Below are 72,089 nucleotides of genomic sequence, written 5' to 3' on the forward strand. Positions count from 1 at the left end.
CCCCTGACTATAATTTATATGTATGTTTTTTCTTTAATATTCCTGCCTTATGCCTATATTAGGGGAAAAACATCACTGACAAGGATGATATTCTTGATCATTGATTAAGGATGATGTGAGCTGTAGGGTTTGTATTTTTTCATATTTTTTGCATTACCATTTAACTCCTTTATACCCCTCTCCCCACTGCAATCATCACAGCGTTGTCCATGTCCATGAGTCCTTTTTCATTTTTCCTCCTCCACCCCTTAACCTCCCCGGTGTCTAGCTGTTATCTGCTCACCATCTATGAGTCTGTCTCTTTTTGCTTGTTAGTTCAGTTGGTTTGTTGGATTCCACACACAAGTGAATTCATAGTGCATTTGTCTTTCTCTGACTGGCTTATTTCATTTAGTATAATATTCTCCAGATTCATCCATGCTGTCACAAAGTATAAAATTTTCTTCTTTTTATGGCCAAGTAATATTCCATTGTGTAAATATCCCAGAGTCGTTTTATACACTCATCTACTGATGGGTCCTTGGGCTGCTTCCAGATCTTGGTGATTGTAAATAGTACTGCAATGAACATGGAAATGCTTATATTCTTTTGAATTAGTGTTTTGGGTTTCCTTGGATATGTTTCACAAGTAGGATCACTGCACCAAAATGCAAATCCATTCTTAATTCTTTGAAGTACTTCCATACTGTTTCCCACAGTGGTTGCACCAGTCTGCATTCTTATCAACAGTGTAAAATGGCTCTTCTTTCTCCACACCCTCTCCAACACTTGTTTTTTGATTTATTGATGGTGGCCATTCTGACAGTCCTGGGTGATATCTCATTGTAGTTTTAATTTGCATTTCTCAATGAGCATATATATATATATCTATATGTGGCTTTAAAGAAAATGTGGCTTTATAGACACATTTTCATATGTCTATAGGCCATCTATATGTCCTCTGTAGAGAAGTGTCTATTGAAGTCTTTTGCCCATTTTTTAATAGGATTTTTAAGAAAAATTTGGAATTGTGGGTTTTTTGTATGTTCTCTTCTATTGCAGAAATTCCCTTCTACTCCTAGTTTCTTAAGAGTTTTATTATTTTATTTTAGAATGTATGTTAGAATTTTGTTGAATAATTTTTTCCGCCTCTTTTGAAATGATCACATTGTTGTTTTTTGGTTTTGTTTTGGTTTTAGCCTACTAATATGATTGCTTACAATGATTAATTTTCTAATGTTAAACCTTTCTAAAAATATTTTATTTATTTAATTTTAAAGAGAGGGGAGAGGGAAAAAGAGATGAAGAGGAACATTAATATGTGGTTGCCTCTTGCATGTCTCCACTGGGGACCTGGCCTACAACCCAGGAATTGAATCAGTGACCCTTTAGTTTGCAAGACAGAACCCAATCCACTGAGCCACAACAGCCAGGACTAATGTTAAACCATTTTTATATGCCCACTCATTTATGACATATTACGTTTTAAATATATTGCTGAATTAGATTTGCTTAAATTTTGTTAAGAACTTCTATTTGTGTTTATAAGACACAATTTTTCTGTAGCTTTCTTGTAATATTTTTATTAAATTTTATTAGTTTATTTTTTATTTTTTTAAAAGATTTTATTTATTTATTTTTAGAGATAGGGGGGAAGAGCAATCTGTGGCTGCCTCTTGTGTGCCTCCCACAGGGGACCGGGCCCACAACCCAGGCACGTTCCCTGACTGGGAATTGAACCAGTGACCCTCTGTCTCGCAGGTCGGCTCTCAATCCACTGAGCCACACCGGCTAGGGCTAAATTTTACCAGTTTAATAATGACAGCATCAGCATCTAGTACTCATTGAGTATTTCACATGTAGCAGATTCTATGGTAATTTACATATTTTTATAAACTTTTACATTTGACATCATTCCAGACTTTACAAAACAATTGTAAGAATGGTATGAAGTATTCTTGTATACTTTTCACTTAGATTTTTCCAGTAGTAACCATCTGTCACATTGGCTTTACCTGTCTCTGAGACTTTTTGCTTTAAAGATTCGTATCTTCCTTAAACTCTGGAATATTTTGACACACAGTCTTCTTTATTATTTCCTCCATTCCATCATTTTAATACAACCTCTGGATAAATGTTATCCTTAACTTTGTTTTAGTATGACAGAACCAACTTAATATTATTCAGGACATTTCAGGTATTATTTTAGGGTCAAAAAGTTGCCCTGATGAATTTAGTTAAATTTCTCAAAATGAATTGATCTTATTTACTCTTCTGTGTTCTGGAGAATACATATACTTATAAAATTATAAAGTCTATGTCTGGCAGAACAGACAGTACCTACTATAATTAAGTTCATTCTCAGCTCCCCTTATGTGAATACATTTGTCACTCCGGATCCATTCTCTGTCTTCACCCCCTCTTTTACCCATGACAGGCTGACTTTCATGAAGTGCCCTATGAGTACTGCCTTTCCCTATGACGTCACTGGGTTTGGCCAAGGAGGAAAATGGATGGGAGACTGAAGGACAAAGAACAAAATTGAGGTATTTCTCCACAACTCCCTCCTTGTCTGATCATAACAGGCAATGACTGTGCCGGTTGTTGCTTTTAAATGAAAGCCATAGTTGCTGACAGGCAGCCTTACTTCCAGCTTTATACTCCTTGGTTTCCAGAAACCAGATATACCTCTAGTACTTTCAGGCCAAGGAGTCGATATGGGCTTTCACTGTTATTAACATGAACATGCTTGGCCATCCCTCGTTCCTCCCATTAGCCCTGCCTGCACATCGTGTCTTCATTAAACTCATCCAACGAACTCTTGACTGTTGCATTCGTTTCTAGGCAGGACCCTGAGTGGTGCTTCACTTCTTGGTGTCCCTGCCTTCATTGTGTATTTCTGGTGCCTCGGGTCCTGCAACTAGAGTTTGCCTTCTAGAAATGTCCTAGTCCCAAACCTCTTATTTTGGTAGATGTTTCATCTACTGCATGTCTTATTTGGTGAATTCACTCAAATTCAGCAGAACTAGTATCACTGTATAAGTGATTCTGAGGTTGCTACCTGTGTTACCTGCCCTGAGCATTTGGATTTAAGGGGTCATTTCTTCATAATCTCAAGCAAAACATCTCAAGAAATGGACATTCATACGTAGGGGGTAAAGTTGATATTATTTTTGGTGTTCCCTCCAGTAAAATCAGGTCCTGAATGTGGGAGGAAACCAGAAGCTAAGAGCCAGTTCAGGAAGACAAAGTTGCTTGATGCAGTGTCCGGCAAAATGCTTTGAAAAAAATAAGGGTATGTTCTTCTAGTGAAATAATTTTTGGGAATATTGTATAATATAATCTCTTGAGAAAAGAAATTGCATATTAGCTCATTAAAGCTATGGAAAACCCTACAGTAAATATATTGACTTTAATTAATTTGAGTCAGTTGTGTGTCAAATAAACAAAATTTCTCAGAATGCTTAGTATTTGCTAATAGCACTCCCTCTAAGACATCACATAAAAATTTTTGTAATGGGGAAAATTGTTTTCTTCCAGAAAATTTGTATACTTAAGCCTTTCCCAAGTAGGAAAACAGACTGTACCTACTATTAACCATTTCTCTGTCTTGTTTCTAAATCTTTATTTTTTGCCCTATTACTTTTTTTTTGTTTTTAAGTATATTTTATTATATTACAGTTGTCCTGTTTTTTCCTCTCCTTTATTCCCTTCTGCCCAGTACCCCATTCCCTCCAGCATTCCCCCCATGCCTTAGTTCATGTCCATGGTAATATATATAAGTTCTTTGGCTTCTCTATTTTCTATACTATTCTTAAACTCCCCCTGTCTATATTGTCCCTACCAATTATTCTTCTTATTCCCTGTGCCTTTTCCCCTATTCTCCCTGTTCCCCCTCCCCACTGATAACCCTCCATGTGATCTCCATTTCTGTGATTCTGTTCCTGTTCTAGTTGTTTGCTTTTGTTTCTGTTTTTTTTTTTTTAGGTTCAGTTGTTGATAGTTGTGTGTTAGTATTTGATTTCTTAAGATTTTTGGTTCTGTAAGGCAACAATAAGTGTAATAATGAGATCTAAGAATTTTATACCAAATGTATACATTGTTCTGCTGTTTTAACTTGTTTTTTCTCTTTTCCATCTGAGTAATTATTATGTTTTCTGGGGGATCTTATAGTGTAAACACAATGAAAATAAGAGTCATCAATATAGTCTAATCAGATGCAATTGTAACACCATAATTAATTTGGAATAATTTCACATTTTAAAACAGCAAAATTGGAAGCACAGGGGACCCTCCTCTCCTGTCTAAAGTTTTTGTTTATTTTGTACTAGCTCCAGTCTTACTAAGCATGAATAAAGAAAAATCACACAGAGAAATAAATGCTGTCTCTATAAGACAAAGGTATTCTAAAGAGTCTTTAAAATAAGGAAGCATCTTTTGTTACAGCAATAAAAGTTGTGCATGTTATTGCAAATAATTTAAACAATAGCTAAATATATAAAATGTAAAGTACAAGTCCCAGGTAATCCCTTGCTAATAACTACTCTTTATAGTTTAGAACCCCTTGCATTTAAAAAAAAGAAAAACATATTTGAGTGTGTATATAATATATGTAACTGAGTGTGTATATACATATATAATATACACACAGGTATATAAATGAATATGCTACAGTGATAAAGAATAATTATATAAATAATAGATAGCCATAAAAAGAGATTTAAAAACTGGGCTTTCTTTTATACTTTATTACTCACATTTTTCAGTGTGGAAGCTCTGATTGGCAGCTGCCATTATGATCTCTCTCTCTCTCTTTCTTTCTTTGTTTTTTTTAAAACAAAACCTCAATTGTGTTGGCCTTAAAATTCTCACTGCTTGATAGGTGCCTATCAAACCCGCATACCTTCCCTCAAAATTTCCCACAACATTTCTAACTGCTTCAAGCTTGTCAGGACAGTTCTGCTTAGTCTAGCTATCTTATAAACTTCATTTTGATGACCCGTCTCATCAAAAGTACTACAGAAGCCTCAGGTTTATGCATCGTTTGAACATGGCTCATGAAGCTATTATTCAAATCTCTGAATGCACTTGCTAATGTATTTCATAACAAACATATATCCATAGGTTTTTAAATATTCTCATAATGTCTACCTGTGCTCAGCCATCTATATTTAATGGCAAGCTATCATTTTTCCCCAGCAAATTTCAAACATCTTGGAGTTGTCTGATTCACAAACACAAACTTTCTGTGTGACCTTGGTCGATCTTGCTCCACCTCCTGAGTATATATATCTATGGAACAGGGAACATTATAATGTATGAGGGTGGTCCCCCAAAGATAAATCTGAATTATCTTCTGGAGGTTGGGCCCCTTGTAGTACTGTCTTCCGCACTGGCTGGGTGTTCTAGGAACCCATCTGTGTCAGTGTACCCACCACCTGGTGTTGTTCTGACAGGCTGAGTTCAGTTTCAGTGAATGTTTTTGAAGACTCTTGCATCAAGTTTGCTCATTTCATGATGGGGGGGTTTACCAGTGAACCTGCCCACACCATGCTAGTGCTCAGCGGCTTTTGACCAAAAACGGCCTGACCCTCATGCCCCACCCTCCCTACTCACCTGATCTTGCCCCAAGCTACTATTTTTTGTTTCCCCAATTGAAAAAGTCCTCATAGGGAAATGTGTTGCTGATGTGGAAAAGCTGAAACAAAAAATGGCAAAAGAACTAAAAGACATCAAAATTGACAAATTCAGAAACTCTTTTGAGCAGTGGAAACATCTTGATAGGTGTATTGCATCAAATGGAGAGCACTTTGAAGGCGACTGAAGTTTAAACATGTAAGAATAAATTCACACTTTTTAATAAATTCCTCTTTTGCATCCACTCTCATAGATCACTTTTCGAAAATATAATTGGAAATTGTGAAGTGGTTAGGATTTATCAGCCTAGGTTTGTTTTGGAGATACCAATCGTGCGTCATATTCATTATCTCATCGAAGCTATTAGGTAATCACTCAGCGTGTACCACATACTGTCTATTGACCTGAAAAGGGAGAGTTTCCTCTTTCCTTGCCTTCCCAGACATCACAGATTTGAGGCAAGGAAGCCCCAAGGCAGCTTCAGGCACTGTTCCAACTGCTGTGTTTAGTTGGAGTCTCTCTCCCTGTTGGGTTGTCTTGAGAGGTGCACCTACCTTCTGGATTAACCACAGAATTCCTGCATTTTTTACCTGAATCATTCTTACTGAGTCTGGTCTTCTCTGCAGCCAAAGCCAACTACTGAACACCCTTATTATTTCTGGATTTGTGTTTTATGTGACAGCTAGGATGGAGGTGTCCTTGTTCCTTCTCATTTCATCCTCTGCACTGTTCTTATTCTAACAAGGAGTTGCCTGCACCTAGATTTCCAGGCCTGAGACCACCTCTCTCCTATGTATATCCTTTGTGTGTCCCAGATGACATAGGTGAGCATCTACTTTGCCCATACTCCATAATCCTGTTCAGGTAATCTATGCAGTTCCCTTTGGAGATCAAGGCTCCTATTCTGCTCACCTGTTATCCTATTTCAGGACCAAGCTCAACCTCTTATGACTGCCCTGCAGCTGGGCCCTTTCCTCTTCAACTGATGTCTCAGGTGCTCAGAACTACCTGAGGTCTGGGATTCAGCTTTCCAGCAGCTTTCTCTGTTCCTGGGTTCTACCTAATTCTTGGATGGATCCTTTGAACTCTTTGTTTTGTCCTTTGGTCCCTACATGAACCTGAGACTTCTGTTCCTTTGAGCTCTTGGTCTGCGGGCATCCAGGCCTGCTTCACACAACCTGTCACCCTGCTAATGGATGGCAGCCGAGCAAAAAGCTCTCCAGCCAAATGGATTTAGAAAAAGCTCTGTTAAATGATTAGTCAGGATTTTTATCTGTAGGACTTACCAAGCCTTTAATGTGCTTGCATTCACAGAGGTGAAAATAGTATGTTGAAAGAACATTTGTTTTTCAAAAATATCCTAAAGGCCTAGTGTTATATAGAACATATTTTGAAAATGCTTTTGAAAAATATATAAGATTAGATGAGGGAATCTCCATGGTCTCTTTTAGTTTTACAGATTCTGATTTAATGATTCACAAGAAATGTTTTTGGAGACAGTGACTGAAGTAGAAAAGTCTGTTAGTGTTTAGTCAACTCTGTCCAAAGAATAAAGAAACCCTGCATTTTGGTTACTAAGAAGCTGTTTTCGGTAATGAAGCAGGGCAGAAGCAGAAGACTAGCATTTCTTTATTTATTCAATCATTGTGAGAATATTTATTGAGAACTACAGCATGCCAAGCATTTTTCTGGAGGCTGGACCTTTAATGGTGGATAAGATTAACACTTCCTGCTTTCAAAATCTTAGAGAAATCAGCTGGAGCAAAATATCCTGCAAGCCATCTGATAGCTTTGCTCTGAGTTTGTGCATTGCCTCATTTTTTATTTCCCCTCAAAGTCTCCTTTTCCAATGAACTGGATTCAAGTTTGCCATTCTTCTATAATTAAAGAAAATGAGTGGACTACATAAGCAAATGTGCATATCAGCATACAACATGCAGGAAATACGTGCACAGAAGCACATACAAAGCATATGTGTAAAGAGACAATCTTTACCTGACTAATGTTAAAAATAAAATGCTGCCACTGATATATGTATGAATTGTTCAGAGCATTGTTCAGAATACCTATATTAAAATAACAGAATACCTGTATTAAAATAACCAAGGGAGTGCCTGGGAAAATGCAGGTTCCTGGGCTCCACTCCAAATATTCTGATTTAGAGAATCTCAGGGATATGCATGTTGAATTAATACCACATAAGATACTTATGCTCACTAACATTTAACACTTCTCATCATTGAAACTCCACGGTGGGGACTGAGAGCTGGAGCTTGCTGCCAAATGGACCTGGATCGATCAGAGGCAGCCACGTGGGCTGAGGCGAGGGTTGGCAGGAAGGGAGGCAGGCACCCATTCTCCTAGTGCAATGATGTCAAGAAGGTGCCCGGCATATAAAGTTTCAGAAAGTGCTAATTCCCTTTCTTCGGCCATGCCTCAAAGAAAACCCAACTGACAGCTGAGCGCACCTGGGGCTTCTCACGGCTTCCTTCCCAGCTCAGTATAGTTTATTGTGTTTCTACGTGAACTCTTCAGGGAGGATATTGATGGATTCTTTCCAGAAAGATTGGAGATCTCCTCCTAGTCTGATTTATAACTTGATTGTATTGTTTATTTTTTAAATTAGGTTTAGGTATTGATAAAAAGTCAAAGAGCAGGGTATAGAGGATTGTGGGATTTTTCTCACGTTACACAAAAATTAAAAGCCTACCAGTTTCAGATCAAAAGTCAAGAAACCTCTATCACCACATTTCCTGTTTGTAACTGAACAAAGTACACACAAAAGAGTTTAAGAAACAGAAAAGAAGAAAAACTGAGGTATAGACACAGACAAGTTTTACTGCCATTCTTCTTCTAACAAAGCAAAATTACTCAGAAACAAAAGTTTGTGGGAGCGTTTTTAAAACAGGCATTTGCCTTATGGCTACATAAGGAGTTCTTGAGAAAAGAAGTATGCCGGGTAAGTAGAATTTTTAATTTTTTTCTTTTGTTCCTATGCCTAAAATTTCACTCAATAACTTTTGAGTCTTCAGCAAAGACACTTAAGATTTGGAAAGTAAATTAGTTTATACGTTATTTTTAAAATGTGAGATAACCTTTAACGTAGTTAGAACACATTTTGAAATCTATTAATCAGTATAAATGACTATTTTAAAAGAAAAAATTGGGAAGTGTTTTACAATATAAAGCTAGTTGAAGCTATTTAGTGTTTTTTCTTTAATCACTATGACATGTAAAGGAATTATTATCTTTAAAGGAACTTTCATTGACCATACACATTCCCCTTTAGTGTTGTTCAGTTACAAAGCAGGCTAGGAGTAACCACATTCTAATTCCTTTTTTTTTTAATTTTTAAATTTTTTAATTAATTAATTTTTTATTTAATTCTTGTTCAAGTACAGTTTTCTGTCTTATATTCCCAGCCCTGTCCTCCCAGTGCCCCCCCACCCTTAGTTATTGTCCATGTGTCCTTTATACTTGTTCATGTGAGTCCATCCCCTTTTCCCCTGTGATTCTCTCCACATTCTAATTCCTTAGAGTCTGGGAACCAGACCATCTCCCGAAGCCAGTGGGGGTTCCAGTGTCTGTGTGATGGACTGTGGCAGTTGACTCCACATTGATTGGCTGTGTCTCTCCCGTGTTGATGGTTCATTCCTCTTTCATTCTTTTATGTACTTTTTATTTCTTTAATGAATAGGGTTTTTGTGGTAAGAGAAAAATGCGTTTTTATTAAGGGTGAGAACTGAGAAGTATATATGAAAAAGGAAAAATTACAGAGTTCCCATCTCATCATAAAATTTAAGACAGTACATTGTTTCCTCCCAATTTTTGCTTCAATACATTCTACATGGTTTGTTTTTCAAAACTGAAATAATAATGTACATAAAATCATAATCCAACTTTTTTTACCAACATTGTAACATAGCTATTTCCTTTTTTATAATAACTCCTGCCTATTTTACATGAATGTACAAAATAATATCTATTGGGTTCAATATAGTTTACTTAGTTACTTATTTATTGTTGAGCATTTATGTTGTATCTAGTTTTTCTTTTTTATATTTTAAATGACAGAAAGATGAGCATCTCTACAGCTTATCTGCTAAGGATTATTTTTAGGAAGGATTTATAGAATTAGAATTACTGAGTAACAGGCTGTGAACATTTTAAATCTCATTATTACCAAATCGCTTTTCCAAGAGTGATGATAATTCACTCTCTTCCTAGCAGTATTTCTCCTTAACAGGCTGATCTAATTTTTTAAAAAGAAATCTGTTCTAATAAAAGCACAACAGGCTAACCCATTGTTTACTAAGCATTACTTTGATTATAATGAGGTTGAATATTTTTGCATGGGTTTTTAAACTGTTTATAATTCTATCACTTGCAAATTGTCTGATTACATCATTTGCTTAATTGTTCTGCTTAGAGGACTTAACATTTATGAGTATGAGTTATTTATTAAGATATTATATCTTATAATTTCTGTGAATTTGCATCAGTGTTTTGTTTGCTGGATTTTACAATCAATTGATTGGGTTAATCACACAGGAGCATAAGCTGACATGCACAGTTTTCATACCGCTCCTCCTTTTCCAGGGTTCATAGATCAGCAAAGAACAAAAAAAAAATTGTTCCAGTTTTGCTAGTGTCCTGCAGGAAATGAACACGGCAACACTAGGAACAACTGCCATGATCTATTGGTAATGGGGAACTCAGGAAGGCTAAAGTCAGTGAATATGACATTCAACTCTTTCCAGCATTAATTAATTATAATTTTAGAAGCAAAATGGTAACATCTCCTCCATGGCATTTTGTAATTTAGATTTTCCCTTAGGTGTAATAAGGGAACTCCTCCATTGTCAATTAAGACCTACAATTCCACAAAAGAGACAAACATATAAAGTATTCCTCGTGAAGCATCACAGATCTTAAAACAAAACAGAAACCTTAATAAGAAGTAAGGTTAAAGGTGAAATAAGACAACAATGTTATTTTTTTTTCACATTGAAATGGGTGGAGTAAAAAAGAAAATGTTTGAACACAACAAAAGGTGAAATTCCTAGTTAATTAAAACGATGTATGAAAAGAAAACCCCAAATCTTTCCTTCCCTTCTACCTATGCGCCTTCTGGTTGCTGCATCAGTCCACGTGCGGCATCATAATTCCTGCTGTGTTTCTGCAGTCACACAAAGTCAATACTAGCTGAGCCGAGTGGAGGGAACAAGTCCTTTGGGCTACCATTAATTTCGTTTAAACAATGACTCCCAATGTAGTTACACTGCTGTTTTTCGAAAACAGAATTTTCATTGTCTTTATTCGGTTTGCTTTTCCCTTGGGCCTCAATCGCCTTTTTGAGAAAAATGAAAGCCTTTGTTTTTAGAAACCAGGTAGCTGGTTTCTAAAAAGAAAGGCTGCGGAAAGGCTGCAGGTAGCTGGGACTGATTTATGAATCATCTTTCAAATTCAGATGTTCTCCAAAATAAAGGTAGGTTACAGATCATGTTTGATTCTTTAGCTTAGATAGTTTGGCAGTGGTTTTAAGGAAAGTTAACTCAGGAAAAATTGTCACTTAAAGGTCACAGCTGAGAAATAAATGTCCACAGATTGCTAGTTAATAATAAATATTGTAGATCACTTTTCCAGGCATTTTAAATTTCATTTAATTTTGTCAGCATTCCTGAATTAAAAAGAAGAGAGAAAAAATGAACAGACCTTCTTAAGACATTAAAAAAACTAGTAGTGAAAGAAATTTGTTAGATGAAAGTTTCCACACACCCAAGCCATCATCCGAGGGCCTCACCAAGGCGCTTATCCAATAGGAATCAATGGGTACGGACATAAAAGGGACAGCTGGATGCAGATGAAGAGAGGTTCATCTAAAGCAGGGACTTTTGCCATTGCTTTCATCCCAGCAGGATTTCTGAAGTCCACCAACTACAGTTAAAGCTTAATTATGAAAGTGACTACAGGAACCACAACATATTGCCTTAAGATCTACCCTCCACTTCACACACATCCATATGCATTCCTCAATTAAATTTGGTAACTACCGGTTAAGGGCATTCGTGATGTGCTTAAAGGACGCACATTGACATCATGGACACGGGGATCTGAACTCCCGTTTTAGAAGTGGTTTCAGGAGTGAGGGTCAGTGATTGGCAGAATGTCCCGCAGCAAGTCTGTGACTACACTCACTCCCTTTCTCCACGTTGTTTGAAACAGACATTGCACTGGGCTGTGCGGCTGTTGTCCCCCTCTCCTTTGTGGCCTCTCTTGGACATACACCACTCACTTTTCAAACAGCCCTCTGTTTGTGATAGACATTGAATGTTGACACGATTTAATTTTTCCATTAAAAGCATTCTCTTATTTACTTGAAAGACGAGGACTGGATTTGAGAGCCCCTCCCCGTGCTCCTACCGCTCTAACGCCTTCTAGTGACCGGCTACGGGGTGGACAGTGGTGGAGGGGTGTCTGGGCAGTGACAATGTGCCACACTCAGAGAGTCACAAATATGCCTGATTAGGCATCAACCCATCATCAGCACAGTAAGAAAACTCATGAGTAGAAACTATGGAGATTGTTATATCTGAAATTTTTCTTCGACAGAGTTCATGAGGCAAGAGGAGAAACCATCAAGGAAAGTCATATCCTATATACTATAAACTCATACACTTATTGCAGTTACAGAACTCCCGCAGGAGAAACAATGAAGGCATCATATGTATTAATTTTCTATTGTTACTTGTTTAAGTAAAGGCTCCTGTAAGAATCAAACCTGCAAGCAGAAAGAGGTTACATTTGCTCGGCTGAGTTTCCTTCCAGAGCACGTGTCATTGTGAATTTTAAATACAGTGCCTACCAAGTACTATTGGTTTTAAGGGAGTCAGAGTTCTTATAATTAAACCTATCTCCATTAGCCTCTGGCATTTGAAAGCTAATAGAAGCTTAAATCATGGCTTTCCTGGTTGTCATTGCCTCACTAATGACTTCTTGAGGCCTTTGGCTTTTTAACAGTGTAAATAGCTAAATTCACATTATGTGGGAGTTCTTTTTAAATTGATAAAAGCTATACAAATGAAAGTAATTACAATTAATGAATAAAGATACTAAAGATTAAATTTGTTAGGCAGAAATTTTTGAGCACTTTTCGCATTCAATATTATAACAGGCACTGTCTCTACTGAATAGATACCCACACGGATCTAGAAATATTCATATTGCACATGAAAAATAACTGGGTATGGGAAGGATGAAGTGGAGTGTGTGTGTGTGTGTGTGAACATTTACACAGATCTCCTGTTCCAGTTGAAAATCTTCACCATGCAGCTACTCAATATCTTCTCATCTCCATGTGTTTTGCTTTGTTTTCCAAAATGGGGAGGTGGGTATTTATTGTTGGCAATCAAAGATTATGAAGGATATCAAGAATGTCATGAAATTCAAAGCTCCTAAATAAAAATCCTCCTATGTAAAACTCAAATCACATTATAAAGGAAAAAATCTTGGGGGGGGGAAAGAGTTCAATAGGCATATAGACTCCTAACATCAGAGGAAAACTGGAGTCCATGCTAAACCAATGTCACACATTAGAAGTTAGCCTGTGATTTAAACTGGTTATGTGAAGCAGATTTACTGTTACAGTGAATGATAGAACCCAGCCCAAGAGGAATGTACATTGTGGTCCATGTTTTTGCCTTCGTGTTGCTGACATTTCGTGAAAAGCATACGCTCTTTCCTTAAAGCTTTCACGTGAGATGTAGGCTCGTGAGACTGATTCAGCTGTTTGTTCATAGCTGAGGGGGAAGTTGTCTTCTTGCAGCAGTTGATAAACTAATACAACATCTTCAGTGCTTCCTTTAATTAAAAGGTAAAAGAGAAACTTATAATCAAAATACAATTTTGTGCAAATGATAGATAATATATAGCTAAAAAAACAGTGTATTTAAAAATAAGATTAAAGCTTTCTGCTTACTGCCTTGAAGCCTATTTTTTAGTACTGTGCTATATTTTATTTACCCAAACCGCAGCTATTTATTGAGTATATATTAAATACTAGATGTGAAAAATGAAGAAAAAAACACTAAGTAGGAAGAAGTATGATTTTGTTAGTTCTCTCAGGAATGATAAATTCTACAGGTTTATTATTATTTTCTATGTATTTATTTAACCTCTTACCCCTCCTCCAAAAAGAGAGGTATTGGAAATGCAGTGAACAGTATAAAAGAAAACCAAATAACTCAATGCAAAGAGAAACTAAGGAGAAAGGGATACAATTAGTTCACGAAAATGGGGATCATATAGTCCCTGAGAATTATGATAGATTGTGTCAAATGATACAGAAATACAGACACGTGACCAATCACAATATGCACATAAACTATAAGCATAAAAATGTTCCAGGTTTTGAGGAGATCCCAGCTTCTTATACCTGAAATTACCCAGTGATGTATCAAACAATATCTTCTAGTTCATAGCACCCCCATAATTAATGAATTCAATGGTAAGCTTCACATAGTTGCACCCTGGCTGCTGTGGCTGAATGGACTGAGTGCCAGGCTGAGAAAACAAGAGTTGCCAGTTGGAATCCAGTCAGGACACATGCCCAGGTTGTGGGCCAGGTCCCAGTAGGGAGCATGGGAGGGGCAACCACATGTTAATGTTTCTCTCCCTCTCTTTTTCCCTCCTTTCCCCTCTCTCTAAAAATAAATAGATAAGATCTTTTAAAAAAGAAAATACGTTTCCATATAGTTGGTTCTTTTCCTTAAAATGAGATTTATTTTGTCCTGATAACAAAGGCAGAAACTATAGAAAATGAAAGGAAAAAAAGGAGTAGCAGAGAGTTTTAATTTTTATTTTCTTCCTATAACCCAAAGTTTGGATCTCTGCTACCATTTTAAGGCTGATGATCAGCTGAGATGGAAGAAAGTTTGATATTCCCTTACGACAACTCAGGAATATAACTGGGACGTGTCCCGGTACAGAAAGTCACTGAAGCCCATTCTACCTCTATCCGCAGGTACATAAAGGAAGAAGTTAGAGGTAAGGTCAAAATTTCCTTCCAAAATCAGTGTGCCATCTTTTCAGTATGTGTGTGAGTGAATGGTCAGGATTACAAAGCATATTTCACAGATAGTTGATCTCGTAATTTCTAGACTGGACTATTTCTAAAGCAAGGTTACAAATCACCCAATTTCACCAAAGGTGAACTATTAAGACAGTTATTAAATGTTTAATTTTAAGCAATGCAGCTTTCTGGTTAACTCCATAGTGATAAATTAGTTGTGAAATGTGTCCTTAGGCAGGTTGTACTACACTGTGCTGTACTGCACTATACCATGATTTGTAATCACTAGGCTGAAAGGAGATGGACATCTGCCAAAAACAGCCATTCTTTCCTTAATAATAGCTAGAAAGAACAACTACTTCATGACTGGGTTTATAAAGGTAAAAGCATGTTAACAGCATATAAGAAAAGTCCATTTTTCAGTTCTCATAGTTGAAGGACGTACACTTAACAAGTAAAAAGAAACATAGTGGGTCCTTAAGGTAAATGTTGAAAAGAAGAGACTGAAAGCACATCCCATTTTAAGTTTCTTAAAATTATGACATGGTCTGTGAGGATATTCTTTCTGCTCTCCCTGGCACAGGTTATCAGCATCCCAATTTTATGCAAATACGTATTTTCTAGGGTTGTGATTGGGTTCATACAGCTTATCTCTACTAGAGGTATTTTCTAAGTTTCTTTTCCAGAAATTGTACTCACTCTACTATAACTCCCCAATGATGTTTAAAAAAGAAAATAAAATCTCTTATTTATAGTGGTAACTACTCCCATAAATGTAGTCAGATAGCAAGCTGTTAGCACCAACTTTCTTGTATCATGCTTTATAAGAAACAAACTAATTCTCAGTAGGGTTTTTGTAAACACAGATTCACAGAAGAGAAAATTAGGATTTGTTGATGAGAACTTTCACCAGAGTCACAGAGGCCAAATGCGTTCCTCTTCCCTCACAGGTTCTATTCCTCAGCTTCTGGGAGAAAGGTCCTTTCTCAATAGCACTGCAGACAAAAGTAACAGAATCTTCATCGTGTATTTCTTGGGTTGTAGATGTTTCTAGATCTCACACTTGGTCAAAACTTTTCTGTTGGCCCATCATTACATTACCCTTCTGTACTCCACTTTTCATTTATTTAGTCAGTTGACACATGTTTAGTGAGCATCTACTTTGGGCTAAATAGGTTGCAGAAATGATGGTAGGAGTTTTACTAGTAGTAAGATAATAATAAAAAGAAAAACAATAGCTATATTATTGAGCATTAACTATTAGTGAGAAACACTAAGCTCCAAATCTCATTACAGATCTTAATTCATTTAATTCCCATAAAAATAGGTACAATGAAGAAACAAGGTATGAAGTTGAAGATAAATATGACAATCTTTCTGTCTCTTGGGAACTTAAGAGACTACTGGGGACAGATTTTTGTATATAAATGATTAGGTCAATACTTGTTGATATATAGAGGGATATATAGGATGTCATTGGGTGGGGGACAGGCAGCAGTGAGTGAATGCTTCAGAGAGAAGGTAGACTTGAAGGATGGTTAGGAATAGATAAGGTACTTCAGACACAGGAACAAATGCACAGAGACATAGAGAAAAAAATGGTAAATATGATATCTATTGAAAATTGCAAGTGCTTCAGAATGACTAGAACATGGTATATTATTGGGTGGGTAAAGCAGACAAGTCCTAAAAGACTTGCAATTTAAAGAAACCTAAACGTCTTGTAGAAATAGATCATGGTAAGGAAAGAAAGTGTGATGTCCTGTATATTTAGGACAGAAATAGGAACAGGCACCTTCTTTTGAAGGACCTATGTCGTAGACTTCAGAAAGAAGACCAGGAGACAACTTTCTCCAGAAGTCCCGGAGGAGTGGAATGTATGAGGACAGTGTATGGAAAGACAGAGCTAGATCCTGAGTGGTAGCTGACGTAGTGTGGATTAAACAAGAGCGATAAATGTAATGTCAGGGCCAGTTGAACTAATGGGAAAGAGGGCAGACTGACCTGAGAACAGTTAGCTTGGTATTGTGTTTTCAAACCGTGAACATCAAGATATCAAATTCCTTTAAAATGTGTATATCATTTGACCCAGCAATTCATCTTCAAGAAGTTTTTCCTAAAAAACCCAAGATGAGTATACAGCTTTAGCTAAAGATATTCATCACAGCATTGTTTATATAAACAAAATTAGAAGTAACTTAAATATCTTATAATAAGGGATTGTTTAAATAAATTATGGAAAACCCATGCAGTGGAATGAAGAGCTGCTAAAGGAAATGAAGCCATATTTTGAGAGAGGAAAAGAAGCACACTGTGGAAAGTAAACAAGAGTATAGTCTGTATAATTGAGTCCTGTATCTTCATTTGCAATAATTTCTACACAGAGAATAGTAAGTTTGGCAATAAACAAACTGCACAGTGATCATCTCTGGATAATAAGATTGGGGTTGATTCTTTTTTTTACTTTTATTTATTTATTTATTTATTTTTATTTAATTCTTGTTCAAGTACAGTTGTTCATCTGAGTCCTTCCCCTTTTCCCGTGTGATTCTCTCCCCTCTCCCCTCTGGACCCTGTCAGCACTTTCTGTATTTCAGTGTCTTTGGTTACATTTTTCTTGCTTGTTTGTTTTGTTGTTTAGATTCCTGTTAACAGTGATATCATATGGTATTTGTCTTTCACCACCTGGCTTATTTCACTCAGCATAATGCTTTCCAGTTCCATCTATGATGCAAAGGGTAGAAGCTCCTTCTTCCTTTCTGCAGCATAGAATTCTATTGTGTAAATGTACCATAGTTTTTTGATCCAGTCATTGACCGATGAGCATCTAGGTTCCTTCCAACTCTTGGCTACTGTAAATTGTGCTGCTATGAACATTGGGGTGCATAGGTTCTTTTGGATTGGTGCTTCGGGGTTCTTAGGATATACTCCTAACAGTGCCAACTTACACCATACACCAAAATAAATTGAAGGTGGATAAAAGACTTAAATATAAGCTGGGAAACCATTAAAGCCCTAGAGGAGAGCACTGGCAGGAAAATCTCAGATATTCCACGCAGCAATATTTTTACTGATACGTCCCCTAGAGCAAGGGACATAAAAGAAAAAATAAACAGATGGGATCTTATCAACTTAAAAGCTTCTGCATGGCTAAGGAAAACAGTATCAAGATAAAAAGAGAAGCAGCTCTTTGGGAAAACATATTTGCCAATGATACCTCAGACAAAGGTTTAATCTCCAAAATATACAAAGAACTCATACGACTCCACTCAAAGAAGACGAGCAACCCAATTAAAAAATGGGCAGAGGACTTGAACAGACATTTCTCCAAGGAGGACATACAGAGGATCCAGAGACACATGAAAAGATGCTTGATATCACTAGCTATCAGAGAGATGCAAATTAAAACCACAATGAGATACCACTTAACACCAGTCAGAATGGCTATCATAAACAAAGAAACAAACAACAAGTGCTGGAGAGGTTGTGGGGAAAAGGGCACCCTAGTTCACTGTTGGTGGGATTGCAGACTGGGGTTGATTCTTATCTTTGTGGGTTTGCTTATCTGAGTTTACTAATTGTCATGTAGCATTCGACATGGATGAAGCAACAGTTAAAGTTATTTAAATGTCCCCAAATACAATGACTTTAGAGAGTGAATGAATACAGTCTACTTTGTCTTCCTGAATAACCTGAAATATTTTTTCTGTATTTCAATAGAAAAATATAGTGTGTACCCTCATATTGCTTTAAAATGTGAAAGGACTTAGGACTGTACCGAGACTGTGGTTCCATGACATACACAAGAAGAAAAATCTTTAATAATAAAAATCATTAATTTAGTGATAGAAATCAGAAATTAATATTTTTATAAAATTGTTATCTTATAACAGCAAAGAGGGAAACTGAGACCCATCTGACAAGTGAGACAGCTTGCTGGCCCCATTTTCCACAATTATGTTAAGGCAACCATCTGAGAGGGATTATTACCAATGGTAGTTGGGGATCAATTGCTCCCTGAAAGAGTGCTTTAAAAATTCCCTTTGACACAGCAATTCTATTCTCAGGAACCTCTTCTACAAATAGCCCACATATGCATAAAATGTCCAATGTAGTGTTTTGTATTTTGTTTATAGGAAAAAAGCATCTTAAAACATCATAATGTTCCTCTTAAAGAAATGAGTAGATGAATTATAGCAAATACTGTGGAATTCTATGCAAATGCTAAAATTAACATATTAGCATGGTAAATATCCCCCAAATACAGTGGTAATCTTTTTAAAAAGCCAATTAGTTTAATATTAGTGTCCCATTAATGTATTAATAAAGGAACTTACACATTATTTTACATTCTAGTATTGCTAGAATTTTTAATTTATATTCAGAAGTCAGTTGTGGCCTTTTCAAAATATATAATTAAATATAAATAGCAAATAAATAATTCTAGGGATATATGCAGTATCATATAATACCTAGCATTATTATATTTAAAAGTTAATAAATATTTTGTTATAGAATCCTCATAAATATTTATAGGATTATGTTCCTAGTGAATAAATTAGTCCCCTCCAACTCTTAGTATTTTTAAACAAATTAATTGGTAGTGCTATTAAGGAAGATAAAAAAGACTATTCAAGTCATCTCAATTTTCTTTTACTTTATGTAATATTAAAAAATTAAAGAAAAGAAATTCACACATTTTCCTACCATTATCACTTAAATTTTTCTATTTATTAATTCTTGACATTTTTTATAAATTATATATTTTATGTCCAGCATTGTGGAGAAGGAGGCAGAAATAAATCATCCCAACTTTTGTTCAACATATAGTATCTTGATATCCAACTGACACAGTACAAAATTAGAGAGGAGGTAGCAAACATTAGCAGGCAGATTTTCTGGTGTTATAAGAGTCACAGACTAGTTCAAACAAAAGCAATGTATATAGAATGTGACATGCAAATTATATGCACATGTACACCTATGTCATGAATACATAGATATACTTTTTGTATTTAATCATCTGTATGCTTAGAGAGCAGGCAGACAGCAGTGTGGTGATCGCTGAGGTGGAGGGCGGTGTAGGAGGGACAAATGGTGATGGACAGAGACTTGACTTGGAGTGGTGAACACAATACAGGCACAGATGATGTGATGCAGAATTTTGTACCTGAAACCTGTATAAATTTGTTAACCAGTGTCACCCCAGTGAACTCAATAAAAATAAAATGAATGAATGAATGAATGAATGAATACCAATAAATAAATAAAACCATCCGAAATAGATGGGACCACTAAAGGCAGTTCAGCAACCACAGCAAGGACAACAGGTATTCAAAGGAAATGATTAGCCATTCATCATCAACAAGCCCTTATTATATGAAATGTTAAAGGGATTTATCTAAGAAATTGAATAAAATCAAAAACTATGATCAGTAAAATGACAACAAACTCACAACTATCAACAACTGAACCTAAAAAAGTAACAACAATGAAAACAAATACTAAGCAAACAACTAGAACAGAAACAGAATCAGAGAAATGGCAATCACATGCAGGGATTTCAGTGGGGAGGGGGAGGGGAAGAATAGGGGGGGAAGGCACGGGAAATAAGAAGCATAATTGGTAGGCATAAAGTAGGCAAGGAGAGGTTAACAATGTTATAGAAAACAGAGAATTGAAAGAACTTGTATGTACAACCCATGAACATGAACTAAGGGGAGGGAATGCTGGAGGGTTGGGGGGTGTAGGGCAGAGGGGCGATAAAGGAGGAAAAATTGGGAAAACTTTAATAGCATAATCAATAAAATATACTTAAAAAAGAAAATGATTAGCCATTCAAATGTCAAATTTGAGCTAAAAATTATCAGTAAAATAGAGCAGCACAAAGAACATTTGAGTTTAGGTCTTCTTTACTGGATAATTTAAAGACATATTAGGGAAACAAAATTAATTTTCCTCCTATGAAGGTTTTGCTTGTGCTATTTATTGTGTTTAATGTCAGTATTTGGATTTTTTAAAAGAGCCTAAAATGGTTTTGTATTTTGGATAGTCACAGAGAGTTGGGATTGGAAGGTACACAACAATCTCTGTTGTAGCTATTTACATATTGCAGTTTGTGAATATCTAATTATGGGTTTATACATTTTTCCCCTTCCCTGCCCCCAACTAAACAGAGAGTTCCTTGAGAGCAAGATGCTGTCTCCTTTATCTTTGGTTCCTAATATAGGGCATAGCTTCTGGCATAGAAAAAATCTCCAATTAGTACTGGTTGAACCCATAAATACACAGTATTACGGAATCACAAGTTACTTTTCTGGGGTCAGCATTCACATGGATATATGACTACCAAGATAATTAACCTAATTATATATATGTATATTATAATCTAAAAGCTGATTATAATATTAGACTCATATATATTAGATTAATATACACAACTAGGCTAATATGTAATATATACATATGCTTGTATATTATATATAAATAATTTTGCATATAGTAAGTGATATAATTTATGTGTAATATATATTGTATATATAAAATCAAGCTAATTATCTTAGTAGTCACTCGTATCTGTGTAAAGATTGCCATAAATAATCAATGGCAAGTAATAGGCAATTATATCCCACAGAAACCCCTTTATGTCTTAGGAATGAAAAAAGAAGCCTTCACAGAAGAGAAAGGGACACAATGAATTCTCCATTATCCATTCATGGGATCTAAATAATATGAGAAAAGCTCTCTATGGCCAGTGTTGACAAACCTGGGTTTCTATGGTTCCAGAATTATTGATTTATCCCAACACACAGTATCTTATACCACTGGGAATAACAGAAGGAAGTAAGTAGTTTTGCACAAACAATGAAAGCAAATAGTCTAAGGATGAAAGAAAGGGTAAAAGTATAGCAGAGTATTATCTGAGTAACTTGGGTATTCTTGATTTTGAACCAAAGTTTTTATGATCAGTCAGTCACCAGCTGTCAAGTTTTAGTAGCCAGACTAAAAATGTTTTCTTTGTCATTAACACTAAGAATGCGTCTTTTTGTTCATATTGAATGTAGGGACCTTTACCAATACCCATTTAGAAATCTGTAAGAAGTCTTTGGCTTTCAATGTTAATTAATTTCTTGGCAGAGGATTTATCCCTTTTTGTGAATAAATTCAATAGTTTTATTTGTGTAACCTAGTTCAAAACAAATAGGTAAGCAGTTACTGTATACATATTTGAGTTGCTAGCACATTTTATTTTATTCGTTTATTTTTATTTTTCACTTACAGTTGATATTCAGTATTATTTTATATTAATTTCAGATGTACAACATAGCAATTAGATCTCTATATGGTTTATGAAGTGTTTTCCCTGATAAGTCAGGTACCTGTATTAAGGGTATGTTTGTTTTGTTTCACAGCAAACTCTGGATGCCAGTTTTATGTGTGGGCAATTCTAGTCTCCTTGATTTTAGCTTTGGTCATATCACTGATCTTCAACATTTCCCACTATCTGGAAAAGCAGCAACAAGGTAAGATATTTTGAGAAACAGCCAGAGGGGGCCTGCTTGAATTGAGACCGATTCACTGGAAAACAACGGCAGACAATTTTATAAAATGTTATCCAACAGGATATTTTTATCTGTAGAAAATCTACTTGATACATTTTTCACCCTATGGGTTCTCTTAATTTAAGAATATAGTCATATTAGAAATGTGAAAGATTCCCAGTCTTTATCTTTGCCTTAAGTGATAGAGTAGAAAGAAATGATCTTGATAAAGCATATTTTTCCTCTTTCAGTAGAACAACCTATAAAATTAGCCCATTCTGGTGCAGCCATAAAGATTCTCTCAGATGTGTGATGAGAAAATTGAAGGCTAGCGCTTTAAGGTTCCACACAAGCCTACTCAAACTTCCCAGCATCAGTCAGAGCCTCTAAAATACAGACAGCTCTTTGGCACAAAAAGGAAACTGAAAAAGCAATAGACTGAACCATGTGCTTGTTTTTAAACACTCCCAGGGGCAAGGAGGGAAGGTTAAGGGGACCTGCCACTGTCTGCTTTTCTTTTCAATAAGCAGGGCAGCAGTTTTAACCATTAATTTTACCCTCTTTTGCATTATTGAAATAGTGCAATGCCCAGCAAAAGCACAATTTTTGCACAATGTAGGCATTCAATATATGTGCAATGAATGCATGAATGGATTGGATTGGATGGATGGATGGAAAATGAATGATGGATGAATACATAGAAAATGAAAGTTCTCATTAGTAAATGAGTGGATCAAAAAACTGCGGTACATTTACACAATGGAATACTACACAGCAGAGAGAAAGAAGGAGCTCCTACCCTTCACATCAGCATGGATGGAACTGGAGAGAATTATGCTGAGTGAAATAAACCTGAGTGAAATAAATCAGCATTATGCTGAGTGAAATAAACCAGGGGGTGAAAGACAAATACCTTATGATTTTACCTTTAACTGGAACCTAATCGACAAAACAAACAAGCAAGCAAAATAGAACCAAAGACATGGTAATAAAGAACAAACTGACAATGATCAGAGGGGAGGAAAGAGGAGGGTCACAGGGTAAAGAAGGGGAAGGGTCAAGTCAAGGAACATGCATTAAGGACCCATGGTCAAGGACAAAAGTGTAGGGACTCACTGAGGGGGAGGGTAGGGCAGGGGAGAGCAATGGGGGAAATTGGGACAATGGTAATAGAACAACAAAAGAAAAGAACAAATATGAAAGTTCAACAATCTTTGGGAGGGATCTTAATATTCTAGAACCAAAAAAAGGGGGGGCAGAACATTTAAGTGGTAATTAACAAATTGAAAAGATAAATACATTTTCTCTTAACAGATGAAAAGTATTAAAATGAAGTTAACTAAACTAAATTAGATACATGTAACCAAGAAAAATTGCATACAGCACATTTAAAACAATGGTCAGATTCTGGGGTGAGTCCTTTTTTCTCGGGGATGTCTTCTTCAATGCTCACAGTGCTGACATAAAATATGAAGAGGAAGGCATCATTGCCATGTGGGTTTGAAAACAAATGAGAGGCACTAGAAAAGTGGCATAGCTGAGGTCACATATCTATTTAATAGCAAAATCATGGGTAAGTGCTCAGTTTTTCTAATTCTCTGAAACAGTTTCTACCAGTGCATGCTGCTTTTGCGTTGCTGACCAAATTTCCTCAGCCAGGAACCCAACACTCTTCTAGGTTCTCCATTATACCATTTCTATGCCTCAGAAAAAAGTTCAGGCAAGCAGCACTTTTTCACTAGTAATGACTTTAGTGATTACTTTTATAATAAAATATTTTTCAAAGTTTGTATCAGATGGGCAATTGACCCATCATCAGATACCTTCTTTGAAAGGTTTCCTTACTTTGTAGAAAAAAAATGATCTAAGAGCAGTACCTTTCTTTATATAATCACTTAAAATGAATATATTTTAAATGTTAATTAAAATATTTTATGAAGGCAGACAATATTTTCACCTGAGCTAGAAAGGTAAGTTGAACCACAGAGGTGAAGTAATTTAAGGTGGAAACCAGGACAACAATAAGCATCTAGACAATATTTGTTCTTCCGTTGATTCTAGCGATAATCCTGTGGAGATCCATGTGGGGTGGAGAAACAAGTAGGTTTTCCAATTCTCTTTTTTGATACTTTGTACTTTGAGGTTTGTTTATGCATACTCATACCATTTTTCCATCTTACAAACTCCTTTTGGGAATTGTTGACTTACAATGAATGGTCAGTTGATCACTGCTAAAAACCAGTAGCAGGCTTTTATTATTTTTTAAGACAGATTTTTTTTTTCAATTGTACAAACCCTTACTGCCTCTGGCTTTTCATAAATGAACCTATTGCCTAGAGGCAGTATAGAGGGAAATAACTTTTTTAATGTTGTCCAGCTACAGTTGTCCCAATTTTTTATACATGTTCCTTGGTTAGACCTTTTTTAAAAACAGAGAATAACAAATTACATTCATTGATGTATTTTTTAAAATCTATTTTAGTTCTTTCAATTGTTTTTAACATCATGGTTTTTGAAGTCAACCTGACATTGGATTAAGACTCTTCTTTTAAGATTTACCTGGGAGATCTTGTACAAGTAGTATGAACTCCCTGAGTTTCAGTTTCCTTATCTACAAAATGTTGTAAATATCATTAGACTATAGGGTTCATATCTATAACTGTGTTAACAGAGTAGTCCCCCATAGTAATGGGGGACATGTTCCAGACCCCTGGTGGATACCCAAAACTATAGCCAGTACCAAATCCTATACATACTATGTGTTTTCACATATATATGTACCTATGAAAAAGTTTAGTTTTTATATTAAGCACTGTAGGAGATTAACAATAGCAACTAATAATAAATTAGAAAAATCACAATAAAATAAGGGTCACTTAAACACAAGCACTATGACACCATGACAGTTGACCTGCTGAGAGGGCTACTAAGTGACTGATGGCAGAGAGTGTACACAGTGTGGGTGGGCTGGGCAAAGCAGTGATTCACTGATTCATGGCCCAGTGGGACATAGTAGGAAAGGTTGAAATTCAGTCATGCTGCTTAGAATAGCATACAATTTAAAATGTGTGAATTGTTTATTCTGGAGTTTTCTATTTAATATTTTTGACCCACAGTTGACTGTGGGTAACTGAAACCACAGATAATACTCTACCTGAGATCAGTGGTAGGGACCTAGTCGGTCGGTCCTGGACAGTGTAGAGCCCACATCATCATTCTGGGTGACCCTGGTGCTTCCTACCCTCATTCCACAAACATTTGTTAAGAACTCACTATGGCAATGTTATCCCGTTTAATTTTAATGTCCGTCATTTGAGTGAACATTAGTTCCTCTGGCTTCTTCCCTGCTCCCCCCATTCCTACACCCTCCAGGCCCTCTCCAGCTCCCATCTCATGTCTTGTCCCCATCTCTATTTTATTAACATGACTGTACAATCACCTGAGTTTTAGCAATAATGGTTGTGTTCATTTAAGTCACATACAGGTTCATTTTGGAGAGTTTTCTGTAGTCTTTCATGGAATTGGTTCTAAACATTAATCTACTGCAAATTATTTTATTTGAGATGCAATGTATCCTCCTTAGGTGGTGGTGCGCACAACCCTGGGTCTTGCACTTTATTAGTGTGCAAACCTAAGATTAGTTTTGGAGCAATGTTTATTTATCCTGAAAGAATGCCCTTCCTTCCTGTCCCCTCTACTTTTTCTGCCTGCTGCTCCTTCTCACCTCCCTGACATCTCCCCATATCTTTTCCCAAGTATTAGTAACAATTGCCCTCCTTTCTGTTACATGAACAAATAGCACTCTTTCTTTCTCAACCAGAGATTCCAGGTGGATTTGGGATTCGCTCTGCAGACAGACTTGCTTCCTGTTCCTCGAAGATTCCTTCTTGCTTTGTTTCTGCTAAACAGATAAACTAGAAGAGATTCCATCTCATTAACCAGCTTTTCTGCTGCTTGGTCTGGGAATGCAGTAACCCTGTATGTGGTCTCATGCAACTTTTTATTTTTGCATCTTTGTGCTATTCTTTGTGGTTAAGAAACTTGCAAGATATGACTCCACCTTGGCAAGCAGTCAGTGGGTAAGCTCTGCTTAGGTATTACATAGCTTACAAAAGGCAACCTCTATCCCATCAACAAGGTAATATCTTCGCATTCAATCAGATAGGCAAGATAAGCCTCTCCTTGATGTTTTCTGTAGCAGTGCTAGGTAGAAGCTTTGAAATACCTTTCTTCCTCCCCACCAAAATAAATCTTTCATTTTTATGTGATTCTTGGTCTAAATCTATTCTTTAGGAAAGTTCTGTTTATTTCTTTTTTTTTTGGATAGGGTTGTATTCATTTTTTTTCTCCTTGAAAGCTATATGTGTGTGTGTTCTTTATCCAGCCTTTCTTCTCTGTTTTGAGAAGGATAAAACAAGTGTATGATTTGCTCATACATCAAAGTCTTATCAGTATTTCTCCTATTCACTAGAAAATTATGGCACATTTTTCACATTAAAAATGTATCAAATCTTTTTTTTATTATGGTGTTTCAGCCATGAGCCATTGTTTCTTGTTGTTATGTATTGTGCATGGAAGGGTGAACCCTATAAAGGGGAAAACATAAAAGCAGCTGTTTGCTCACACCCTCTCAACCATGAATCAGAAACAAACAAGGGTTTGTACCCGAATCACAGGAGAGGGTTATGAAAACTCACCCAGCTCTTCTCAAACAGAGTCTTGCAAATCTAACTGCTTTACAGCTAAATAAGAACTGTTTTTTTTTTTTTGTTTTGCTGATAATCATTGAAATGATTAGGTAGCTTTTAAATCATTCCAGTTACATGTAAATACACTTTGTAAGCCTTCATGTCAAAGCAAGCCCTTTTCAGGAGTTTGGCTGGGCTTGCTGACCTTTCTCCTTAGCTGGAACCCTTACATTTTTTATTACTACCAGCCTTTTTAAGGAGATCATATTCTGTTACACTTCATGTAGGAAGTATTGTAAACCTGAAGCTACATATGTCCCGAGAGTCCAACTCCAGGCGACAGGTATAAGCCCTAAGAGTGGCCTGGAACAGAGCCGTATCCTTGAACTTTTCTTTATAATTCCCCTCTTCAGGCTGCTTCTTCAAAATGGTTGGTCTTGCAATATAATTTTTTTAACATGCTAGTTATTTTTTCTTCACATTGTTTTAGTTCATTTCCTTTTGCCTATATATTACATTAGCATATTGCATCCTTTGCATAATTGCTTCCACTTTTTTCCTCACAAAGCTTTTCGGTCTAAACTCCTTTGCTGTTCTTCGGTGACCATATGTCCAACCACATTTCCGTTCTACGGAGCTGTCTTTTTCCCCATCACACCAGGGTACTTTCCAGGCACTGGCATTCACTCACACTCCAACCACCACCATGGAAAACACACATTGTTCTTTGAAAATCTTTGTTTGGGGGAATATTTTTACTCCATACTTATTTTTACTTATTCTAAGTAATGCCACTCTTTATTTTTGTTTTCACTTCTTTATTTTTATCTTTTCTTTTAATTCAATATTCAGTTGGTGATGATGCCTCTGCCAAAGGTGAGGTTTGGTTATTTCATTCTAAGTCAAGCTTTACTTATAAATATTTTATCACCAAAAAAGCATCAATCATACTTATATCCATTGTTTTCAACTAATCCATTTAATGAAGAAACTTCCCAATTGAAGTCAGCACAATTAAATTGTGGTTTGTTATGTGATACGCATTTAGAATGTGTAGTATTAAACATTAACTTTGTCATTTTCTATGAGGTTTTTACAGAAATTGTTTTATTTACCGTCTACCTACTTGCCTGATGTAGACATTATTATCCTTACTTATGGGCAAATCGAGAACAGAGTTTTGCAGTGATTTGCATGTTGCCACGTGGCAAATACATCAAAGGACTAATGCTTAAATCCAAAGTCTTTTTATTTCTTACCCTGAGTCTGTTCCATGATACATCAGGCTATTCTTGTATATGATATGCAGTTTGATTCTAGACAAATCTGAATAATTATTGATTACCTAGGTGTGAACATTTCTGCCATATCAAAAAATCCCCATATACTTTCTACTTTACATTTTTTGGGTCTTTATTAACTAATTTTTATTCTTATGCTTATTGAAGTTGTTTACATTTCTCACTCTTCCATTGCAACAGCAGACATCTCTCTGCTTTTCCCTAGGTCTACATGCTTTCGTATTTGCAGGGCGAATCTGAAGTTAGTTGAAAACAACTGCATTTTTATTATGCAGCTCTTGCTAGGTAGGGCATTTCCTGTTGGCTGGCAGAAGAGAACTTTAGATATACCCCCAGTGGATTGCACTCAACATTTTTGGTCCATGGCTGCTCTGTGTGTATGTTTTGCAAAAACTTCCCACATTTGGTCCTTCACAGAATTATTCCAAACACATTGCCATGTGACATGCCCCGTGTATCCTCTGATGTGATGATTTTGAGGTTGTTCCGATAATGCTTTTCTAACAATTAATGCTCTCTCTGGAGAATAACTTAATTTTGTTGCAAGTAAATCTTCCTAAAAATAATCTTTGTGGTTGTTTGATGATTCATTCAATTATTTGGAAATGTCTGTGCTAGCTCCTTACCAGGACACAGAGTTTTCCACATGTTAAGGCTGAGAGACCTCTGTTTGGTCCCTACTGTGTCTGAGTCATTGTCAGAGACATAGATAATACTGGGCTTCACTTTTATGAAAGTAACTTCTGCAAAATTTTTACTTTATTTTAATGCCAGATTAAATAACATCTAATCAAAATAAATTAAATATAATATTACATACATACATCCAGTTCAACATCAAAGAAAATTTATGGATGAACAGATAAAACACACTTCTTCATAATATTGGTTTTATTAAAGCTGTACTCTGAAGTTGCCTTAATGTCCCTCAATAATTCCTTATAAATCTACTGTCTTTCACTTAAAAATGTCTGGAAACTAGTTTTCCATTTTGAATACACATATTTAATTTAAAGCAAAAATATTTCCTTTCATTTGCCTTTGAACCACTACCTGGGTTACCTCCTTTGAGTTGGCACGTACTTTGTTCACGGTGTTGCAGCCCTACCCCCACTCGTCAGGCCTGTCGTTGCAGCAGCCCAGACTGCTTCTTTAAAAGCCATTTTGCTGTTTTTTCAAACATTAAATTTATTGAGGTGACAGTGGTTAATAAGATCATATTAGTTTCAAGTTTATTCCTACATATTCTATTCTTTTGGTTGCAATTACAAAAGAAATTGTTTTTTATCATTTCTTTTTCTCAAGTTTACTTGTTAGTGTATAGAAAAGGAGTGGATTTTTGTACACTGATTTGATATTCTGAAACTTAACTGTATTTGTTTATTGTTTCTAGTAGCAATAAATAGATTTTTGGTGGAGTCTTTAGGAAAGTGTCATCTGCAAAAAAAGTAACATTTTGGCTTCTTCATCCCTAATTGAGATGCCTCTTATTTCTTTTCTTGCCTGACTGCTCTGGCCAAGACTACCAGAACTGTGTTAAATAAGAGTGGTGAGAGTGGACATTCTTGTGTAGTTTTAGAGAAAAAGCTTCCAGTTTTTTGCTATTGAATATAATATTACCTGGGGGTTCATTATATATGGCCCTTATTATGTTGAGGTATTTTTTCTATACCCATTTTATTGAGTGTTTTAATCATAAATGAATGTCGTATCTTGTCTAATGTTTTTTCTGCACCTATTGATAAGATCATATGATTTTATCCTTTGTTTTAATGTGGTGTGTTACATTGATTGATTTACATTTGTTGAACCTTCCTTGTGCTCCTGGAATGAAGCCTAGTCGGTCGTGACTTTATTTTTTTAATGTATTATTCTACTTGATTTGCTAGTATTTTGACTAGGACTTTTGCTATATTAACAAGACATATTGGTCTGTAGTCTGTGTGAATGTGTATATGTGTGTGTTATCCTTGTCAGGTTTTGGTATCAGGGTTATGTTGGCCTCATAAAATGTGTTATAAAGTATTGCTTTTTCTTCAATTTTTTGGAAGAGGTTGAGAAGGATGAGAATCAAAACTTCTTTGAATGTTTGGTAGAATTTGATAGTGAAGCCATCTTGTCCTGGACTTTTACTTTTGGGGACATTTTTGATGGTTGTTTCAATGTCTTCATTGTTGATTTGTCTATTTAGATTTTCCAGTTCTTCATGATTCATTCTAGGAAGGTTATATACTTCTAGAAACTTCTCCATTTCTTCTAGGTTTTTAAATTTATTGGTGTATAGTCTTTCATGGTATTTTAGTATGATCCTTTGTATTATCTGTAATATCTGTGGTAACTTCGCATTTTTCACCTCTGATTTTGTTTACATGAGTGTTTTATTTTCTTTAGTGATTCTAACCAGGAGTTTGTTAGGTTTTTTTGTTTGTTTGTTTGTTTTTAAGAATTTATTTATTTATTTATCTTTGGAGGGGAAGAAGAGAAGGAGAGAAACATCAATGTATGGTTGCCTTTCATGCATCCCCTGCTGGGAGTTGGCCTGCAGGGAACTGGCCTGCAACCCAGGCATGTGCCCTGACTGGGAATTGAACCGTGATCCTTTGGTTCGCAAGCCTGTGCTCAATCCACTGAGCTATGCCAGCCAGGGCTGTTAGTTTTTAATCTTTTCGAAAAGCCAGCTCCTTGTTATATTAATTTTTTGTATAGTATTTTTGTTCTCTGTTTCATTCAGTTCTGCTCTAATTTTTTAAAACATTTTATTTATTTATCTTTAGAGGGGAAGGGAAGGAGAGAGGAAGGAAACATCAATGTATGGTTGCTTCTCGTGCATCCCCTGCAGGGAACTGGCCCCTGCCGGAAACTGGCCTGCAACCCAAGCATGTGCCCTGACTGGGAATCGACAGTTCTGCTCTAATTTTTATTATTTTCTTCCTTTTGTTGCCTTGTGTTTCACTCCCAAATTGCCAACAGACATGGACTATGACTGGCCCAAATTAGAGACAATCATTATCTCTAGTTCAAATAGTGGTGATCAAATGGTTTGATTAAAGATGTTAACTGACACCGAGGCTAAGTTCCCCTCACAACCCTTTCTAGGAGATTTAACAAATATATGTCAAAACTTCTTTTAATTTGTCTATTTTGAATATCTTTCAGGTAAAATATACAGGTACTCTGAAGACTACATTCCCAGGTATGTAGAAAATGAGTTACATATTGTGAGTCCCAATTAATAAGAGAAAGAAACAAATGCTATGTTGCTGATAGGTTTGGCTCGGGGATATTGTATTGGGGTTAAAAATAAAATGAAAAGTGAGTTTAATTACTTTTACTCCCATCTGAAAATTAGAAACTATAGCATTATTTTCTGCCCTAGTTACTTACTCCTCCTGAGTAAGTGAGAGAGCTGGGTGGAGAACAGAATGGGACTCCAGCCTGTTATCTCTAGAATTATCAACAATTTCAAGGGGAAATGGCCTAGATTATATTGAACAATGCATTCTAATATATATAAAATTATGTGGCCCTTAAGAATGAAGGATGAAAAGAAATCTAGCAGCACCTAATAAAATTTTAGATATGTTTACACACTTGCATTGATTAGGATGCTCGGTGGTTTGTTGTTTCTAAGGATAATGTCAACCACTAGAGAAATGTGATAAATGAACTCTAAAATAATGTGCAGTTATAGGTATAACTTATTTTCTTTGATACTAGCTCAATAGCTAGTCACAGACAAATTGTATAGTGTGCTTCTTCTTCTTCTTCTTCTTTTACAAAAGGTTTATGGTGTGAATCAGAGTGAAGAGTTTCATTTTCTTAGACAGTATCTTCTGACACAAATGTTTCATTAGAATGGAGATTTCTCTTTTGGATGACAAAGTCTAAATACAGAGAATTGCACCGAGGACTCTTCAAGATCTTCCTGAAATGGTAGACCGATAGACTTAAAGGTCTTTCAAAAGCACAGAGCTTTCTCAGTCAGTAGGACAAGATTTCTTTTGAAATTTATGATGTAGATTAATTTATTTAAATTTTTATAGTTGTCAGTCAGTAGGATAAGATTATAAGTCTCTGAAAGGTCTGTTGTTTTTTTCTTCTCCACATGGGCATGTCTCTGGCGGACCCCAGATCTGCTGCAGGCAGTCCACACACACAACTTGTTTTTCTGAATGCTCTTCACCTTGGATTCTGTAACGTGATTTTCAAGTCATTAGCTCAAATCAAGAGTAATTTTCTGACTTTGTAACAAAGAAAATCCTACATAATTATGTATAAATTAATCTGATGATTGATTTGATACTTGTCATTTGAAGGGCAATTAAGATGCAAAAGGATAGAAAGTCTCCTGATTAATTATTCTGCTAAAGACTGGGTTGGTAGTTTGGGGATGAAGATGGTAAAAGTCAGAAGGGAAAATTAATAAAATACCCATCTCAAAGCAACCAGTCTCTTAGCTCTAGGGAAAATGCAGAAAAGTGGTTGTTTCTTCTATAACATTCAATATAATTCATTCAACAAATAAGAGCTTCACTGAACAGTAGAGATGGAAAGATGCAGATTCCCTCCGGGGTTTAATACTCAATTCATTGTAATGAATCTCCATGCAGGCAAAAATACAATGCAGATTTGTTCCAAAAATACAATGCAGTGGTTGGCATGTTAATTCATATATATATATATATATATATATATATCACAATTTATTTATTTCTGATTATGCATTTTGAGAGCCAAAAGTAGCCATGGCTTTAAATAACATTTATACACTTGTAGAGCCCAAACATATATCTGCTGATTCACAGAAATGTCTATTAAGCAAATCACATTAACGCCCAAACCAACTTCTGATAGACCCTCAGCGTGCTCTTTCTGCACTACGGCAACTTTCCAGTCCTTTAAAATGCCTTTATTTAATTTTGTAGAAATATCTTTCATTTTTATTTGGATATTAGAATGTTACATTTATATAATGCAATTTGGGAATTGAAGAGAACAATAGGAGTTAAATAGTTTAACACCCTTGATTTATAAATAAGAAACATAACTCAGAATTTATGCCCAAAGTCACCCAGGCAGAAGTAATGGCTTTTTAAAAATTGAATTTAATTATTTAATCTACTTAGACAATAAAGTATTAAGACATTTTTCTAGAAAGGACTTCACAATAAAATAATAGTAAAATATAAATAACAACTTTAAAAGATAAACTAGAGAAAATATATGTAAAAGTAGAAACTATGGACCCTAGTAAAAGACAATATTATTTTAAATTGTGGAGTGTCATAAAATGTGCTTATTGATTAGAGGACTATTTCAGACATTTTTCTGAGCAATAGAGAATCTGATCTAGCTCAGAACTCAGAAGTGCACTGGCCTCTGGATCTAAGCTTATTTATGAATTTATTTTTAAAAGTAATTAATCTTCCACTTAAAAACATTGCCAAATATTTGTGCTTGAAGTTTATTTAATACTTACAATAGGCTGAAGCTATTTGGCTTTGTTAAATATATATATATGTATATATACATGTATATATATGCTAGTTACCTAATGTACACATATATTACCTAATATATATATTATAACAAATATAGTTAGATAACTGCTTCTGAATAACATTTTAGTTGAAATGATTAATCATTTGAGACCTGCCTGTAGACACAGGGCACTGCATTATAAATCATATCTTATTTTCATTCATAACAGATGAAATGATGTTCACTTTTTAAACATAATTTATCATTTGCAGATTGTATCTACTATCTGTGTGGGCTAGAAAAATAGATGGATTGTCTTATTAAAAATTCTTTACCTTTCACTATTATAGTCTCTGCATAGCCAGAGAAAAACCACGAGCAGGGTCCCTTCTGTACCCCAGTATCAAGCTATGTTGAAATATGGATAGAAAGAAGGGTTATGTATGAGTTCCTTTGTTATAAGATAAGCAAAATACACGCCAGCATCTGGACTTGCAAACCATTTTACCCAGGTATCATTTGATCTGTAATTTTTTAAGGACATCTACTTGCTATCTACATTCACTGTCTCCTTTCAGAAGCACCGCTAATAATGCCTTGAGATAAGAGTTCCTTTTCTTTTGTTGCAGTTCCCTCCAGCTCTTGGTGATGAGTAATATCAAAGTTAAAGCAGTGTTATGAAATGTCCCTCTCACTGCCTGATGGGTCCCTATTCCCAGACTGCTGTTGTGAAAGCTGGTTACCAGGGTCATGTGATAGACAATGCTGGGATGGCTGCTGTAACCCTTATAGGATTACTAAAAGGAGGCTGTAAGGAAACTTAATCAAACATCAAGAGCAAATAAGATTCAGGGCTTTAAGACCAGACTCGTGTCACAATCCTAGCAATGCCAGCTACTGTCTACGTGTCTTTGGAGGGTTTGCCTCTGTGAACTGCAGATTCCTTTTATGCCCAGTGGGGATGAAAACAAAATACATCTGAAGGTTGAATGAGCACAGACATAAAGAAAAGCTTTAGTAATTGGTAGTTACTGCGGATATTCTACATAAGGTTGGGCAAAATACGTTAATCTGTCTGAATCTCAGACTTGTCACATGGAAAGTAGGGAGTGATAATAGGATTTGGGTAGAAACTTGCTGTGTGTATGTGACACAGCACAGCATCTGGGTATAATAGGCAATCAATCACTTTATTGCATCTGCCAATATTTTCTTGGCCTTTTATTTTTTTAAACACCCCTGTCAATTAATATTTACTTAGTAAACATAGTTTTAGGGGGTTGCTCGGAGTGAATGTCTGGGCAAGTAAACAGGCAGCACAATATATCATTACGAGCACAGATGACTTAGGTTCTGATCCCGGTCACTACTCTCACGACCTTCAGAAAACATGTGCCCTCTCTGTGCCTCAGACTCTTCGCCCTTAAAACGGGGGTGCTACAGTGCTTATTTGGTCAGATTGTTGTAAGAATTGACTAAATGATTACATAAAGTTCACTTCAAGTAGCATCTGACAGTTAACTACTAAGTAAGTGCTTGCTATCATTATTTCAGGAAAGAAGTCCCAAAAAATAACTCTTCAAATTTATACACCCATGGATGCAGGCATGCTTTCACACTTGGATTCACTGACTCACATACAAATGTATCTACCTTCATTGGCCAAAGCTGAGCAAGTTTACCCACTATCGAATTTAATTGAGAAATGAGTTAAAAAACTATGTGTAAAGTGAATTCTAATAATTTATTTTTCCTTATTATAGGGAAGATGAGTATTATATTGAAGATACACCAATATATGGCAACTTAGATAATGTGGTAGCCCCAGGTAAGTTTCATTTATTCAGAAATTAACTTACCTATAAATGAATACACGCCCCCTCCTGCTCAATTGCACAAAGAATGTGAGGCAGGTTCTTTTTCGTCACAATCACATTTAAATACTCCAATGATAACCACATATTCGAATGTATTTAACATATTATTTCAAATGCATTTCCAAAACCACACATTATAAATGCATCATAACATTAGGTGTAAATTCACACCCTGCTTCCACATGCCCCCCACTTCACTCTAGTAGTAATGAGAATGCAGGAAGGCTCCGTTCCATGACTTTTGACACATACAGAATTCTCTGAAATACTATTTCTAGAACAGAAAATAACCCACCCAGGGAAACAGTGCTCCATGCACCATATACAAAAGCAAATCTACAGTAAACTATCTGAAGTAATGCATGCATTTTCTGGTTTTCCATGCTTTAACTCGTTCTCTGTAAGTACAGAACCTAGGGCTATTTTGACAGCAAGTGGGGAGAGACCTAAATCATCCCTGAGTGGGTTATGCATGTTTATTCTTAGGTTACAGGTACTCATCAATGACTTGTTATTGATGAGTTGTTATCAAGTTATTACTTGAAAGTTATAATAATTTTAATTAATTAATCTCAAGGTATAACTAATAACTTGAAATTATCAAGTTATTACTTGATAACTTGTTATCAACGTGTTATTACTTGAAATATCCCAACCACCCAAAAAGAAAACACCCTAAATTCTTCAAAACAGACAGCTGTGATCTGATCCCAGAGCTCTGATGAGAGAAGCCAAGAGGGTGATGCCAGCATTTAAGCCCACCCTTGCCTTGCACACACTTCACTTAATTCCCAGCAGGAGGACTGGGGCTGAGCTCCTGCGGATCTCCATCTCAAACACAGATTCCAGCAATGGACTGATTTGATCTGACTCTCCTCATACCAAAATGATGTGGAATTCTCCTAGAGTTAGGAATGTGAGAGTTTTATAGGATTCTAGAATTTATATAATCGTAATCTTTCTTCCAAGTACCCTTTAATCCTTGCACTTTGAAAAATCAGGAACTGTTTTTCAGGGATGAACTATTGAAATGAATTTTCCTTCCTGTTTTATGCATTATGTCACCATGCATCGTTTATGATCATACTTAAAGAGAACACAGGCAAAAAATTTAACTCATGGGATCTCTATAACATCTAAATGGTAGTTTGAGATTCTCCTGACCTACAAATAACTGTGATCTAGTCCTTATCCCAAGTGACCTCCTCTTGACTTGTTGTTAACACTGTGAGACAAGAGACTTCACCATCTGACCTGCAGAGAACAGGTTTTTCATCTTCATGAAAAAAGACAAGTTAAACGATTCTTGTGGGTTTTACATTGATAGCTAAATGTCATTTGGGTCTTGTAGTTTTACTTGTGCCAGCATATTCCGTTTTTCCATCGTGAATCACAATCTTTTCAACTCCTAAGAACCAACGGATGAAAACTGCTATGAACAAATGAAAGCCCGACCAGAGAGATCTGTGCAAGAACTGCAAGCCGCCCCACCTGCGCACGTGAGTTTAGTTTTCTGCATCAGGGGTCAAGTTTAGTTTAGAGCACAGCACAGCTGCAGGTTTTAAGAGCAGAAAAGCAATGCATTCTGAGGCACAACTAAAGCAGCCAGTAGAAATTTTGTAGCCTGAGTGTGTCAAGTTCTGGGACCTGAGCTCTAAAGGGAAACTCAAAGGCAAGTTAACACTACTCAGACCCGCATTCAAACAGTCAAAATTGTGTGCAATTACAAAGGCAATAGATTCAAATGGAAAAGCTGGTTTTCTTTTTGTTTTTAATTTTTATTTAACTCTTGTTCAAGTACAGTTTTCTTTCTTGTATTCCCAGCCCTGCCCCCACCCCCAGTGGTTTTCTTCTTAAGTAATCAATTAAGCTTTTTACTTTCAGATTGAAAAAATTTTGTCACAGAGATAAATATAAAAGTTGACACATGTATAATGCTCAAATACCTAGAAGTTAGTAATTTATGGGGAAGGGGGGAAGGGGGGAGGGAGGGAGTGAGAGAGAGAGAGAGAGAGAGAGAGAGAGGGAGAGAGAGAGAGGGAGAGAACTTTAGTTAAAAGGTAAATTAGCTGAATATAAAAGACCATACTTCTATTTTACAAGGCAAATGTGTAAGCCCTATGTCATTGGTCTTGCAGCAAGAGATTGACACAATAGGCAGGGCGATAGTTTAAACAAAAATATGTAAAAACCTTAGAAGACATGAATGGCTTCTTCTTTTTCTAACACAATCAGCTCAACGTTCTTAGACTGACTTCATCAAAAGCCATTTACAATTCTTAGCCTACCTGATGCTAAAGTATACATTTAGTTAAAATAGTTCTTATCAATTCTTCTGTCAGATTTTGTTCCTTCAATGAGGTGCACTTTTGCTACTGTCTAGAAATAGCCATGGGGCCAGTATTTCCAAAGCAGTTGTTATGTGTCAGGCCTTGTATTATGCCTTTGTAGGCATTATCTTCTCAGATTTCTAATGGGGAGGCAGCATTATTATTCCCATTCAAAAGTCCTGAAAAGGACGAAACACTTGCCCCAGAGCACTCAGGTCCTAGGTGGGGAGACAGAATCTAAACTTAGTCCTGTCTAACAGAAAATATTCCCCTTCCTGAGAGGGGTCACATCTTGAAACTTCTCAGTAAGGTAGAATTTTTCTATTTTTCTCTATACAAATTCCCTACACAATCAAAATTCTTGAAATTTTTATTAAGAAAGCAAGATGTGGTGAGGTTTAAGCAAATGTAAAGTTGCTCTGTAATGGGCAAATCTGTCATCTATGTCCAATTAATTATAAAATGTCATTGTAGACAGAAGGTATGAAAAACATGTTATAATATGACTACCTAAATATATGATAACAAAAGGAACACCTCTAAAATAGGGTTCAAATGTAACCACTAAATGTTTCCCATCTAAAATGTAGAGAGATTCATAGCACCTTAGCTGTAAAAAAAACCTGAGAATTTGGAGCAGAAGTTACTTTTAATATATGTGTACTGAACAGGCCAGCTCTATTTGAGTTGCATTGGGTTTTTACTAAAGTGGAAATTGTGTGAAGCCTTAAAATGTCCTTAAATGCCTGCTGTTTTATAAATTATAAAATTAAAAATACTCTAAGGAGATTCATTGTTATCCTATTACACCCTTCTCACAAGTTTGGTTTCACAAATTAGAAGTAATTTCTTTGTATTTGAGCAATTCCATTTTATTAGAATGATCATTATCTTTAAAACACTGCCCAGTTTGCTATTATAATACTTACTTTGTTACTATAGTCCATTACAAAAGCACAAGGAATCTGCAATATTATGTCTAAGGCTTGATGGATGAAGTGTTTGTCGGAAAAATGGAAATAAGTTTCTTGCCCTTCAAAAATAACATATACAGTTCAGAACTTGTAATTTTAGTATTTCAATCTTCTTTTAACTAGGCAGAGTTTAATTATTAGCAAACCTAATAATAAAATGGGTCCTCAAGAATTCTCATATCCAGCCCTGGCTGGTGTAGCTCAGTGGATTGAGCGCGGGCCTGCGAACCAGATGATCTCGGTTCGATTCCCAGTAAAAGCACATGCCTGGGTTGCAGGCCAGTTCCCGGCAGGGGACACAAGAAAGGCAACCATACATTGATATTTCTCTCCCTTTCTCCTTCCCTTCCCCTCTAAAGATAAATAAATAAAATCTTTAAAAAAAAGAATTCTCATATCCTAGAATATTTGAGGGACACAAGCGTGAGCTTGCTCTTCTTCTCTTATTTTCATGTCAAAATCTCTCCTGTCCTTCCCTCCTATGTCAGAAACACTTTCTCTCCTTTTCAAAGCCAGTACTACTCCTTATGCTCTTGACCATTTCTTCTATTTCTTTCAAGATCCTAAACATTAAATTATTTGTCTTCATTTTTCATTTTTTAAAACTATTTTGCCCTGGCTGGGTGACTCAGTTGGTTGGAGTGTCATTCTGTACACCGAAGCGTTGCAGGTTTTATTCCCAATAAGGGCATATAACTAGGTTGGAGGGTTTGATCCCTGGTTGGAGGCATATGGGAGGAAGCCAATCAATGTTTCTCTCTCTCATCATTCTTTCTCTCTCTCTCTAAAGTCAACTTTTTAACAAGCTATTTCTATTTACCTACCCATATGCACAAATCATCCCAATATTTAAAAACAAAACAAAACTTGACTTCAACTTGTTTATCTCTCTAACTCCTAAACTGATTTTTACTTTCCTTTACTATTTCCATTTCTTTCCATGGACATCCATCCTCTTACCTATGGCTCTGTATTTTCCACCCGTGCACTCAACTAAAGTAACTCTTGGGAAATCACAGTGACTATGCCAGGTACAATTTTTGGTTCTTTCCTAGGGTCACAGTGTTTGAACTCTGAAGCACTTGATAAAGTTGTCCAATTGTTGATCAGACATACATTATTGAAATGCTTTAAGCTATAAATGTGAAACTCAATTCAAACCATTTTAGCATAAAAAGAACATCACTGGTCACATGACAGCGAGCTGTAAGGGTGCGTTTTGCTTTTGGATGAGTGACTGCAAAGGCTCTTTGTTTCTCTTCCCTCCCTGCTTCCCTCCGTTACTGACTTCATTCTCTTCTATTACTGCAGACTCTTCCACTGAGGTTGTGTAAGCCCCTGCAAGTGCCAGGTTTTCTCCCTCTCAGCTCCAGGAAGCAACACGTGTTCTATTCCTGTGCCTGTACATCAATCCCAAACATGCCATATAATTGGTTCTCCTGAAACCACATGTCCTCTATTCTTGGGCCAATTCCTGTTGCCAGGGGATGGATGGTGTGATTGGTTCCAGCCTACATCATATGCTTAGTCCTGTGCTGGCCTGGGGTACAGTACTTTAGTCTAGGACCAGATAAGGGAGAGAACTTTCTCAAAGGAAACAATTTATTTTGAAAAAAAAGAATAGAACAAAGTGTTGGACAGACACAACAGATATCTACTCCTTCATAACATTGAGTGTCTTCTGGTTATTTCTGAACATCAGAGACATCCCCTTCTCCTTCTGTCTAGGCAAAGACAAAGGAGCTAAATGTACGAGGTGTGTATAGTGAATTGTTCCATTTGCCTGAAACACAGAGTTCATGCGGTGGGAGTAGTATCAAGCACGGAAAACCTGGAATGTCAGGACATAAAATTCAAACTTTAGCATATAGGCTAAAGTTTTGGAGACAGGATGGTAAAAATATGAAAGTTGTGCCTTAGGAAGGTCATTTGAATATAATATACAAGCTGACTGGCAGAGGCGAGAGACTAGAGCAAAGATGCCTGTTAGGTAGCTATTGCAATTTTCCAGAAATGATTACTTTAGGAACAAAAAGTCAGGCAAAATTACCAGAGAAGCTGTGAGTAGGACCATCTTTTCTGCCCAGTAGAAAATACAATACATTTTTTAGGGGTTTAGTTAATCCAATGTTGCTTCTTTACCCCTGCCCTCACAAATTGATATAATTTGGCCTAATCATGAAAGTAAATCCTTAATACAGAAACTTTTGGTTTACTCAGTAGCTGTCCTAAAGTTTTAGCCTGTAAATTCTAATAACTATAATCCCACACCTTACCTTTGTCCAATGGTTATAGCTTCCATATATATTATCTTTCTTTACTCAGAACACTGTGATTTGGGTGCATTCATTTTATAAGTAAGAAAATTGACACTCAGAATAGTTTTTTTAAACAGCCCAGGATGCCATGATTAGCACATTACGGAGCTGGAATTCAATCCTCAGATTTCCATCACTAAATTCAAGGTCTTGCTTTTCAGCCTATTGCTTCCCCAAGTTCCCCTAGTCTCTAGTTCTTCCTGTTCTAGTGCTGACCCAGCTCTAGACTAGGGAGAACTACCAGACCCTCTTAGATGTAAATAAATATCTCCAAGTCCAACCCAAAATAAGCTCAAAGGGGACCTGAGGGGTAGTCAGGAGGAAGAAAATAATAAAGAGGGGAAATATATTTATTGTCAAATACTAGTCATATAAATCAACACTGTTATTTTTATATTTCTGAATCTCAAAAATGTAGAATAATTGGGGACTTTTGTGGATGCCATTAAATGACCAATTGCTAAGTTACTTGGTAAGAGCACCACAGGGCAAGTGCTCCCTAAGGTAAAAGCAGAAGAGAGGCAGTAAGCGTCCATCTAAATGTACATATATATTTTAAGCATAAGAAAGAAATAAAACTACGCAAACAAAAAGTTTATGTAAGCACTGTTTTTCACTAAAAAATCTTGAGTTGACGACTACTTGTTATCATCATTCTGACACATTTGTCATAACCAGGTAGCTGAACGTCAGAAAACAAGCTTCTTGCCTTTCCCAGAATTGATCAAAGTGCAAGAAGGGACCAACAATGAAAAATTAATATACCTTTCTTTTTAGGCAATCGATGAAATGCAGATGTTTTATGCCCAACTGAATCACAACTGTGAGGGGAAGCGCAAAAAGCCCAGGAAGAAAAACACTTACGTGTCAGAGAAGAATGAAGATGAGCTGCTGCATGGAACAAACCCTAGCCTTTCTAAGACTAGTCTGGTGGACAGTTTCCCACCCGACAGCCAGGCAGTGGAGGAAAACATTCATGATGACCCTGTTAGACTGTTTGGATTGATTCGTGCAAACAGAGAACCTGTGAACTAGCTGGACTATGATTCGGCTCCGATTGAAGAAGATTGTGAAGGGAAACAAAATCTCTACACGATGACACAGCATGATTTGACAGAGTGGTAGTATACCTGCTAACCAGGGCTTACGTTCTTGGACACTGAATGTCATGAAAATTAGTTACTTGAATTAGCTATTTGCATTCACTTTAAAAATGTCTAATAGTAAAACATAAAATAAAATCAAGTTTGTAAATTGAGCTTGTGATGTTGCAACTTCACCGATAATACTCAGTGAAATTAAAAAAAAATATTTCAAGCATTAAGTGTGCTCTGGAACATATTGGAAGAAGAATAAAAGTCAATTTTTAAAAACAACTTTACTTTTCTAACTAAGGTGAAACACCCTAAAATTGGAAGACATTTTTAAAAAAATTTTTATTGAATTTATCCAGGTGACATTGGTCAATAAAATTACCTAAGTTTCAGGTGTACAATTCTATAGTGCATTATCTGTATATTGTATTGGGTTCATCACACCAAGCCAAGTCTCCTTTCATCTCCATTTATCCTCTTTACCCTCTGCTACCTCCCTCTACCAATGTTTCCCTCTGGAGAACACCATACTGTTGTCTGTGTCTATGAGGGTTGTTTTAATCCCTTCCCTTTGTTTAGCTTTCCCCCAAACCTCCACCCCTCAAACAGCTCTCAGTCTGTTTTCTGTCTCATGAGTCTGTTTATATTTGTTCACTAGATTCCACATGTAAGTGAAATCATATACTATTTGTCTTTCTCTGACTGACTTATTCAACTTCACATAATACTCTCCGGGTCCATCCACATTGTCACAAAAGGTAAGATTTCCTTCTTTTTCTACAGCTGAGTGGTATTTCACTGTGTAAGTGTATTACATCTTTTTTATTCACTCATCTGCTGATGGGCACTGGGGCTGTTTCCAAATCTTGACTACTGTAAATAATGCTGCAATGAACATAGGGGTGTATATACTCTATTGAATCAGTGTTTTGGGTTTCTTCAGATATATTTCCAGAAGTGGAATCACTGGGTCTTAAGGCAGAAGAAATTTCTGACTGAAAGGCACGGGAGATATTCAAGTATATTCCTAAAAGAAGTGGAGTAATCTTCTTAAGAACTATTTTTTCCAAATAGAAATATATTTATTAGTTTTAAAAATTATTATAAAATTAGTGCATGTTTCTTGTAACAATAAACAATTATCTTTAAAAATTTAGAAATTCTACTAGCCAGAAATAATCACTATGAGCAACACCCTATATATCCTTCTAAATATTTTTCTGGGCATGCCCATATGCATTTATCAATTATTTTTTTAAACAAAAGGGGAGTGATTACTATATACATATTATTTAATTTTTTTCACTTAACAATATATTGTAAATTTATTTTTACTGCAATTTTTAACTATAACATAATACAGTTATATATTTTAATTTAATGCTTGCATAGCATCTCATTGATGAATATATCTGAATTTACTTAAATAATTTTGAAGTACATTTAGCAATTTCCAACTTCTATTTTTTGCTTTTACAAATGACATTGTAATGAGTGCATCCCCACACGCTTGGTTGTCTGACTTCTCACCTAGGAAAGGAATTGCTGCTTGAAAGGTGTGCATATTGTGAATCTCTATAGAATACATTACTGAGGGTTCAACAGTTTGGTCAAAGTATGTGTTCAACTTAAATTCTGATAATACTCCAAAATATCCCTCTGAAAAGTTATTTAATTTTTTTCCTGTTAAATGTTTCTCCGTTTGGAATAGGAGTTTAATTGGGTCTCACATCATCGCTGACCAAGATAATTGGGCCCTCAGTCCTGCCCTCTGGCCAGAGCTTAGTGGATTTTATCCATTCTTTCTTCAATTCTTTACTGAGCTCTCACTGTAACTTAGGCATGAAGTTAGATACTGGTATACAATGATGAGGGAAACATAGAGACCCTGCCCCCATGGAATTTATAGGCTAGTAGAAAAGATGAGTATCAGGTTAACAAAAAAGTGTAGCTACTAGTACTTAAAAAAACTATTAAGAAAACAGAGAAATAAGAAATAATAATGGAAAAAGGCACCTCTGAAGAGGAAAATTTAACTTTGAGAAACGAGGAATGAAAATTAATCACCCATGTAAAGAGAGGAAGGAAGGGCACATTGTGTAAGAATTCTATCCACATATGGAAATGCCTACTTTGGTCAATAATTATTCTATTATGAATCTGTATAAAATTAAATGCTAATAATCTAAAATAAAATATTTGAGGTTGTCCACACTGTGATAGGATATTTAAATATAGTAATATTTAAGGGCAAGAGAAAAGGAATCGTGTTTCTGATTCCAGGGAAAAACCAAAAACATCACAAGAAATAGAATTAATAATTAATTAATTATTACTTATTGACCTTAAGTTTTACTTTCAAATTAAAATAAAATCTTTGATGCCATATGTTTATATTAATTTACATTTGTATATATACCATGGTTCAGTGAAAATAAAGTTTTATTGTATTTTTGACAGTTATTTTTTCCTATAACTATTTTACATCATTCACATACATATTTACCTAGCCTCCAAAGATAAACTTTTTGCTTCTGGTTTATGTCATTTAAATTTCACTCAATAACAGTTTGAGTTTTGCACATCAAGTATATCTGATGAGTGATAATTGAGAAGGTTTTTAACTACAAATTTAAATTCTATAATAGATATAAGGCTATTCGAGTTATCTATTTTATTTAGAGTAAACTTTAGTACTTAGTGCTTTTCAAAGAATTTTCTCTCACCTAAGTCGATAAATTTATTGGTATAAAGTTGTTCAAAATATTTTCACTTTATTCTTTAAATATCTGTAGAAACTGTAGAACCTGTAGAACCCTCATCCCTCTGATACTAGCCATTTACTTCTATGTTTTCTAATCTATCCAGTTTTATCAATTGTATTGATTTCCTCAAAGAACCAGTTATTGTTCACATGATTTTTCTATTGTTTTATATTTTGCTTCATTGAATTGTCCTCTGATCAACATCATATTTTTCTTCTTGCGTTTTTTATTTTTTTATTTTTAGCTTCTTAAGGTAGAAGCTGAGGTTATAAACATGAGACTTTTCTTCTTGTCTAAAATAATCATTTAGTTTCATGATTTTTCCCTTTTAAAGCTATTATTCGAATTTTCCAAGATGGCCGAGGAATAAGTGGAAGCTACACTAACTTCCTACCAGGATTAATCTAAAATTACAACTAAATTACAGAAAAGTCATCCTGAACAACCAAGACAGAAAAAGTAACTTCGTCAGACCAGGAATGGTAGGGGATATAGAGGAGGTGCGAGAGGGCTGGCTGGGTGTCCACAGGCAGCAGCTGAAATTCCAGAAAGATATTTCAGAAGCCAGGGGGTTCCCAATGAGAAGTGTTGGGTCTGGTCCCCAACTTGGGCTCCCCAGCTTACAGCACCAGAGCCAGAATGAAACACAGATAACATCTAGCTCTGAAAAGCAGCTGGGTTTTTCTCTGCCAGAGAGAGATGGCTGGAGATGCAGAGAACCTATTAAAGGGCCAAGGCACAACATTTTATTTGTAGCCACTTACCCTGGGCTCCAGGAGAGGGAGGGCGGAGTGGACTAGAGATGATTGAAGACAGCCTGTGGTTGGTAGCGCTGGGAAAAGAACAGAGGGAAGATCCACCAGGATCCCTGTGCTGCATCATTCCCCATAGTGCAAAAGCCATCTTTCTCAGGCAGAGCCCTCCTTTCCAACTGGCTGGTGCCTTAGGGGAAGCAATAGCTCTGCCCACAGGAATTAATCTGCCCCACCCTGCGAAGTTTAAACTGGGCTGCTAATCACAGCCTGATTAGTTTAACAGCTAATCAGCTTAACAGCCAATTAGTTTAACAACTAAGGTAGAAAATACAAAGAAGCAGCCAAAATGGGAGGATACAAAAAACAGGCCCCCGGATGAAAGAACAAGAGAATTTTTCAGAACTAGATGAAATGGAAGCAAGCAATTTATTACATAGAGCGGTTAGGGTAATGATGATAAGATTACTTAACAATATGAAAAAAGACATAAAAACCATAAAAAAGGACCAGTCAGAAAAAAAGAATATAATATCTGAAATAATATACTGGAAGGAATAAGCAGAAGGTTAGATGAAGCAGAGGATTGAATCAGTACTGAGATAGTAGTACTTATATTTGATGAAATAGACTTTAAAACCAAGGCTGTACAAAGAGACAAAGAACACTACATAATTATAAGGGGAACAATCCAATAAGAGGCTAAACCCTAGTAAACATTTATGCACCAAACATAGGAGCACCTAAATATGTAAAGCTAATCTTGATGGACATAAAGGAAGAGATTGACAGAAAACAGTCATAGCTGGGCTTTTTCACACCCCACTGACTTCAATGAATAGATCTTACAGGCAGATAATCAACAAGGAGACAGTGGCCTTAAATGACACACTAGATCAAATGGATTTAACTGATATCTTAAGAGCATTTCACCCTGAAGGAGCAGAATATACATACTTTTCAAGTGCATATGGAATGCTTTCAAGGATAGACTACATGCTAGGACACAAAACAAGTCTCTATAAATTTAAGAATACTGAACTCATATCAGGTATCTTCTCTGACCACAATGCTATGAAACTCAAAACCAATCACAAAGAGAACGTTGAAAAACACACACAGATATGGAAGCTAAATAACATGCTATTAAACAATGAATGGGTCAACAATATGACCAAGGAAGAAATCAAAAGATGTCTTGAAACAAATGAAAAGAAGATACAAAAATTCAAAATCTGTGGTGAACTAGGAAAGCAATCCTAAGAGGGAAATTTATATCATTACAGACCTACATCAAAAAAAAAAAAAAAGAAAAAGCTGAAACAAACAATCTAACTTTACATTTAAAGGAAATTGAAAAAGAACAAAAAACAAAGCCCAAAGTGAGTAGAAGAAAAGAAGTAATACAGATCAGAACAGAAATAAATGAAATAGAGTTAAAAAAAAACAATAAAAAAGAACAATGAATTCAAGAGCTGGTTCTCTGAAAAGATAAACAGATTGACAAACAAATAACAGGACTCATCAAGAAAGAAATGTAAAGTACACTAATAAAATGAGACAAGAAAGAGGTAAAATAAGAACTGACACCAGAGAAATATAAAGGATTGTAAGACAATATTATGAACAACTATATGGCAATAAACTGGACAACCTGGATGAAACTGAAAAATTCCTAGAAACACACAATCTTCCAAAACTAAATCAGGAATAATCAGAGAATCTGAATAGATAGATTACATCTAGTGAAATTGAATTGGTCATCAAAAAACTCCCAACAAACAAAAGCCCTGGACCAGATAGCTTTACAAGTGAATTTTACCAAACATTCCAAGAACTAACATCTCTCCTTCTCAAACTATTTTAGAAAATCCAACAGGAGGGAAGGCTCTCAAACTCATTTTACAAGGCCAGCATTATCCTAATTCCAAAACCATACAGAGCCACTACAAAGAAAAAAAATTATAGGCCAATATCCCTGATGAACATAGATGCTAAAATCCTCAAAAAAATACTAGGAAACAGAATACAGAAATGCATCAAAAAGACCATACACCATGATCAAGTGGGATTTATTCCAGGAATGCAATGTTGGTACAAATTTTGCATATCAATAAATGTGATTCACCACATAAACAAAATGAAGGATAAAAAGCACACGATCGAATCAATAGATGCAGTAAAAGTTTTTATTAAAATCCAGCACCCATTTATGACAAAAACTCTCAGAAGAATAGGAAAAGAGGGAACATACCTAAGCCTAATAAAGGCCATGTATGACAAACCCATAACCAGTATCATACTCAACAAGCAAAAACTACAAGTACTCTCCATAAGATCAGGAACAAGACAGGTATGCCTGCTTTCACCTCTCTTATTCAACATACTACTGGAAGACCTAAACATAGCAATCAGACAAGAAGAAGAAATAAAGTCACCCAAATTGGAAAGGAAGAAGTAAAACTGTCTTTATTTAAGATGACATGATACAGTACATTGGGAATCCCAAAGATTCCACCAAGAAACCACTAGAACTGTTAAATGAATTCGGCAAAATAGCGGGATACAAATTACATCCAGAAATCAGTTGTATCCTTATTTGCCAGTAATGAACTAACAGAAAAAGAAATTAAGAAAACAATCTCATTCACAACTGCTTTAAAAAGAATGAAATACCTAGGAATAAATTTAACCAAGGATGTAAAATACCTTTACTTGGAAAATTATAATGCATGAAAAAAAATTGAAGAAGATACAAAAGAGTGAAAGCACATACTGTGTTCAGTAATAGGAAGAATTAACATAATTAAAATGTTCAGCCCTGGCTGGTGTAGCTCAGTGAATTGAGTGTGGGCCTGTGAAGCAAAGGGTTGCTGGTTCAATTCCCAGTCAGGGCACATGCCTGGGTTGCAGGCCAGATCCCCAGTAGGGGATACATAAGAGGCAACCACACGTTGATGTTTCTCTCCCACTTTCTCTTCCCCTTCCCCCTCTCTAAAAATAAATAAATAAAATATTTTAAAAAATGTTCATACTACCCAAAGCAATAAAAAATTCAATGCAATTCCTATCAAGATTCCAATGACATATTTCACAAAACTAGAACAAATATTTCAAAAACTTATGTGGAACCACAAAAGGCCCCACATAGCAGCAGAGATCCTGACAAAAAAGAACAAAACTGGAGAAATCATGCTAGCTAATATCAAACTATACTATAAGGCCATAGTAATCAAAACAGCATGTTACTTGCATTAAAAAAGACATAGATCAATGGAATAGAATAGAGAGCCCAGAAATAACACCTTTGTAGTCAATTAATATTAGACAGAGGAAGCAAACACATAAAATGGGCTAAAGACAGTCTATTCAATAAATGGTGTTGGGAAAATTGGACAGATACATCCAGAAAAATGAAACTAAACCACCTCCTCACACAAGAAAGAATTCTAAATGGATCAAAGACTTAAATGTTAGACCCAAAATTATAAAAACCCTAGAAGAAAACATAGGCAACAAAATCTTGGACATTGTTTGTAGAAATTTTTTATTGGATATGTCTCCCCAGGCAAGGAAAACAAAAGAAAAAAATAAAGAAATGAGACTACATCAAATTTAAAAATTTTGCACAGCAGTGGAAATCATCAACAAAATAAAAAGACAACCCATAGAATGGAAAAACATATTTACTGATGCATCTGTCAAACAGTTAATATCCAAAATTTATAAAGTACTTACAAAACACAACACACACACACAAGCCAAACAACCCAATTAAAAAATGATTAAAGGACCTGAGTAGACACTACACCAAAGAGAGTGAGTGTACAGATGGCTAATAGACATATAAAAAGATGTTCAATATCACTAACCATCAGAGAAATGCAAATAAAAACCACAACGAGAGAGCATCTCACACCTGTCAGAATGATTATCATCAGTAAATCAACAAACAAGTGCTAGCAAGGATGTGCAGAAAGGGGAACACTTTTGCACTGTTGGTGGGAACACAGACTGGTAAAGCCACTGTGGAAAGCAGTATGGAGATAGCTCAAGAAAATTAAAAACTGATCTGCCTTTTGGCCTAGCAATCCCACTTCTGGTAATATATCTGAAGGAAGTCATAAAACTAATTTGAAAGAATATAAGCACCCCTATGTTCATTGCAGTGTTAATTACCATTGTCAATATGGAAGCAGCCCAAGTGTCCATCAATAGATGAATGGATAAAACAGCTATGGAACATTTACACAATAGAATTCTACTCAGCTGTAAAAAAGAAGAAAATTTTGCACTTTGCAACAGTATGAATGGAATTAGAGAATATTATGCTAAGTGAAATAAGCCAGTGATTTCACTCATATGTGGAATCTAATGCACAAGCTGAACTAACAAGCAAAAGAGAGACAGAGTCATAGATGGAGAGCAGGTGACAGCTAGTGGGAAGGGGAGGGGTTGTGTAAAAAGAAAAGAGGATTCATGGACATGAACAATGATGTGGTGATTGCTGGGGGGAGAGGTATAAGGAGACTAAATGGTAATGGAAAAACACAATAAAGATTAAATTAAAAAGTGAATTGTAAATAAAATCAATTGTATTGAAGGTTTTTTAGAATCTAAAAAGATAATAGAACCATTTATGACTTCTAATGAAATCCCAAGCCAAAACCCGGGTTTGAGTCCTAGATATTTCAGCACAGGAAGCCCTGACACCCCTGAGTTTGGGTGCTCTGAGTCCTGAGGGTTCTGAAACACTTTTTAAATAATCCTTTGGCTATTAGTAGCAAGGCTTAAAATCAATGAATTTAAGATATTTGCATTAAAAATCCAATTATAAAACAATACTTAGAACCATCTGTACTATTAATCAATTGCTCCATAAGAAGAAAAATACAATGAAAGGACAAGTAAGGAATCATGAAAGGATTTCCTCTAACTTTCCTTTTACTATTCCATCTGAGGTCTCTGAGAAGCAACTGTGCTTTGTCTTCTCTAGGACTTTATCAAAGAACACAGCCTCTCTGCCTGACAATATTAAAAAGCCTGTGTTCATGCTAAATGTTCTTGATTACATGTTGTCATATTTTAACATGTCTTTCGGAATTCAGAGAGTCTGGTAAATAGTATCTCAGAATCCTATCAACCCCTTTCAGGTAATTTCACATAAATTGTCTTCCTAATTTTACGGAGCAGTTTCTCAAGGTAAGGTGTGGTTGAGTAATATTATAAATACCCTATTTACTGGCAGATTTGGGAATAGAACTTGAAATTTTTAAATTTTCAGTCTTGTGGCCTCGACTCTTTGGCTTTATTTAATTGTCTCAACCAAACTTAATAATGAAATTCTTAGTAACCGTAATGCCTGACACAAAGAAAATACTCACTAAATAGTAGTACCAAAAATGTCTTTTACAGCCAGTTCCAATTTTGATTTTACTGAAACAATATGTAATTGCAAAGATATAAAGCCATGTTATAAAGACATACCTGGTGCCCTGGATGGTGTAGCTCAGTGGATTGAGCATGGGCCTGAGAACCAAAAGATTGTGGTTCGATTCCCAGTCAGGGCCCATGCCTGAGTTGAAGGTCAGTTCCCAGCAGGGTACACATGAGAGGCAACCATACATTGATATTTCTCTCCCTCTCCTTCCCTTACCCTCTAAAGGTAAATAAGTAAACAAATAATTTTTAAAAAAAGACATACCTGGGGATGAGAGAGATGCTGAGGACCAACCCATGTGCCTACTCTGAAGTCTCAGACTTCCTCTCTTTTGCCTAAGCTGTTATATAGTCTGTGTGCCACAAATCCTTTAAGAGAAACATGTACTGAAATGCTTTCTACCAGCCTCACGTTACAGAATGGAGTAAAAATACATTATAATGACAGGTCCACCCACCCGACATGCTTCACCTCAGGGTCACCTGAGAACAAGTTTTGCCTCTTAGAACATAGATAATAATTTGACAATAATTATTTACTTACCTACTTTAAAATACTTAATTTAAATCAAACTGTATCATTTTTTAACAGTCTAACTATAATAATAACAAATTCAGGCACAGCAAATGACATTATCAACCGGTCACTACCAATTCTAGGAATAACTGTAAGTCACCTGCAAGACTATTTTTAGTTAAAAAAGTAACTTTGATTTTTGAAATGCATGTGTGTTGATACACTTCCCATCTTAAGAAAGCTGATTATTATAGATATAGAAGTCATACCTTATTCCTCTAAATTTAAAAATTAAAGGCAGCAAAGCTATATTATTAACCTATATATAAGTGCTAATTTATAGTCTCATTTTTAATTACATGTGAATTAAAAGGTTTAGCATAAAGATATTGGGCTATAATTTTAGAATTATGTAACAACATATATTTTTACTAGTATATATACTTGGATACATATGCAGTTTTCATAAGATTCCAAATAAGAGATTCTAACCTTCTCTATTGAACGGTTCTTTCTGAATTTCCTCTCCTGATTCCTCCCTGGTTATTACCCCGGGCCTCAATGTCAGCATGATGAATCCTACATGACACGTTTTGTTGTAAATTTTGGCATAAAGACCTCCTGGCTAGACGCCACGTCTCCCAATGCAGGTCCCTAGAATGAGATGGCTAGTGCCTCTTGAGAATCCTAATAGGAGACAGGTTCTGAATAAGACCATGGGTCTGGAGGCTTTGCGTTCAGGGAGACTTTCGCTTTGAAGTGTCTGTTCCTGCGTGTTTTGGTGGCACTGCTGTTAGTTGTTGAAATTATTTTGGTGGAAAAGATGGGTGCAGTTCAGGAGGAGTTTGAATAAGGGAAAAGAGAGGGAGAGTGCAGATGGACAAACCTACAGGAATCACTGTGCAGTACTGCTCCTTCTACAGGCTTCTAACTGATGGGAAAATGCCCTGCTGTTATGACATGGATGATTATGAGATTTGCATTTAAGCTGGGTCTCATCCAGTGATATAATATTGGGCCCTTTAAAAATGCAAGGCAACCAGAATTTGGCATAAGGCAATCAATGATTGATGTGCTAGTGGACTTAAATAATGTATCTAAAATAAAATAGAATTCATATGCACTGAGTAAAGCAGCCTTCTGCATTGATTTCTAACCTACACGAGACACATGCCCTGAATAAGAACTAAACCTTGGAAGACAGTGAGTAGTTTTGTGGGTGAAGTTAGGAAGATTGCTTCATGATATAGCTCATTTTATTTCACGTTTGTGACTTTGCTTAAAGTGATCAATCTCACCAGACCATAAAAATTTTATCTTTTAATGATGAATTGGGGTTATCTGCCACATAAATATATATATGTACACACACACACACATGCACACACACCCCCAAAACACAGGGAGTCACCAGGTACATAGCTAAGGACAAAGTCCCCCCAGACACATCATTTTTTTCTTTGTTTGTTTATCAATGTTGACATCTTTGTAAAAGTTGATTGCAATAAAGTGAAAAAATCAAATACATTCTTAAATATATTTATATTAACAAACTATGTTAATATAGACAAAAGAATGAAGATGACCACTTTGAGGCTTAGGACATCCTCCTGCTGCATGGTGGCTCTAAGAAATGCTACTGACCCCATAGCAGCTGTTTTGAGTGCATTTTTAACTGCTGTCCATTTCCAATTGCAGGCTCACTCCTGGTCATCCTGGAAATTTGCTTGTGTTTTACTGCTATCATGGAAGGTTTTTTTTGTTTTTTGTTTTTTTGCCGTAAAAGATGGAAGTTGTTGTGAGTCTTGTTCTGAATAGAGCCCTGACATTGCATCCATGGTAGTTGAAAAGGAAACACAAGAGCTCCCATGTTACATTAACTAGTAGATCAGAAAGAGAAGGCAGGGGGTTTCATTCTGTTCTTAAACACAAAATCCAGCACAAGGTCTTCGGAAATTCCATGGGGAGGAAGTAGTTTAAAGCATGAAAATGCCAGAGAAATTACTTGGCCGCAGCTCCCTAGGATGTCAGGGCATTTTCCCACCATGTACATATTACTTAGCACTTTGTTTACAGTTCCCAAGACCAGGCATCCTCCCCTCCAATCACTGCCTGGTCGGACCCCCTGACGGGGGCAGTGGGGCAAGGAGCGGGGCAAGCTGGCTCAGGGTAGGCCTGGAGTAGGCCTGCGATGAAAGGTCCAGAAGACAACAAAACATCAGATATGAGAGAATAGCAATTCTTGACAGACTTAATCCCATTATTTGAAAAATATTAACCACCAATACTGACTAATGTATTTACTTTTATCTTTGTCAGTTTGGGTAACAGAGGGGTAAGCATTTAAAAAATAAATGTTAGGCTCAGAGGGGTCAAGTAATTCATCTAAGATGTACAGATCTAGTTATTGTCAAGGTAGAAACTAGAAACCAAAATAATCTCAGATGGAGAACCAAAATCAATGTTGTATAATGCACTGACAGATCTGTGCCTTCCAAGCAAAGCAACAGGCTCCAACATTTTTTTTTCTGTTTACTTCTTAAATTCTCCTGCTTGGGCAGCTGCCTTCTACAGGGTATCCCCCTCAACAGAGCCCATGATGTTTACTCAGCAGGCACAGCCTTCTTTCTCCAGGAGCCCCAGGAGAGCAGCACACCAGGGTGGTGTCCATGCTCATGATGGGGTTTGATCACACCACCACCATCAGCCTAACACCTGCATTTTTCTCTGAATAGCTCATGAACACCCATATGGCCTCATGCAGAGCCATGTTCCAGCACTTCTCCCTTGCCTTGGGTACCCCAGAACTCCAACTCTCCTTCCATCCTGGGGTCCCCAGAGCTGCAAAGCCAGTTCCTCCTGAAGCCCACACTGGTTGGCCCAGTCAGGATGCATCTGTGTGCAGAAATCTGGAGTCCACTCCATCTCACATTCTCCATCCTTGAAAGCCACACTCCTTTTGTGTCACCATTAACTACATCTTTAGCTGAGCCTATTCAACTTTATAACTCAAATATCTCCCATGGATTTGATTTATATTACAAGTGCTTATGCATTAAGTCTTACCCTCAGGCAAATAAGAATCCATTTATCCTAAGAGTAGGTGTCCAGAAAAAGACCCAGCATTTGGCCTGTGTTATCTCAAGTTGAACCCTCAGTGTTAACATTTATTGAGTGTCCTTTATCCCTCCAAGTAAGATACTAGATGTAGGGATTTCTTTTCTAGAGATAAAGAGGCAGGTCATGTAGGTTCTATGCTAGCTTTGACCATGTCTTTCTCAGCAGCTTTAGGGGGAGCTTCAATTAACATCACCCCACTTCACACATCTAAAAGCAAAGCCGCTGTGAAGCATGTACCATGCCCAAGGCCACACAGCAAGTGAATAGAAAAATCAGTTTCAAATCCATGGGTTCCTGACTCCAACCCCACAACCCTCTATGCTGTGAGCAGAAGATAAAAAGATGCAGCAAAGAAAATGAAAGAGTGATGGGAAGGGAACGTAACCCGAAAAGGAAAGGGATTGTGAGCCTGATTTTAAAAGACAAAGGGGTCCCTAGCCACTTCATGGGGAGTAAAGAAGTGGGAATCACTACTTACATTGTTTCAACATAGGAATGGTTCCACTGGAACCAAAGGTTCCCAAAGAAAATGCACATTAAATGTTTGAAAGTAGTTGTAGGAGTTTATCATAGTTAACAAGCATTTGCCTTATGATGAATCAAAACATGCACAGCGAGGCTGCGGGAAGCCCTTCTCACCCCATCAGCAGCAGCGGCCATCTCTCCGCGCCACCAGCGGGAAAGCCGTGTGGGGTGAGGCCACCGCTCTGGCCCCCTTTCCTCTTTCCCAAGTTGACCTCCTTTCTCAGTAGTTCTGAGACTTTGCCCACTGCCCACGATTATGGTCACATGGTAACCAGCTCCCACCACGTGCCTCTTATAACTTATAGGGCTGATTTTTAAAAAGTGCATGCAGCAACCAAAATTAGTTTGAAATTCTGAAAATTCGATAGATTTATACCAAAAAAGGATAAATTGTGAAATGATACTGTGAAATCACAAATATCCAGTTACATTTCCATAAGGGGAATAATTGACCACAGAGAATTTAAGCAGTCCCTGTTGGCACTTGTGAAGGCACTGAGCAATGATATGGTAATGTAGAAATGACTACAAACAGGTTTTTAAACTTGTCTTAGACTCTGGGTTACATGAGTCTTTCCTTGTCCGCCTGTACACTGGGACCACAGTGAGGTACACTAGGTGTGCAAACAACAGGCTAAGTGTTGCCTTCTGGAAGGTGAACACATGGAACAGCCTTTCCAGTTAGCAGGGAGGCCCATCTGCAGACTCCTGCCTATTTCTGTGCTAGAAGTACAGACTTAGCAAGAGGGCAGCCTCTCATGGGTACAGTCCTAGACATTACAACTTTTCCTGAAGCTGGCTGTTCTTGGTCGGGTCACACTTTGCAAGCTTGGCCTTCAATGCTATGTCAAACTAACAAGAGAGCTGTGCTACAATCAGAGAGAGAGATTTTATCAGCACCACACTGAGTCTGCCATTGAGCAGTCCATAACTGAGGTCCAACCGTGAATACCCTTGGTGTATCACGCTTGAGTCATGTTCTGACGTCACCACACTCAGTTGCACCAGTGGACACTGCAGCACAGGATCCAGGAATCAAAGAGGAGACATGTGCCCTGAGAGCAGGCAGTTTTGGTCACATCAGGAGAAGGCACACTCCTAAACCTGCCCTGATCTCCGGAAGTCAGCCAGAGCTGGGTGCTTCCTCCCTGCACATACATTGGGAAACAGTGACAAACCCTAACTTCTGTGGGTGGGTATCATACATATAAGGTAGAAAAGGACTGGAACTTTGTCTAACTTGCTTCTATGCTCTATGCCCAGTCCTCAAAACAGTGCCCACCACAAATAGCAGCTCAGCAAGTATTAGGAGTGAACCATTATAGGGAACCTGTCTGCATGGCAGCAGTGAATGTAGCCCAGTCCCTGATTTGGAAAACTGGCAGGGAGCAAGTCGGCACACAGGAACTGAGCTCACAGATTGGGTTTTCCCATGGGGAATTGGGCCTGCATTGTACCTAGGCTGCTTTGAAGCTTGCTTTTTACTAAAACTCCCTCACTATGAATGGAGGCAGCAAATGTTTGCTTCATATCTTTAAAGTAACTTCCTAAAGTCTGTGCTAAACCTCCCAAGGATGGAATGTAACTAGTTCAACCACCTCTCTCCCCTTGCATCTCCAACATCCTTTTCCTTGAAGTAATCAGCAACATCCTTTCCTTTGTTATCTGTAAGAGGTAATCACCTAAAGTGAATCTGTGCATAGCAAATGAGGATCATCTCGAATATAGTGTACCCAGAAAGCAATAAAAGCCTGTCCAGGCAAGGGTTGGGGCCCTCTCTCAGAGTGGCCATGCTGTCCCTTTTCTCCACAGGACTTCTGTAGTCCATGTGAATTTGTTTGTCCCAGCCACAACACATGCACCCCACTGGCTGGAGTCCAGATCAAACCCTCACTGCAATATAATCATGATAACTTACCGGAGGATTTCCTGAGCAGGATGCTATTAAGAAAAGTAGCCGGCTATTTAGTGAGACCAGTGGAGGTAAGGTATGACTTTGAAGCTAGCAAGGCCATGTGACAAATTCCCCTCAGTCTTAGACAAAAAATTAAAGCTTTATAAATGTTCAGAAGCTTGATTCTATGGTATTAGCACTTGTTCTTCAGCCACTTACAGTGACCAAGTTTCCTGGCCTCCACTTAGGAAGCTGACATTTGTTTCTCTCCACGTGAGATATTCACACACCTGAATATGTGTGATGCACACCTGAAGCTGCGGTCTACCTAAATTTTTATTGTTTCTCTCTGGGGAGGCTGTATTTGTTCCACTCAAGGGGTTGCCAGGACTAACAGGTTATTACCCAACTCTCATTCCTGCTGCTTCCAAGTCCACAGAACTGAACATCCATACTCAGTGAAACAAAAGTAAGAATGAAGCTGCCTGTGAATAGTTTTATCCCAAGGAGCAGCTACACCTCAAATGTCTCTCTCTTCCTGTGGGCACCAGCATGTGGCTGTGTGTGTGTGTTTCAGAACTTCTCTTGCTAGGAAATACGAGTGAGCACTGTGTCTAACTCACCTGCCCAAGCATAACAGGGGTGAGTATTTCTTTTCAAGAAACTGATAGGATTCAGACAACTTATCACCAGACCCGGTGGTTCAATACCAGCTTGTGAACATGTCGACAGAGCGGAAGAGCCAGACAATAGAAAGGGCTTCACCTTCATTCCCACCACAGCCCAGACTCTGATTCTGAGCTCTGAAGTTTAGCTGGAGCTATCCCAGCACCTGTCCCTGGGTGGGCGTATTAGTGGGGAGCTGGACTTGAGATCTTCGGGGGTCACAGTTGGAGGGGCTATGAAGGAAGTGGGGGCTGAAACTGAATTTTTTCAACTGAATGTTTTCTCTGTACTATCTCCAATACACACGTGCCATCACGTATCACTGTTTATCTGTCTAAGAATTTCCTTTGAAATATTCAAGGAAGTATATTTTCATGGGGTATCTAGGATAAGTGGCTTGGTGTCACTGATAAAGGGACAGGAGGAGAGAATCACTGCATCCCAGAGGTAAGGAGGCAGTGGTGACCCTGCTGGGTCCCACCTCCAAACACAGCCAACATACACAGGAAATTACTCGCTTAGGGTTTATGGCCCTGGCTGCTAAAATGATGGCCAGTGCCACCGGGTTCTTATCATCACCCCTAGGGAGGCCAGTTTAATCACAGATGCATATCTACTGCTGTTACTGAATTCTTGTTTTTTCCTAATCTTATTAAGACAGAATCTGTGACTGCCTTATACCTTCTGCATACAGGACACTCACAGGAGATGGAATCCACTGGTCTGAGAGAGGCTGGAGGGACCAGTCTGCTCTTAACCCTGTCAAACACTTACCAAAGCAGGGAAGTTTTCATCTGGTCCAGTAACTGAACTCAGCGAAACATGTTTGAGTGCGTTCATGCCTGGAACTCCGCTAGCCTCTGAGATCATACGTAATGATCAGGCTCTGACCACGACATGGCCTGCCCACATTGTTGCCTTAAAAATAAGAGAGCCTTTATTATTTGTGATTTTATTTAATCAATCAGCTCTTAGGCACTTTAGTTGAGCACATTCTAAGATGTTTAAGAGTTTTCAAACACACTTATATTAAAGTAGATATTTATCAGTTTTGCCCCACCCCCAAATAAAATACATTACAGGAGTCTCAGGGAAGTATTTCAGACAGTATTTTCATGAGATGTATTTCTATATTATTTTGCCTTTTCACTGGGCTTTGTACATAATATGTGAAGTCTCTTTGTTTCCAACTTCCGAAGTGACGTGGCTAGTCTGTGAAAGGTGTTTTCCTGCCCCGCGGCTCCTGAAGCAGCTGCCCAGCGCCAAGGCTGCCCTCCTGCTACGCCTCTTCGGACTGTAGCTCAACCTCCGGCAACTCTCTTCCACCAATCACAACCTGTCCGTGTGTCTGGCCCTCAGCATTCTTCGTCTGCCCAATTCCAGTAGCTCAGAATTAGAAACAGACTTGAAAAAAAAGGTAATATCTCTCACTTTACGCCCTGGGAGCAGAGTTCCCACTTGGAACCCTAAATTTGCATATTAACTCTGAAGGACTAGCTCTTTGAAATGCACACTTAAATCACAAGCCTCTGAGTGGCAGATCCAATTAGCCTACCCCCAAGGGGTATGATAAGGGGGAGGTTTAGGGGCAAATTCACAACCCTTGAGTGCCTTCTCCATGTGGGACACTAGATGACTGAACAACAAAGAGATAAGACTGGTGCGGCATCACAGAAAGAAGTTGGGCTTTGGAGTTTGACAAGCCGGGTTTAACTCTCAGCCCAGTCACTGAGGGATGCGTAAACTGGGGCATAGTTTCCAAGCACTGGTTTCATCGTTACACAGTAATGACACCACCAGCTTCTCTGGTTCTTCCTGGGTAGGTCCTTAGTGGCTTGGGAGATGTGAGCACCTGTGGCTCCACCTACATGGGACTCCTAGCCAGTGTGCCCCATTGAAAAAAATACCTGGCTACCCTTTTGTCTCTGCTCTGGGTGAGGAAACTAGCGTAAGAGTCCAGAGTACCTCATAGAACCACAACAGACCTGAGAAAATCACAGCTGCTCCCCAACCTCACCCTCAAGCACGTGTGAGGCAGGCGATGCATGAAGAAGACCCACCACGGGAGGAAAAATGGACATTCTTCTCCTCACCTGCTCGCTTCTTTCACAAAAGTACCACAGAAATCTCTGCTTCTCAAGTTTCAGATAGTTCTTCCCCGAGGAAGTGAATTTCAAAGGTTTTATCAATTGGATGCTTTCTTTATAAATTTTAATAAGATGCTGTATGTTATTTATACTTTAATAAAACTGGGAGAAATTTTAAATTATAAAAATAAAAATAAATAAATTCAAGTCCATAAGAGAGCATATATCCTCACCCCAAACATTTTATGTGGGTTACTTGAAAAATTATCTTAGTTTTAAAGATATAACCTTTGATATAAAATACTAGTTATTGAACTAGGCCATAAATTATAACTTTAGGTCACTGATTAATAGTATTTTAACATGTGTTCCAAAAGTACCCTTGAAAGTTATTTCTTTGAGAAAACTGGTTTCAATATTTTTTATCCAACTCTGAGTTTTTCTCAGAAATCCTTCCCATTTTGTTAGATCCAGTATTCACATCTGTCATGTGAGTAATGTAATGCCCGTTTTGCCCTTGGGGTTCCAGATTGCTCTTGGACGATTTCTCACCGAAAATGGCCTAAAGATCCTTGGAGAAGACACCTCTTCCCTCTTTGGCAAGAGCCCCATGAGTCATGACTAGAGCAAGGAGGCTGCATGTGCTGTGAATGATGGAATTGGCACTGGGGAGAAGCAGGCTCCAAGGCTGTTCTGGGGCGAGGCAGAGGCTCAGAGGGCACTGCTGGGGGCCCAGAGCACATCCCTAGGGCACTGGCTCCGAAGGCTGGTGCACTGGTCAGGGAGGTTTTGCACTGTCCTGAGACTGAAGGGAAAAATGACATGAGGAGACAGGTGAGGCAGGACAGTTAGCACAGGGAACAGAAAAATATTCTTACAGAATATTTTGAATTGGTTGAATTTGGATGAAATCCTCCAGTCCTGTACAGAGATAGTGAATTTTTCTGCAGAAGAATGAATACAAGGCACTTTAAGCTAAGCCCCTGATAGCATTTGTTTTCAGTTGGAACATTGTGTCAAAAGGAAGCACCTTCCAAGTCCCCGGCTCATCCCACTTGAGTTTCTCTCTTCCTTGACCCCATTTATCTGTTTTTGAGAAAATCTTCCTTCACTTTGTACTTCTATTTTTCCCTTCCTATTATATTACATTATATTACATTATATCATATTATATTTTGAATTGTATTTTATTGTAAATGTTTATATTGATACAATAAAATCCTTCTATAATTTAGTGGCTAAGACAACCAGTTTATCTGCTCACAATTCGCACTCACGCTTTGGCAGTTGCTCCTTTGGGCAGCTCTGGTCTCAACTGAGGTCACGTGGGCAACTCAACTGCAGCGCCTCATTGTGTCTGTCAGCTGGTGCTGGCTCCCAGTTAGTCTGATGTCTAAAATACCATCAAATTGTTAAAGACAGTATTACTGACTCCACTTTTAGTTACCAAGTTGATATTAGTCTGACCAAATTCTCTCAACCTAGCTGTCCCTGGAAGACTAGATTCCAGCAAAGATATATATCAAGTAGCCTGTAGAGTTCAACTCTGATGCAGGTTAGAGCAAAGGCATGGAGAAGTGCAACGGTCAGTATCTGACCGGGAGGTAGGTCTGCAGACTCTTGTAAGGGACTAAGGAGAACAAAGAAACTTGCTTCTCTGGACAGAAGTGCCTCTGTTTCCCCTGCTCTATAAGGTTTTAAACTTTTCATTACCTTAAGAAAGGAATATCTTTGCTGGCTGGTGTCTGTCGACATCCTTTCGCCAATTCTGCCATTCTTGTATTCTTTGCATTCAATGAGAAATAGCACATTTCTCATTTGCAAAATCAGAATGTGAAAGATTAATGCTACCTGTACCTTGTTTCACTGTTAATAAATAAATCTCATTCGTTTCTTATTCCATTTCTGCAAATAAAAATGAGGCCTTAGATCTGCTGTATTCTTTTTATGACAAGTGATAAAATGAACAGTCTCACCTTTTTAAAAAAGTATGTTTTTTGTAATTAACAAAAACAGTCTAAAAGAGATATTCACTCTCCCCCGAAGTTACAGAGATAGAGCTTTCTGCACCACAAAACACACTCAGATAGTCTGATTTGATAAGGTATTAAATCAAGAACATTCTCAAGAACATCAATCTTGTTGCCTCTGCAACAAGGGGACTTGTGTGAATATTCATAACCGTTACCCTCTTGTACTGTTCTGTTAATATAAGTCTGTCCTTGGAAGTATCATTGAGAAAAAAAAGATTCTTGTAAGACTTTAAAGAGTTTAGGGATTGTTGCTAGGCCCTGTAACCAAAAGAAATGTTCAATTTTGATTGGTTATTGTACTTGGATTGGTAATATTTCTGTGTCTCAGTGCTTTTAAATAGTATATGAGTAAATATCTATAAGATTTGTAGGTCATTTCAGAAAATAATCATTGGCATTTTCTTCTTCTCTGACACGCATGATGGGAAAAAAATTAAAGCCTATAACTACAACTTTTCTTGTTTTAACAAAAGACTGAGTCTACCAACATTTCAGGAATAGTATTTCACAAATATTGTGAACAGGGAGAACAATCCACCCATGTGCTGCCTAAAAGCAATATATCTAAAACATAAAGATACAAAAGTTGAAAATAAAAAGATAAAAAGATACAATAAACAAGTAACATAAGGTAAAGCTGACATAGCTACATTAATTTTAAGCAAAATAAAAATGAAAACAGAAAGCAATACAATTGTAGTTTATTAATTGGAATAACTTGAGTTAACATTACTAGGGATGTATAACAATTCCAATTTGTATGTACTTAATATCATATATAAAGCCAATATTCGCTGAACTACAAAGAGAAAGCATGAAAATAAGAGATTTAAGACACAACCTTTTCTGTAATTCATAGATTAATAATCTAAGGAGTATTTGGGCGACTTGGAAAATGTTGCTAGTATTAACCCAATGCTAAAGTTACAAGCTGCTCAGTTTTGGCAAAGTGTTATACACAAAAGGTTTCAAGTTGGCCCACATTCTAGTTTCTTCTCTTCTAGGGATAGACAGTAGGCTGGGGGCCTTGAGCCTTAAAGATAGTCTAGGTTAGTCTAGACTAACCTCAACAAACTCATTCATTTACCACAGTAAATCATAATATAAAAATGTTTGAGAACTGGCATAATTGACTTTTACAGCAGATTATGCACAAATAAACCTAACCAAGGAGGTAAAAGACCTGTTTGCAGAAAACCACACAATACTGAGGAAAGAAATCAAGGAAGACACAAACAAATGGAAACATATACCGTGTTCATGGATCAGAAAAATTAACATCATCAAAATGTCCATCTTACCCAAAGCAATTTACAGACTCAGTGTAATACTTATTAAAATACTAATGGCATATTTCACAGACATAGAATAAATACTTCAAAAATTTATATGGAATCATAAACAACCCCAAATAGCTGCTGCAATTTTGAGAAAGAAGAGCAAAGTAGGAGGGATCACAATACCTGATACCAAACTGTATTACAAGGCCACTGTAATCAAAACAGCCTAGTACTGGCATAAAAACAGATACATGGACCAGTGGAGCAGAACAGAGAGCCCAGAAACAAACCCAAGTCTCTACAGTCAATTAATATTTGACAAAGGGGGAAGGAACATAAAATGGAGTGAAAATAGCCTCTTCAACAAATGGTGTTGGGAGAACTGGACAGCTATAGGCAAAAAAATGAAACTTGGTCACCAACTTACACCATACACCAAAATAAATTCAAGGTGGATAAAAGACTTAAAAATAAGCCATGGAACCATAAAAGTCCTACAGGAGAACATAGGCAGGAAAATCTCAGCCATTCCATGCAGCAATATTTTTACTGATATGTCCCCTAGGGCAAGGGACATAAAGGAAAGAATAAACAAATGGGATCTCATCAAAATAAAAAGCTTCTGCATGGCTAAAGAAAACAGTATTAAAATAAAAAGAGAACCAAGCATATAGGAAAACATATTTGCCAATGATACCTCAGACAAGGGTTTCATCTCCAAAATATGTAAAGAACTTACATGACTCCATTCTAAGAAGACAAGCAACCCAATTAAAAAGTGGGCAAAGGACTTGAACAGATACTCTCCAAGGAAGCCATACAGAGGATCCAGAGACACATGAAAAGATGCTCAATATCACTAGCTACCAGAGAGATGCAAATTAAAACCACATTGAGATACCACTTCACACCAGTCAGAATGGCCATCATAAATAATGCAACAAACAACAAGTGCTGGAGAGGTTGTGGAGAAAATGGGACCCTAGTTCACTGTTGGTGGGATTGCAGAATGGTACATCTACCATGGAAAACAGTATGGAATTTTCTAAGAAAACTAAAAATGGATCTGCCTTTTGACCCAGCAATTTCACTGCTAGGATTATATCCTAGAAATCCTGAAACATCAATACAAAAGAACCTATGCACCCCAATGTTCACAGCAGCACAATTTACAATAGCCAAGTGCTAGAAGCAACCATTAGTAAATGAACGGATATAAAAAGCTGTGGTACATTTACACAATGGAATTGTGTATGCAGCAGAGAGAAAGAAGGAGCTCCTACTTTGTGACAGCATGGATGGAACTGGAAAGCATTGTGCTAAGCAAAATAAGCCAGGCAGTGAAAGACAAATACCATATGACCTCACCTTTAACAGGAACCTAAAGCAAGCAAGCAAAGCAAAATGTAACCAAAGACACTGAAATAGAGAACAGACTGACAGGGACCAGAGCGGATAGGGGAGGGAATTTCAGGGGAAAGGGGGAAGGATTTACAGGAACAGGTATAAAGGACACATGGAAAAAAACTAAGGGGAATGGAAATGGGAGGGAGGTGGGGAGCACTGGGCAGTGGGCTGTGATGGGAGTAAAAGACAGAAGACTGTACTTGAACAACAATTAAAATTAATTAATTAATTCTAAAAAGGAAACTGTGTTCAGTAACTGGACATTATTTTCAAGAATGCATGGAGTGACTTGAGGAACCAAGATGGCAGTGGAGTAGGTGAAAGTTACAATAACCTCTTCCCAGTACCAAACTGAAATTAGAACTAAATTATAGACAATAATCCTGAATAACCAACTGAACACTAGCTGGAAAGAAGCCTCATAACCAAGGACTAATGGAGAAAACCACAACACCACATCAAGACTGGGAGGAAGTAGGAGGCAGGAGAGGGCTGACTTGGCTCATGTGGATGGCAGCTAAAGTCCTGGAAGGATATTTCAGCAACTAGGGTGTTCCCCCTGAGAACTGACAGGTCTAAACCCTAAGCTGGGCTCCTCAATGTGGAACCAGAAAAGGAACCCAAATACCATCTGGCTGTGAAAACCAGTGTAGTTTTTGTCCAACAGGGAGAGATGGACAAAGATGCCATCTTGTAATGGCATCTTGTAAAGACATATTAGAATTGGAAATACAAACTGGGATGGGAGTGATACTGGCATGTAGTGGGCAGAGGCCAAGAAGCTGCTAAACATCCTATAGTGCCCAGGACAGTCTCCCCTCCAACAAAGGATTATCTGACCCAAAATGTCAAGGTTGAGAAGCCCTAACTAGACAGATGGATTAAGAATTGACAGAAGCTGCCCTGGCTGGTGTAGCTCAGTGGATTGAGCATGGGCCTGTGAAGCAAAGGGTTCCCAGTTCGATTCCCACATGCCTGGGTTGCAGGCCAGTTCCTGGCAAGGGACACACAATACATTGTGTGTCCCCGGCAGAGGCAACCATACACTGATATTTCTCTCCCTCTCTCCTTCCCTTCCCCTCTAAAGATAAATAAATAAAATTAAAAAAAAACAAAAGAAAAAACAATATCAGGAATGAAAAGGAGGTCACATCTGAAAAAACACAGAAAGAGATTAAATACAAAAAAATATGCAAAAATGTGCGGACATTTAGACAAATGCATAAATTCCTAGAGGTGCAAATTACCAGAAATAACTAAAGAAGAAAACAGAAAGACTAAAAGGTTCTATAACTGCTTAAAAAGCTGGCTCAATAGTTTACAGTCTTCCTACTGAAGACAGGCCCTCCCACATTGCTGGTAAAGATGCAATATTGGGTAATTTGGCAGCATTTATAAAATTCACAAATTCAATTACAGTTTGACACAGCACTCCCATTTTTTAGAATTTATTCTGTAGATAAATTAGAATGCACAAAATGAAATCTCTACACAGAATATATCGCAGCATTATTTGCAATAGCAGAAATGTGTAAATGATAGAAATCTGGATCAATACATTCTGGTATAGCTATTAAATGGAAAACTACAAGGCTACAAAGAGAAATGAGGACATTGATGTGGAAGGGTCTCAGGAAACAGGTTAAATTTTTTTTCAGTTTTTTAAAATTATTTTTCAAGTACAGTGGTCTCCATTTCCCCACCACCACTCCCACCCATCCCAGCCATCCCCACCTCCCACTTTTGATCCTACCCTCCTTTGGCTTTGTCCATGTGTCCTTTATACATGTTCCTGACAACAATTCCCATTTTCCCCCATTATTCCCTCTCCTCTCCCCTCTGGTTACTGTCAGTTTGTTCTTAATTTCAATGTCTCTGGTTCTATTTTGCTTGCTTTTTTGGTTGGTTGAATAAGTTCCACTTATAGGTGAGATCATATGGTATTTATCTTTCACCACCTGGCTTATTTCACTTAGCATAATGCTCTCCAGTCCCATCCATGCCGTAGTGAAGGGTAAGAGGTCCTTCTTTCTGCTGTGTAGTATTCCATCATGTAAATGTACAGTTTTTTGATCCACTCATTTACTGATGGGCATTTAGGTTGCTTGCAGCACTTGGCTATTGTAAACTGTGCTGCTATGAACATTGGGCTGCATAGGTTCTTTTGGATTGCTGTTTCAGGATTCTTAGAGTATAATCCCAGCAGTGGAATTGCCAGGTCATATTAAGTCACTAGAATTTATACTATAATTTATCTCTCTCCTTTCTTATAATAGTCTTAATCTCTAGGTTACATTTTTTAAAGATGCAGTGTGTAACAGTGTTCATGTATGTGACCTTTTGTGTAAGAAAATAAAAGGGGAGGAATAATAAGATATATATTTGTATGAATACAACTGACTCTTTCTGTAGAGGCGGAGGGGCCCCCAAAATACTCATACTGAAATTCACACAACCTTGACCAGTGAAGACATGAAGCCAGAATTAATTTGATTTACACACAAAGCAATGTACCATTTCTTTGTCTTGAGTGTTGTGAACTATTGCACACCTTCTGTACTATATTGATTTTACATGATCTTATTTAAAAAACATCCCTCCTTTGGAGCATGCAAATAAGAAACTTAAGATTGAGAGAAGTTCGTATTTCATTCAGGGTCATGTAGTTGTTAGCAGTTGCTGCCTACAGATACCCATATTTAGATCACCTGAGCTACTCAAAAACATCAACTCAAATGTGAAACACTTCTCATGCACTTTCTTACCAATGCCGTGTTTTCTGGCCCTCCTATCTTATACTAGAGAATTGATATAAAGCCTTTCTTACTCAAGGAAAATGTCAGAAGAAAAAACTGAGTATTATACTGTAAATTGAGAACTAGAATTCATTCATATGTGTATGCATTTTCACACCAGAATTTGTTTGCCTACAACATGGCAGGCACGGTTACGATGAAGGACAAATCACACATTCTCTACCCCCCAAGAAGCTCTGGATGCAGCCGAGTACCATCTACGTCTAAGAAGCCTGGAGTCCTTCATTAGCAGAAATTGGCAGAACTGGAGTCTTTCATTCTGTCTGCTGGGCAACTTGGTGTTTCATCTTTCGGGAATTTATAGCCTTGTAGTGTTGTTAGAGCAAGAGGGAGGGGGGGAAAGGCAGAAATATAGAGCATGGCCCCATTCAAGCATATGTTTAATGTTTGCCCCAGATTGCCTTTGCCTCGGCGGATGCCATCGGCAGTAAGTGCACTAACCATGAACACAGCCATATAATAAAAGTGACTTTTTCAATGTTGACAATGTGATGTCCTGATTATTTTATTTGGCTGCTGTTTGTCAATATAAGCTGTACTAAAATGAGGCAAACTTCATTTTGCCTTGAAAATTTTATTGGCCTCATGTTCTATTGAGGATAATTAAACAAGTAGGGATGATTGGGCAAATTATAGATGAAAAAAAGATGGTAATCACTTGTCATTCTATGCTCATCAGCAGAAAATTCATCTAGCTCAGACTCACTACTATTTAATCTGCCTCCTTTCAATTTGGATAGTGTCTAATTCTAATCAGAGGAATCAAGAACTTACTTGGTTATAAAGGAAAATTTCATAAGCTGGGAGAACAGAAAAAAAGCTTGAACCATCTCTGTGTGCGTTTTGCTTAATAGCACCTGTTTCTGTGTCACCAAAAAAGAGCAAATCTGGTTCTACTTCTGGAGGTGTTCAATGAAAAGTAAATAATGTTTGCTTAATAAACAATAACTTGTATTCAATAAGGAAAAGAAAACCATCCTGAAGAAAAGGGAAAACAAAAGGCTCTGTTGAAATTTAAAATTGGTTCAATGTCTCTGTAATTAAATGTACTCATATTAAATCACTCCACTGGTCCTATGAGCTTTGAAAATTTTATCATGATTTATTGATAATAGCTTTATCCTTTTATTTCTGGGCATGGGGGCAGGGGAAGCCCACCAAACAATATAAGACGGAAGAGCTGTTAGATGTGACAGACATTTTCTAGGGAAGAAAATATGCTTAATATTATTTTTTCTCACTTTCGAAAAAAAATTTTAAAGATTTTATTTATTGATTTTTAGAAGGGGGGAGAGAGAAAGAACGGAAGAGAAACATCAATGTGTGGTTGCCTCTCACATGGTCCCCACTGGGGACCTGGCCTGCAACCCAGGCATGTACCCCGACTTGGAATTGAACCGGTGACCCTTCGGTTTGCAGCCCATGCTAATCACTTTTTTGTTATGTTTTTTTAAAAAATATATTTATTTATTTATTTTTAGAGATAGGAGAAGGGAAGGAGAAAGAGAGGGAGAGAAACATCTATGTGTGGTTGACTCTCAAGTGGCCCCCACTGGGGACCTGGCTTGCAACCCAGGCATGTACCCTGACTGGGAACTGAACTGATGACATTCTGCCTCACAGGCCCGTGCTCAATCCACTGAGCCACAATAGCCAGGGCCTTTTTTGTTATGTTGTATAATGTATTTATAAATAGTTTTATAATGTATTTATCATGTTACATTAAAAGTGAGAGATTATGCAATGAGCCTAATTATGCCCTGTGTATGAGAAACAGTTTTTCCCTGAGTGAGGTTCCCTCAAAAAAATCCCTCCCCAAAACCTCAAATCCAAATCTACATTGACTCCAAACTGCTGTCTCTACCTGTCATGCTATGAAGCATTTGGTTCTGACATTTCTCGTTTGTTTTTGAACACGTCCAAGAGAGCTCAGAAAAGCACTCTAGTGGAGCCACGAGATCCTCCACACAAGAGACACCGGACCCCTCCCACCCTCAAGAACTCTCAAAGGTTTTATGAGGCCCTTCCAGAATCAGCTGTAAAGCAAAGGAGTTTGTCACTTTTCTGACAATGTATATACCAAAGAAAGTCTTTCTGTCTATTCTGTACTGAAATTTTATTTCCTTTCAAAATAAAATTTGAGATGAATCAAACTTTTTGCAATTTATTGCATAGATTCTTAATGTCTTCAAAATGTTAAGTCTTCTCCTGGGCAGAATGTCAAAAAGGTCAGGGATCCCTTTTAAATAAAACTGAATAAAAACTGAGTCATGATTTTATTTCCATTTTTCTAAATTGTGAGCAGGGTATCTTGTTTATAGAATGAACAGTCAAAAATAAGATTTGAGGATTTTATTTTTAAATCTATGAAAATTCTCACAAATCTACAGAGTTGCCTACCACATTAGAGAAGAATCCACGCCTCTCTGGACCTCCACCTTGTCTACTTACTGCTTGTGAGAAAAAGCCCCAGGCAGTTTGCCCAGCAGCGGTGGTCATATGCTGTACCACCTGACCTGTGGCTGACCCAAAGGCACTTCATGTCTGCTGGCCTAGCACGTGATCAATCTGTTACAGGGTTTTGGCCAAGCCAAGGCATGATGACAGCTCACTGGGCCAATCTTGTTGTTTTATTTAGGCTAGAGATTATTAAGAGAAATATGCAATTGGTAGTGGGTCTAGAATGGGAAAGGCAGAAAGAAGCAAAGGGAGAAAGTATATGTAAGAAATATAATAGCATAATACTAGAACAGGAATCCATGTACAAATGTCCCTGAAAGGACATCTACTAACGATCAACTGTGACAACAGAGCAGCTATCTATCAGCCAACCAGAGCTATTACTGTATCATGAAGACATTTGTCTCAATGAAGTTTGAATATGCAAGTCATTTATTCATTTAACAGATATTTATTGAGCGTTTAGTATACACCAAGCTTATACTGACAACGAGTTCTTCATGTTGACAACACAACAGTGAAATAGCAGACAAGATACCATGTCCACCATGGTGCTTATATTTTAATGGGGGGAGGTAGAAAATAAATAAAACAAATCATTAAACTGTATTGTACATGAGGAGGGAATGGAAATTGCTACAGAGAAAATAAAGCAAGAAGGGAGACAGTGGTAGGAGGGGTGATAGAGAACTGCAGTTTTCAATATAGTAGTCATGGAAGGCCTGAAAAGGTAACATCAGAGGAAAGATCTGCAGGAGATGAGAGCTAATCACAAGGAAATCTGGGTCAAAAATATTCCAAAGGAAGGAGCAAGTGGGAATATGCCCAAATGTGAGAAGAACAGCATGGAGGCCCCATGGCCCCATCAGAGCAAGTGAGGGGAGTATGGGGAAAAATGAGGTCAAAAGTTAAGAGGGATGCGAGATGTGTATGGCCTTGTAGGCCTTTGTAGAGTCTTGGCTTTGGTGATGAGAGGCCCTTGAAAGATATTTAGTAAAAAATCAGACTAATGTCTTACTAGAGTCTCTCTGGCTGCTGTGTTGAATATAGATAGGGACCACAGTGGGAAGCAATCATTATATTATTGCAATAATTCAGGTGGGAGATAGTGGTAGTTTGGACCACAGTAGTAGCAGTGATGAAGGTGAAAAGTGTTTAAAATCTGGACATACACTTTGAGTGGGTCCATGTTCCTTTCTGAGTTGTTTAGACACATTTATTGAACTTAAGAAGACAGCATTTGTTGAATTAAAATACAGTAATCAAAAAAATTATTAAGAACTGTATGCCAAGAAATTTGAAAACTTAGGTCAAATGGACAAATTTCTAGAAAAATGTAACCTTCCAAAACTCAATGAAGAAGAAGCAGAAAGCCTGAAACAGACCAATAAGAGCAGATGAAATTGAAGCAGTAATCAAAAAACTCCTGTCACACAAAAGCCCTGGACCAGACAGTTTCACAGGAGAATTCTACAAAGCTTTTAAGGAAGAGCTAACACCTATTCTTCACAGACTATTCAAAAAAATCCAAAAGGAGAGAAAATTCCCAAACTTTTTCTATGAAGCCAGCATCATTCTAATCCCAAAACCAGATAAAGACACAACAAAGAAAGAAAATTTCAGGTGAATATCAGTGATCAACATGGATGCTAAAATCCTCAACAAAATATTGGCAAATTGCATCCAACAATACATCAAAAAGATCATACACCATGACCAAGTGGGATTCATCCCAGGGATACAAGGATGGTTCAGTTTTCACAAATCAGTAAATGTAATACACCACATAAACAAAAGCAAGGACAAAAACCACATGATCATATCAATAGATGCGGAAAAAGCTTTTGATAAGGTGCAACACCTATTTATGATAAAAACACTTAGCAAAGTGGGAATAGAGGGAGCATTCCTCAATATAATAAAGGCCATATATGAAAGACCTACAGCCAACATCATACTCAATGGGCAAAAACTAAAAGCTTTTCCACTAAGATCAGGAACAAGACAAGGTTGTCCACTTTCACTACTTCTATTCAAT

The 72,089-nt window shown here is 37.1% G+C and overlaps 1 protein-coding gene across 2 annotated transcripts; it reads left to right on the forward strand.

Annotated features, from left to right (window-relative positions):
* The first annotated feature begins 8,353 nt into the window (after positions 1-8,353).
* Positions 8,354-42,543, forward strand: TRAT1 (T cell receptor associated transmembrane adaptor 1). Of its 2 annotated transcripts, none has more exons than XM_037063356.1 (6): positions 8,354-8,575; positions 22,099-22,209; positions 31,373-31,409; positions 35,461-35,525; positions 36,988-37,073; positions 41,974-42,543. In XM_037063356.1, exons 1-6 carry the CDS (start codon positions 8,569-8,571, stop codon positions 42,229-42,231), a joined length of 564 nt encoding a protein of 187 aa, XP_036919251.1. In that variant the 5' UTR covers positions 8,354-8,568; the 3' UTR covers positions 42,232-42,543. The 2 variants fall into 2 exon arrangements, with proteins under 2 accessions (XP_036919251.1, XP_036919250.1); XM_037063355.1 differs by lacking the exon at positions 8,354-8,575 and adding an exon at positions 11,506-11,661.
* The last annotated feature ends 29,546 nt before the right edge of the window (positions 42,544-72,089 follow it).

Source organism: Sturnira hondurensis, unplaced genomic scaffold, assembly GCF_014824575.4.
Source record: "Sturnira hondurensis isolate 20B ecotype Veracruz unplaced genomic scaffold, ASM1482457v3 Scaffold0014432, whole genome shotgun sequence".
Classification (NCBI taxonomy): Eukaryota; Metazoa; Chordata; class Mammalia; order Chiroptera; family Phyllostomidae; genus Sturnira; species Sturnira hondurensis.

Coding starts and splice junctions, on each gene's coding strand:
- TRAT1 (XM_037063355.1), top strand. CDS start 11,640: ATGCATTCCTCAATTAAATTTG. Junction 11,662..22,098: donor GCATTCCTCAATTAAATTTG/GTAACTACCGGT, acceptor TTTGTTTCACAG/CAAACTCTGGATGCCAGTTT. Junction 37,074..41,973: donor AAGCCGCCCCACCTGCGCAC/GTGAGTTTAGTT, acceptor CTTTCTTTTTAG/GCAATCGATGAAATGCAGAT.